Below are 72,089 nucleotides of genomic sequence, written 5' to 3' on the forward strand. Positions count from 1 at the left end.
GTGACTTGTGGGGCTCTGACCAGGTTCTGTTACCCTGAATCCTTTGCAAACCTCAAAATTTGGCTAAAAAAACACATTTTCCTCACATTTCGGTGACAGAAAGTTCTGGAATCAGAGAGGAGCCACTAATTTCCTTCTACCCAGCGTTCCGCCAAGCCTCCCGATAAAAATGATACCTCACTTGTGTGGGTAGGCCTAGCGCTCGCAACAGGAAATGCCCCAAAACTCAACTTGGACACATCACATTTTTTTAAAGAAAACAGAGGTGTTTTTTGCAAAGTGCCTACCTGTAGATTTTGGCCTCAAGCTCAGTCGGCACCTAGGGAAACCTACCAAACCTGTGCATTTTTGAAAACTAGAGACATAGGGGAATCCAAGATGGGGTGACTTGTGGGGCTCTGACCAGGTTCTGTTACCCAGAATCTTTTGCAAACCTCAAAATTTGGCTAAAAAAAACCAGTTTCCTCACATTTTGGTGACAGAAAGTTCTGTAATCTGAGAGAAGCCACAAATTTCCTTCCACTCAGCGTTCCCCCAAGTCTCCCGATAAAAATGATACCTCACTTGTGTGGTTAGGCCTAGCGCCCGCGACAGGAAATGCCCCAAAACGCAACATAGACACATCACATTTTTTTAAAGAAAACAGAGGTGTTTTCTGCAAAGTGCCTACCTGTAGATTTTGGCCTCTAGCTCAGCCGGCACTTAGGGAAACCTACCAAACCTGTGCATTTTTAAAACTAGAGAGAGACCTAGGGGAATCCAAGATGGGGTGACTTGTGGGGCTCTGACCAGGTTCTGTTACCCAGAATCATTTGCAAACCTCAAAATGTGGCTAAAAAAACACATTTTCCTCACATTTCGGTGAAAGAAAGTTCTGGAATCAGAGAGGAGCCACTAATTTCCTTCCACCCAGTGTTCCCCTAAGTCTCCCAATAAAAATGATACCTCACTTGTGTGGGTAGGCCTAGCGCCCGCAACAGGAAATGCCCCAAAACGCAACGTGGACACATCACATTTTTTAAAAGAAAACAGAGGTGTTTTTTGCAAAGTGCCTACCTGTAGATTTTGGCCTCTAGCTCAGTCGGCACCTAGGGAAACCTACAAAACCTGTGCATTTTTGAAAACTAGAGACCTGGGGGAATCCAAGATGGTGTGACTTGTGGGGCTCTGACCAGGTTCTGTTACCCTGAATCCTTTGCAAACCTCAAAATTTGGCTAAAAAAACACATTTTCCTCACATTTCGGTGACAGAAAGTTCTGGAATCAGAGAGGAGCCACTAATTTCCTTCTACCCAGCGTTCCGCCAAGCCTCCCGATAAAAATGATACCTCACTTGTGTGGGTAGGCCTAGCGCTCGCAACAGGAAATGCCCCAAAACGCAACGTGGACACATCACATTTTTTGAAAGAAAACAGAGGTGTTTTTTGCAAAGTGCCTACCTGTAGATTTTGGCCTGAAGCTCAGTCGGCACCTAGGGAAACCTACCAAACCTGTGCATTTTTGAAAACTAGAGACATAGGGGAATCCAAGATGGGGTGACTTGTGGGGCTCTGACCAGGTTCTGTTACCCAGAATCTTTTGCAAACCTCAAAATTTGGCTAAAAAAAAACAGTTTCCTCACATTTCGGTGACAGAAAGTTCTGTAATCTGAGAGAAGCCACAAATTTCCTTCCACTCAGCGTTCCCCCAAGTCTCCCGATAAAAATGATACCTCACTTGTGTGGTTAGGCCTAGCGCCCGCGACAGGAAATGCCCCAAAACGCAACATAGACACATCACATTTTTTTAAAGAAAACAGAGGTGTTTTCTGCAAAGTGCCTACCTGTAGATTTTGGCCTCTAGCTCAGCCGGCACCTAGGGAAACCTACCAAACCTGTGCATTTTTGAAAACTAGAGACATAGGGGAATCCAAGATGGGGTGACTTGTGGGGCTCTGACCAGGTTCTGTTACCCAGAATCTTTTGCAAACCTCAAAATTTGGCTAAAAAAACACATTTTCCTCACATTTCGGTGACAGAAAGTTCTGTAATCTGAGAGAAGCCACAAATTTCCTTCCACCCAGCGTTCCCCCAAGTCTCCTGATAAAAATGATACCTCACTTGTGTGGTTAGGCCTAGCGCCCGCGACAGGAAATGCCCCAAAACGCAACATAGACACATCACATTTTTTTAAAGAAAACAGAGGTGTTTTCTGCAAAGTGCCTACCTGTAGATTTTGGCCTCTAGCTCAGCCGGCACCTAGGGAAACCTACCAAACCTGTGCATTTTTAAAACTAGAGACCTAGGGGAATCCAAGATGGGGTGACTTGTGGGGCTCTGACCAGGTTCTGTTACCCAGAATCATTTGCAAACCTCAAAATGTGGCTAAAAAAACACATTTTCCTCACATTTCGGTGAAAGAAAGTTCTGGAATCAGAGAGGAGCCACTAATTTCCTTCCACCCAGTGTTCCCCTAAGTCTCCCAATAAAAATGATACCTCACTTGTGTGGGTAGGCCTAGCGCCCGCAACAGGAAATGCCCCAAAACGCAACGTGGACACATCACATTTTTTAAAAGAAAACAGAGGTGTTTTTTGCAAAGTGCCTACCTGTAGATTTTGGCCTCTAGCTCAGTCGGCACCTAGGGAAACCTACCAAACCTGTGCATTTTTGAAAACTAGAGACCTAGGGGAATCCAAGATGGTGTGACTTGTGGGGCTCTGACCAGGTTCTGTTACCCTGAATCCTTTGCAAACCTCAAAATTTGGCAAAAAAAACACATTTTCCTCACATTTCGGTGACAGAAAGTTCTGGAATCAGAGAGGAGCCACTAATTTCCTTCTACCCAGCGTTTCGCCAAGCCTCCCGATAAAAATGATACCTCACTTGTGTGGGTAGGCCTAGCGCTCGCAACAGGAAATGCCCCAAAACGCAACGTGGACACATCACATTTTTTGAAAGAAAACAGAGGTGTTTTTTGCAAAGTGCCTACTTGTAGATTTTGGCCTCTAGCTCAGTCGGCACCTAGGGAAACCTACCAAACCTGTGCATTTTTGAAAACTAGAGACATAGGGGAATCCAAGATGGGGTGACTTGTGGGGCTCTGACCAGGTTCTGTTACCCAGAATCTTTTGCAAACCTCAAAATATGGCTAAAAAAACACAGTTTCCTCACATTTCGGTGACAGAAAGTTCTGTAATCTGAGAGAAGCCACAAATTTCCTTACACCCAGCGTTCCCCCAAGTCTCCCGATAAAAATGATACCTCACTTGTGTGGTTAGGCCTAGCGCCCGCGACAGGAAATGCCCCAAAACGCAACATAGACACATCACATTTTTTTAAAGAAAACAGAGGTGTTTTTTGCAAAGTGCCTACCTGTAGATTTTGGCCTCTAGCTCAGCCGGCACCTAGGGAAACCTACCAAACCTGTGCATTTTTAAAACTAAAGACCCAGGGGAATCCAAGATGGCGTGACTTGTGGGGCTTTGACCAGGTTCTGTTACCCAGAATCCTTTGCAAACCTCAAAATTTGGCTAAAAAAACACATTTTCCTCACATTTCGGTGACAGAAAGTTCTGGAATCTGAGAGGAGCCACAAATTTCCTTCCACCCAGCGTTCCCCCAAGTCTCCCGATAAAAATCGTACCTCACTTGTGCGGGTAGCCCTAACGCCCACAAAAGGAAACGGCCCAAAACACAACTTGGACACATCCCATTTATTTTTTTACAGAAAACAGAGGTGTACTTTGCAAAGTGCCTACCTGCAGATTTTGGCCCCTAGCTCAGCCGGCACCTAAGGAAACCTACCAAACATGTGCGTTTTTGAAAACTAGAGACCTAGGGGAATCCAAGATGGGGTGACTTGTGGGGCTCGGACCAGGTTCTGTTACCCAGAATCCTTTGCAAACCTCAAAATTTGGTTAAAAAAACAAATGTTCCTCACATTTCGGTGACAGAAAGTTCTGGAATCTGAGAGGAGCCACACATTTCCTTCCACCCACCGTTCCTCCAAGTCTCCCGATAAAAATGGTACCTCACTTGTGCGGGTAGGCCTAGCGCCCACAAATGGAAATGGCCCAAAACACAACATGGACACATCACATTTTTTCACAGAAAACAGTGCCTACCTGTGGATTTTGGCCTCTAGCTCAGCCAGCACCTCAGGAAACCTAGCAAACCAGCATATTTTTGAAAACTAGACACGTAGGGGAATCCAAGATGGGGTGATTTGTGGGGATCTGACCAGGTTGTGTTACCCAGAATCCCTTGCAAACCTCAAAATGTGGCCAAAAAAACACTTTTTCCTCTCATTTTGGTGACAGAAAGTTCTGGAATCTGAGAGGAGCCACAATTGTCCTTCCACCCAGCGTTCCCACAAGTCTCCCGATAAAAATGGTACCTCACTTGTGTGGGTGGGCCTAGCGCCCACGAAAGGAAAGGGCCCAAAACACATCGTGGACACATCACATTTTTTAAAAGAAAACAGAGGTGTTTTTTGCAAAGTGCCTACCTGTAGATTTTGGCCTCTAGCTCAGTCGGCACCTAGGGAAACCTACCAAACCTGTGCATTTTTGAAAACTAGAGACCTAGGGGAATCCAAGATGGTGTGACTTGTGGAGCTCTGACCAGGTTCTGTTACCCTGAATCCTTTGCAAACCTCAAAATTTGGCTAAAAAAACACATTTTCCTCACATTTCGGTGACAGAAAGTTCTGGAATCAGAGAGGAGCCACTAATTTCCTTCTACCCAGCGTTCCGCCAAGCCTCCCGATAAAAATGATACCTCACTTGTGTGGGTAGGCCTAGCGCTCGCAACAGGAAATGCCCCAAAACGCAACGTGGACACATCACATTTTTTGAAAGAAAACAGAGGTGTTTTTTGCAAAGTGCCTACCTGTAGATTTTGGCCTCTAGCTCAGTCGGCACCTAGTGAAACCTACCAAACCTGTGCATTTTTGAAAACTAGAGACATAGGGGAATCCAAGATGGGGGGACTTGTGGGGCTCTGACCAGGTTCTGTTACCCAGAATCTTTTGCAAACCTCAAAATATGGCTAAAAAAACACAGTTTCCTCACATTTCGGTGACAGAAAGTTCTGTAATCTGAGAGAAGCCACAAATTTCCTTACACCCAGCGTTCCCCCAAGTCTCCCGATAAAAATGATACCTCACTTGTGTGGTTAGGCCTAGCGCCCGCGACAGGAAATGCCCCAAAACGCAACATAGACACATCACATTTTTTTAAAGAAAACAGAGGTGTTTTTTGCAAAGTGCCTACCTGTAGATTTTGGCCTCTAGCTCAGCCGGCACCTAGGGAAACCTACCAAACCTGTGCATTTTTAAAACTAAAGACCCAGGGGAATCCAAGATGGCGTGACTTGTGGGGCTTTGACCAGGTTCTGTTACCCAGAATCCTTTGCAAACCTCAAAATTTGGCTAAAAAAACACATTTTCCTCACATTTCGGTGACAGAAAGTTCTGGAATCTGAGAGGAGCCACAAATTTCCTTCCACCCAGCGTTCCCCCAAGTCTCCCGATAAAAATCGTACCTCACTTGTGCGGGTAGCCCTAACGCCCACGAAAGGAAACGGCCCAAAACACAACTTGGACACATCCCATTTATTTTTTTACAGAAAACAGAGGTGTACTTTGCAAAGTGCCTACCTGCAGATTTTGGCCCCTAGCTCTGCCGGCACCTAAGGAAACCTACCAAACATGTGCGTTTTTGAAAACTAGAGACCTAGGGGAATCCAAGATGGGGTGACTTGTGGGGCTCTGACCAGGTTCTGTTACCCAGAATCCTTTGCAAACCTCAAAATTTGGTTAAAAAAACAAATTTTCCTCACATTTCGGTGACAGAAAGTTCTGGAATCTGAGAGCAGCCACAAATGTCCTTCCACCCAGCGTTCCCACAAGTCTCCCGATAAAAATGGTACCTCACTTGTGTGGGTGGGCCTAGCGCCCACGAAAGGAAAGGGCCCAAAACACATCGTGGACACATCACATTTTTTCACAGAAAACAGAAGTGTTTTTTGCAAAGTGCCTACCTGTGGATTTTGGCCTCTAGCTCAGCAGGCCCCAGGGGGGGCAGAAATGGCCTAAAATAAATTTGACCCCCCACTCCCCCGGGGAGCGACCCTTGCCTACAAGGTCGCTCCCCTTGCGTGACGGCACAAAAAAAAAGATCCCTGGTGCCTAGTGGTTTCTGCCGCCCTTGGGGGCAGTTTGACCTAAAACTGCTGATCTGCCCCCAAAGTGGGCAGAAATGGCCTAAATACAATTTGCCCTTCCAGGGGAGCGACCCTTGCCTAAGGGGTCGCTACCCATCTCTAAAAAAAAAAAAAAAAAAAAAAAAATTGCCCTGGCGCCTAGAGGTTTCTGCCCCCCCTGGGGGCAGATCAGCCTAATAACAATACGCCGATCTGCCCCCAGGGGGGGCAGAAATGGCCTAAAAAAAATTTGCTCCCCCCACCCACCCGGGGAGCGACCCTTCCCTACAAGGTCGCTCCCCTTGCGTGACGGTGCAAAAAAAAGATCCCTGGTGCCTAGAGGTTTCTGTCCCCCTTGGGGGCAGATTGACCTAATATCAGCCTAGCTGCCCCCAAAGCGGGCAGAAATGGCCTACATACAATTTGCCCCTCCAGGGGAGCGACCCTTGCCTAAGGGGACGCTCCCCATCTGTAAAACAACAACAACGGAAAAAATCCCCGGTGCCTAGTGGTTTCTGCCCCCCTTGGGGGCAGATTGGCCTAATTAAATTAGGCTGATCTGCCCCCCTAAAATAAATTTGCCCCCCAGGGGAACGACCCTTTCCTAAGGGGTCGCTCCCCTTGCGTGAAAAACTAAAAAAACCACAAAACTCCCTGGTGTCTAGTGGTTTCTGCCCCCCTTGGGGGCAGATTGGCCTTATAAAAATAGGCCAATGGGGCAGAAATGGCCTAAATATAATTTGCCCCCTATGAGAGCGACCCTTGCCTAAGGGGTCGCTCCCCACACCTAAAAAAAAAAAAAAAAAAAAAAAAAAAAAGTATCCCTGGTGCCTAGAGGTTTCTGCCTCCCCGGGGGCAGATCGACCTAATAATAGGCGAAAAGGCCTTAAAAAAAAATGCCCCCCCTGGGAGCGACCCTTGCCCAAGGGGTCGCTCCCTTATGCCAATTTAAAAAAAAGAAAACATCCCTAGTGTCTAGTGGGCGTTTCAAAAGCCGGATTGCAAGCAATCCGGCTTTTGAAACGCTTTGGAGAGACTTCAAAGGGAAGGAAATACATTTCTTTCCCTTTGAAGCCTCTCCGGGCCTCCCCCATGTGAGAAATGCTGAGCATTTCTCTTTCGATCGCGCTGGAAGCTGAGCTTCCAGCGCAATGGGGGAGGCTCCTGTGATTGTCAGCGTGCGCTGAAGCCACAGGGGGTTGGGGGGGTCGGGGTGGAAGGGGAAGGGATTCCCCTTTCAGCCCTGGCTTAGGCCCTCGGGGGGAGCGCTAGCGCTTCCCCCAAGGGCCGGTGGCAGGACTTAATGGTTATGTCCATGGGGCCACACGGGCGCTGCCATGGACGTAACCATTACGTCTATGGCGGGGAAGGGGTTAAATGACCAAACATGTGTATTTATAACAAACTACAGAACTCATACTTGTATATGTCGCCCAAGCTAAGAGAAGAAACGACCAGAAATAGGAATGGTATAAATATTTCTTGTAAACTGTGTAAAGTGGTGAAAATAATAATAAAAAAGTACAACACAAAAAGAAAGTAGGGAAAATCCATGGATCCGGATGCATTAATTTTTCATTAAAAAAAATGTCTCCTGCCCTTTTTTAATTTTGCCTCTGAGTGGGCCATGTTCCGGGGACATTATGGACTTGAAAAAGGAGGCGGAGCACATGTCCCCCCTCCAAGGGCTTGTAATAGCCCCGTCTCTGGGGTGATTAGAAAAATATGTGGGGAGCGTGCAGTTCCCCCACGCCCAGGGTACAGCCACCTCCCCGGTGATAAAGATTAACTTAACTGAGGGGGCCCAACCATTCCCACAACAGCCCTGAGGACTGCCACCTCCCTGGGTATTTTATTTCACATTAAGGGGGAGCATGCACACCCCTGCATACCCAGGGACCGCCCCCTCCCCAAGGCTGAAAAAAGATAAGGAAGAAGGTCTGTTGTGTACCCCTGGCCGGGGGATCACAATCTCCGAGGTGGGAACTTTCAAATGTTGGAGGAGGTGGGACGGGCTCACTCAAGGACCCAATACTGGACCTGGGGACCGCCTCCCACTAGGGCCAGCTCCTGCTATGTTCTGGGGTGATCATCCCAGGATATAGCTTTTTGCTCCACTTGGTGGGAGCTTTGACAGCTTCCGCCAAGTCGAAGAAAACACTCTGGTTCCAGCAAGCGAGAGCTGTCAAACAGCTCTTGGTTTCTGAAAGTGGAGCTTTCTTCTGCTTACACAGAGATAGAGGAAACTATTGCTCTCACGGACAGTGTGCTGCATGTTCAGCAGCTCCCTGACTGTGGCAGTAATGCCAGTTCCCTCAGAAGTTGTGGAGCTGGCTGGCACCGGGGGCCATAAGGCTCCCTCTGTGGTCCACACACACACTGGGTGCCCTGGGGGACACCAAGTATAGATGACCAGCCCCGGTGGATGGGGTCTCCCAAGGCTGAAATTATCCCAAAGAGGGTGTAGGAGGCTAGCCGGTTTGTAGTGGGTACCTTGGGTACTTACACTTTATACCAGGTCCAGTTATCCCTTATTAGTGAAATGTAGTAGTGTTCTAGCAGCTTAGGCTGATAGAAGTAGCTGTAGCAGAGCAGCTTAAGCTGAACTAGGAGGCATGCAAAGCTCCTGCAATACCACTGTAGTTACACAGTACTTATACACAAGTAAAGACAATACTCAGTGTTACCAAAAACGAAGGTAGTTTATTTGGGTGACACAAGGCCCAAAATATCTTAGAGACAATACTCCTTCTGGAGGTAAGTATTATGCACAATATGTACACCAAAATAAGGTAAGTAATTAGACATAGGATAGTGCAAACAATAGGAAATGCTATAGAATGTATGGGACAAAATAGGCCTGGGGCAATACAAACCATATACTAAGAAAGTGGAATGTGAATCACAAATTCCCCCCTAGACAAGTGTAGTCTGTAGAGAATAACTGGAAGAGTAGTAAAACCACAAAGGTGAGTAAAATACCCCACCCCAGAGCCCAGGAAAGCAGGAGTAAAGTACTGCAAGTTTCCTTAGGACACACTACAAGTCGTGATTAGACTTATTGCAAGAATCAACCAAGACTGCAAACAATGAATGGTGGATTTCTGGACCCGAAAAGAAAGTCGCAGAAGATTCCAGGAAGGACAGGAGCCCCTGCCAACCTAGAAGAGGGTGTAAAAGCGGAGTCTCCGGTTGGATGAAGACTGCAGAAATGCACCAAGGGAAGATGGCTGCGGGTTTCTGCATGATGCAATGAATGTCCCACATGGATATGTTGGATACAAGCTGTTTTGCGTCGTTGGATTAATCCAATAAGCCTTGATTCAAGCAATGTTGCGGTTTTCATCGAAATGATGCTGCCTGGGCCCAGGAGGGACCTGGGGGCCTCAACCCAGACTGAGGTGACAGAAGGGGCTCCCAACACTGGAGGGAACCCAGAGATGACCAGGCAGCACCCATGGGAGTCCTAGGGCATGAGCACAAACAATGTGCAATTTGCTATTGGTGCTGCGCAACAAAAGAAGGTCCCACGCTGCAGGAGAACAACTCAGCGAGTTGTGCATTGCAGGATGGAGTGCTGGGGAACTGGGCTACACTGTGCATGAAGGATTCTTGGAAGAAGTTCACAGAAGGCCAAGGAGCTAGACATGACACAGTGCACAGGGGTACTGTCACAAACCAGGAAGGCAAGCTCTTACCTCCACCAAATTTGGACAGCTTGACCTTAGGACAGTCTGGGTCAGATGGGTCCACCACCTATGTTCAAGGGAGCACGTTCATCATCAGCAGAGGAGTCCCAGAGACCCAGTCATCATCTTGAAAGGTGCCTGCAGGAGCAGGGAAGTGACCCTGTAACTCCAAGGGAGATTCCTTCGGTTCTTCTGGTGCAGGGTGAAGACACGGAGCTCTCAGAGTGTGCACAACTTGGAAACTGTTGTAAATGCTGGCTGGAGCTGAAGTTGTAGGTCAAAATTCCTTGAGCAGTCTGCGGTTGATCCGACAGTCAGAAGCTGAAGCAGATGATGCAGCGGATTCTTGGGGGAGTCTTCCAAGCTGAATCTGAAGAGGAACCCACAGGAGGGACCCTAAATATCCCTGAGAGGGGGATTGGCTACCTACCGAGGTATGCAGAAGGTGTCTTTGACGTCACCTGCTGGCACTGGCCACTCAGAGATCTCCAGAGTCTCCCCACACCTTGGAAAACAATATGGCTAACACCAGGGACACACTGGAGGAGCTCTGGGCACTACCCCTGGGGTGGTGATGGACAGGGGAGTAGTCACTCCCCTTTCCTTTTTCCAGATCCGCGCCAGACCAGGGACTGGGGGTCCCTGAACTGATGTAGACTGGCTTCTGCAAGGAGGTGTAGGAGGCTGGCCTGGTTTGCAGTGGGTAGTTGTGTGGCCGAGATTTTTTAACGCATCCCTTACAGCCCTCTCCCAATCTAATTACTGGGGCTCACATTTGGCTGGTGGAGTAGGAAATGGAAGAGATCTAGTTTCTGTCCCAGGTGGCTTTCCCTCCTTTGAAAGCAGTTTGACCACTCTACACCCATTCCTGCTCTGCTATCTGCTGCAGCAGTTCTCCTCCCATCAGATGCTTCCTTTGTGTCAGCCCAGGCCACCTTACACCTCATTAAGGTAGCTTGGCTCAGGCTGCTAGAGTCTAACCAATCAGGAAAGGGCACTACAGGGCTGATTTCAATACTTTTCAGAAAAATTTCGAAATCTTTGAATCTGTACTGATTATAATAAATCCAGCATTGACAAATGGTTGGATTTATTCTACTTTTATTTTGATTTCAAACATTACATATTTAGCTTGTTTCTAGCGTAAATGAGACTTTAGTATTTTAAAATAAAGCCGTCCAGTGTTAGCCTATGGAGCTAATGTACTACAATGAGGAAAAACAGTTTGACTGTTTTCCTTCACCAGGGCCTATAAAATGTATTTCATAAAGTTCCTGTTATATTGACAATACACCCAACCCTTAGGGCACCTAGAGCAGACCTTTGGAGTGACTTATATGTAAAAATAAGGAAGTACTTTTATTTTTAAAAAAACAATGACACCAGAGACCACAGCCGTGCACCCATGTGTGCCCTAACTACACTGGGGTCCCTAAACCTACATGCCCTGCTATATACTAGGGACTTATAGGTAGGTTATCAGAGCCAATTATAATTATGCCTAATTTACATATGTCATTTTAAACAAACTGGCCCGAAAATGGTTATCAGTGCCCAGGACATAATCGGAGTCAGAAAACACCAGTATCAGTTAAAAATTGAGGCAAAAAGTGAGGGGACTTCTACAATCAGTCCAGTTTTCTTACATCTCTTTTTTGTAACATTCATATTTTTTCAAAAAGATACCACACATGACCCTTGTTCTAGACCAGTGGTCTTCAAACTTTTTAATGCCACGCCCCCCCAGTTGAAAAATAGAAATCATTCGGCCCCTCTCAAAGATGGCAATGTTTAAATATGTCTAGACCTATTTAAACATTGCAGTTAAGAACTGTTTTATTTGTTTAAATGCAATAACATGCTTCTGCTTAAAACAAAAGCCTGTTATCTGAATAATGCTTCATTTGGCCAGAGTCTGACACCCCCCTGAGATCACTTTAGGCCCACCTTGGGGGCCCGCCCCCCAGTTTGAAGACCTCTGTTCTAAACAATCAGTTTTAGTGTTCCTTTTCAACATTACCAAGACAATATTTGGAGTATATGCTCTGCTTTACTGCATTGGCAGCTGTTTAACTTCAATTTACCTTGCAATAGGTTTTTATTAGTACTGGAGGTGTGCAAATACAACACTAATAAGCACCAAAGCACCATAACACCCTACCAGTATGGACCAATTGCAAATTAAACCCCATGGAATTGGGAAGCTGCACGGATACAGATTTACTGGATGAAATTCACAAGGTATTCCCTTTACTATGGGATCAATAGCACACATTTTTCTTGCTCTTAAACGTCAATGGAGGAAGGGATGTGAGTAGTGTGTGAAAGGAATGGGACTAATGCTGAATTGCAGGAGGCAGGAAAATCCTTACAAGTTTGCCTTATTTCAGGGCCCTTGTTCAGAACTGCTTTGAATCTATAATCCCATTTCAGCTCTTTCAGCTTTTTCATGACCCCCTTTAGCCCGGTCACTGACAGTGCACAGGCATACTGGTCCAAATTCCAAATGTGTTCACATCTAATATTCAGGAATAGTGATGTGTTTTCCTTTTTATAATACAGAAGCAGCTAACTAATGTTATTGAAAATCCAATTTTTATGGTTGAGCGTACAAGCGCTCTCGTCCCTGTTATAATCTCTCTGTGGGCTTTTAACCACACCCATGTCATGCCCGTCCCTTTTATTGGTTCGTGGGCTTGCCTTTTAAAATTTGCTTGATTTCATTATTGAAAGGCATGCATATGTCATGCCTTTTCCGGTGTTTAGCCCTCCTCGAGCGCACCTGTAAACTACTGAAAATATACGAGGCTTCACTTTTTCCATATGATTTCTGGACTACTTTTTCCTTTCATTTCGTACACAGCACAATCTCCTTGGGCAATAATCGAGCACTTTCCATGACTACCAGTTTAATTATATTGTTTATTCTAGTGCTCCTTGGTGAATTCAAGGTTTTACACAGTGCAATCGTACTTGTTTATTTGTATTTTTTTTAATTTTTTTTTTTAAACTTTTCCCTGTCTCTAGCATCATGCCTGCTTACACCTCCGCTCCCCTTGTTTCACTTGTTTCACTTGCAATGGTGATGCAGATTTTGATCTCTCTGTCTGTATCAACTAGGCTACCTTGTGGAAAATAATGGGTATACAAGCTTTAAAAACAGCCTTGTGACTTTGAAAAATGTTTACATTTACAGAAGCAGGAAATTAACGCTACTTTGTCGCGTTTAAAGAAAACTGCTAGTGCCTTACAGGCACAGAAAAATATATTTCTAGCCCCCCAAAGCCACTGGAGATGATTTGATGGGCACATTTGGTGCCCTCCTTGCATAAACCAGTCTACAGCATTTCAGAAACCCCTAGTCCCTGCTCTGGTGCAAAACAGGACAAAGGATAGGGGAGTGACCACTCTCCTGTCCATCACCACCTGAGGGGTGGTACTCAGAGCTCCATTAGAGTGTACCTGAGTCTTGCCATCTCGGCTTCAAGGTTGGCAGGGATCTCTGTGAGCATCTGAGTGGCCAATGCCAGTAGGAGACATCAGAGCCCCCTCCTGATAGGTGGTCACCAAGCTAGGTGACAAATTCCTCTTAAAGGGTTATCTAGGGTCTCACTCTTGGGTGGTTCCTCAGATTCGGATTGCAAGACTCCAGCAGGAATCCTCTGCAACCTCCACTTCGACTTCTGACCAAAGAAACGGCATCTGGACTCTTCAGGACCTTACAAACTGAAACAAAGAAGCAAGACTCCTCCTGAAACATTGTATCTCTGGCTCCTTCTAGCAACTGCAACATTTCCCTGGTCGTGCATCCTCTGAGGACAGCCTGTCTTCAGCCTGTATCTCCCTTGGGGTGAAGGAGTCACTCCCCTGCATCTGCAGGCACCAACTGTCACGACTACCAGCTGTGTGGATCCCCTCTCCTGCTGAGCTGAGTGGATCCTGCATCATGGATAGTGGACTGAAGTTGTCCTGACGGTCCTCTATTTCAACTCTCCAACGTGGGTGGGGGTAAGCCCCTCCGTGCCCACACAGGACAGTATCCCTGTGCACCACGTCCTTTGCAGCTGCCAAGGCTTGTTGCCATCCTTCCTCCAAGATCTTCAGGCATCCTGAAGCGTGAACCCCCAGCACTCCTTCCTGAGATGCTCAGCTCTCTGAGTGGTTCTCCGGAGGCGTGGGAGCCTTTCTCAAGTACTGCATGGGCCTCTTTTGTGACTCTCCTGTCCCCTCCTTTGGGACTCCTGTGGATGCTGCATGGGCTTCTGTGAGTTCTATGTGTTGCTGAGGGCCCCCTCTGACTACCCCTCTTGGGTAGAGTAAACCTGGTCCTTCCTGGTCCTCAGCAGCTTCACTTTCCACTAACCGTGAGTTTTGCATGTGCCAAGACTTGTTTGCGGAACCCAAAGATGCAAACCTGACTGCAAACCTCCGTCCAGCATGGGTCATCACCTACACCCTCCAGAAACCCAACTTTGTCTTCTTGGGTGCAGTGCTGACTCTTCTTCACCAGTGGTTTACCTTTTGCACCTTCATCCTGGTAGGTGGGGGCACCTGCCCTTCCTGGACTCTGCTGTACTTCTTGGACTTGGTCCCCTTTTTCCACAAGTCAGCTTGTCCAGGAATCCACTGTTGTTGTCTTGCAGTCTCTTCTGGGCTTTGAATAATTATTCTTCTCTTCTCTGTCTGTGATCAAGGGACTTTACTGTGATTTACTCCTGCTTTCCTAGTTGCTGGGGTGGGTTGTGGTATTTACCTTTGGGCTTGCATTTCTTAGTACTCCCAGCTCCCCTCTACATACTACACTTACCTAGGTGGGAGATCGACTTTCGCATTCCACTTTCCTAGTATATGGTTTGTGCTCCCCCTAGGCCTATTGCTAACTACTGTGATTTTCACTAATTGCACTGTTTTCTAACTGTTTTCATACCTATTTCTGCATACCAGTGTACATACGTTGTGTATTACTTACCTCCTAAGGGAGTATAGTCTCTATGGTATTTTTGGTATTTGTGTCACCAAAATAAAGTACCTTTATTTTTGTAACACTGAGGTGGTCATTATGATCTTGGCAGTCAAGTTACCGCCACGCCAGCGATGGCGGTATTACCATCGCCAGGCCAGCGGTAATGCACCAAATAATGACCATGGCGGCGATCCCTCCCATAGACAGCCAATATACCACACCAACCGCCAGCACGGTATGATCACTGATCACAGCAAAACCCACCTACATGCAAGCACACGACAAGGATTCGACAACCACAGCACACCGCCAGGATTTCTGGGGTGGTGGCAACTACACCAAAAACCTGGCGGAAACACATCATATAAGAGGAGACACTCACCTCCAGGGACACAGAGGAGTCCACGGCCGCCATGGAGACTGAACTGCAAGTCTTCCTGATGCTGTACCATGCCATGGCTGTCTTGGAGCACCAATATTGGGAGAGGGCTCCTTGCCCACTAGATCTGTAGGGGCTCCTTGCCCACTGGTTCTGGACGAGGGCTCCTTGGCCCCTGGTTATTCAGGGGGCTCCTTGCTCACTGGTTACTGAGGGGACTCCTTGCCGACTGGTTTTGGAGGGGGGTCCTTGCCTTCTGGTGATGGAGGGGGCTCCTTGCCTTCTGGTGACGGAAGGGCTCCTTGCCCACTGGGTCTGGAGGGGGCTCCCTGGCCTCTGTTTGGGGATGGAGCTCCTTGGCCTTAATTTTGGCAGGGGCCTTCTTGGCCTTATTTTTTGGAGGAGCCTCCTTGGCCTTGGTCTTAGGACGGGTCTCCTTGGCCTTGGGAAGTGTCTCCTTGGCCTTTGTCTTGGGAGGGGTCTCCTTGGCCTTTGTCTTGGGTTGTCTCCTTGGCCCTAGGTTTTGGTCACTCCATGGTCTCGGTTGTCTGTTTTGGAGGGGGCGGCACTTTAGCTCTCCGTTTTGGGGGCAGAGGAGTGTCCTTGGGGTGGGAGGCCGGTGTTGCTCTCATGTGCCCCTTAGTGGCAGACTGGGTGCTTGAGGTATGGGGCAGGGAGGTTGAAACCTTCCTCTTACGGGCAGGATGGGGGAGGTGGGGGAAGGAAGAGGTCAAGATGGGAAAGGAAAAGTGTCTTAAGGCCAATGGGGCAGGATATGGGAGGATGGATGGGAGTGGAGGAAGAGGGAGTGGTTGTAGGAGTAGGAGGTGTGCTGGTCTTGGGTGCAGGTGTGAGGATGGCTCTTGGGGGTCTGAGTGCGAGCGTTTGTGTGTCTTTGGAGGGGGCAGACAGGGTGGGAAGAACAAACAGGACGTGTGGATGGATGTTGTGGTGGTGTCTGCAAGTGAGGTCAGTGTGCTGCATGATGTTGTGACGGTGGTGGTGACAACTGCACATGTGGTGTGTGGGGTGCATGTCTGCAGGTCTACTGTTGTGGTGACTGTGGGCAAGGCTGTGCAGGTGGCATGTTCAGGGACTGTTGATGCAGTGCATATAGGTGTGAGTGTGGATGTGACTCTGAGGGAGGAGGAGGAGGGGGCAGCGGAGGCAGTGGATGATGTTATGTGTGCATCTGTTTGTTGGCTGTGTGAGTGCTTGTGGTCTGAAGTGTGCTGCCTGTACTTCTCTGTGCGAGTCTTGTGTGATGTTTTGTGTGCATGCTTGTCTGAATGTGTGCGTGGGAAGGGTTTGGGAAGTGGTAGTTGGAGGGGGAAGGAAGAAATAGGGACACTGGCTGCCCTCAGTGAAGAGGCCTGAGCCTGAAACAATCTATGTAGGGCCGCCAAGCCACTGTGAATGCCCTCCAGAAAGACATTGCATTGCTGCATCTGGTATGCCAGCCCATGGTTGATTGCTCTACAGAGATGTATCTCAGGAGTCAATAGCCTCCTCACTGAGGGCAGCAGGGCTGACTGGGACAGGACCTGAGGTGCCTGGGGCGAAGGAGATGCCTGCCCTCCTGGGTGAGTGGGCACGGGCAACTCGGTGGGGGTCTACTGGGAGGGCAGTGCTGGCACGGGGGGTAGGGGTAGAACCTGTGGCTGGGGTTGTCCCAGAGGGGTCTGCCGCCACCATCTCGTGGTTTGCAGCTCCTTCACTAGCCGGTGCCTCTGCTCCCTCGCCAGATGATGTTAATACACACATGGACAGAATGACAAAAGGAGAGAGAGGGGGGAGAAAGAAATTGAGCGCACAGTCATTCACAACACCAACAGCACAAATGGCATGCACATCAATGTCACACACTGAGACTGAGAATGGCAGTGTGGACCACACTGGCATACCATTGGCTAAGTACCACAGCAGGTAGGAGCCAAGCACTGCCAGCTACACACCCACTGGCACCCACTAAGCCCGGTCTGCCATGGAAAGCCAGCTACCTTGCTATCAAAACATGCATTTCACCCTATTAACCTAAGCTGGGCCATGCAGCAATGTCTAAACTGGCATACTGGGACATCCACTGACTTGCACCCTGCACCCAACTCCCATGCCAGGCAACAGAGATGGTTGTCAAACACACTGTACTCACTCCCTTGTGGCTGCTGTGATGCCCTCAAGCACCCATCCAGCTCTGGGTAGGCCACCACTAGCATGTGGCCATAAGGGGGCTCAGGTTCCGACGGGCACCCCTCCATCATTGGGAGGCTGTCTCCAGCTGTGCCTCCGCAGTCTTCCAGGCCCAGCATCTCAGGTCCTCCCACCATTTCCTGCAGTGTGTGCTCCGCCTGCTATAGACCTCCAGGGTCACCACATCCTTGGCAATTACATGCCACAACCCCTTATTCTGTTGGAAGCTGACCTGCAGAGGAAAAAAAAACAGTGGGACACCATGAACTAGACAATCCAGCCTGTCACACATATGGCCTACAAACTGCATTAGCCCTTCATCAGGCACACATATGACCCGTGCCTCTGCATTAACACTGCCACCAGACTAATCCCCCTAAATGACACACTGCCAGTTCACACAAACACATCTCCATACAGCCATGTCAGATGCAACGTACCCATGGTGTACTTACCTGTTGGTCTGGAGGCCCATACAACTGCCCATACATGGGTAGGACCCGTTCCACAAGCCTCTCCAACTCCACTGACGTGAAGCCTGGGGCCCTTTCCCCCCATTGCACATGCCATGGCAGGTTCCAGACACCGGTCACAGCACCACATGCAGTGGAGATGTCGTCCTGTGGAAAGTCAGGAATCAAGTGAAGTGGTAGAGAGAAAATGGCTGTCAAGTCAGCCACAGTGAACACCATCACCGATGGTGTTGATCATCATTGGTTCCCATACTTCATAGAGGGCCATGTTAGCCAATGAGAACCACCTCCCCTGATGATGTGGACGACGGCTGAGTGAGGTCACTTCCACCTGTCCCTGCATTCAGGACAGGCGGTTGCCATTTTCTAATGCTAGTACACATGTACAGATTTAAAAGTGCGTCATTGTAGTTGAATGTACTCACCACGACAATTCCAGTGTCCAACAAACAAGCATGTTCTGTGTACACTGCTGTAGTGTGTTCGTGGTTCCTTTTGTCATTCACTTCTTACTTTTGGGTCTCTTAGGTACCAACCACTGCGGAGGAATAGGAGGAGGAGGCAAGCACCCATGTAAAGACCCCTTGTGGACTTGGCAACACTGGAGGACAGACACATCATACTCACCTATCATCTGAACAGGGCCACAATCACAGAGCTGTGTGCAAAATTGGAGCCTGATCTGTTATCTGCTCTCCGTTGCACCACAGTAATAACCCCTCTTGTGCAGGTACTCTCAATGCTCAATTTCCTGACAACTGGCTCTTTCCAGGTGACAGTGGGCTTGGCTGCAAGAATGTCATAGCCAATGTTCAATATTGTGCTTGCAAGGGTTTTGGCAGCCTTGCTCGCACACGTGTGCAGCTACATTGCATTCACCCAGGTAGATGATTTACCCACTGTGAAGGCTGGATTCTATGCAATGGGACACATACCACATATTATTGGGGCCACTGACGGGACCATATTGCCTTAGTCCCCCCTCCAGGCCAATGTACAAGTGTACAGGAATAGAAGAGTTTCCACTCACTGAATATCCAGATGTTGTGCCTTGCTGACCAGTACATCTCCCACGTCACTGCTAAATATCCTAGGTCGTTGAACGATGCCTTTGTCCTGCGGAATAGCAGTGTCCCACAGCTGATGGCACAACTACAGAGGCACAGAGTGTGGCTAATAGGTGAGCCTGAGTGCACTCCCCATGTATGTAGTGCATGCCTTCAGGAATCATACCCCATGCCATACCATTGTGCATGGCTAATGTGTGTCCCTCACTTCTTGCAGGTGTTTCCTGGCTCATGACCCCTGATAGGAATCTGAAAAAAGGGGCTGAGAATATGTACAATGAGGCTCTTGGGTGTACCAGGAGGATTGTTGAAAGGACCTCCTGCCTGGCATCGCAGGGACCGTTTATGGAGTGGTTCACCATCTGCAGGGGCAGGGGTGCTAGTGGCCTATGGGTTCTGTGGCAGGGCCTCCTGTCCACTAGCTGCAGCAGATGTGGAGGGCTGGTCAGTACACTGGCTAGTGGAAGGGGCCCGCTGGTGTGGTGTGTATTCCCTCATGATGTTGCCCATATCACCCAGCACCCCTGGAATGGCGACCATGGTGGTGTTTAGGGCCTTTAATTCTTGCTTGACCTCCTGGTGGGGTTCCCCTGCAGCCACAGGTTCTCCTGCATGATGTTTATCACCTGAAACATCTGGACCTGGGATTGCTTGTAAGCCCCCAGGATATTAGTGAGTGCCTCCTGGGCAGTCGGTTCCCTGGGCCTGTCCTCACCCTGGCATACAGCTGTCCTCGACCATCCCGCTCCTCCTCTGCGTGTGTCCCATGAATGGTGTGCCCACTCCCACTGACCCCAGGACCCATATTGTCTTGCCTTTGAGGTGGGGTGTCTGAAAAGGTGGGCACACTACTGATTGATGTGTCCTGAGGACAGAGGTCTAAGGATGTTGGGTGGCAGCTGTGGTGTTGGATTCTAAGGGGGGAGGCTCTGTAGTGGACTGGGTGTGGGCTGGGGTAGACGACTGACCAATGGTTCCTGATCGGCCAGGGAGTTCATCCAGGTCCAGAGCTCCAGAGTTGCTGTCATCACTGGGGGCATCTTCTGGTGAGGGGCTGGATAGCCGTGGCACCTCCTCGCCGCTGAGATTGGCTGGGCACCTGTTGGAATGTAACTGTTGTATTATGCTACATGTCTGTGACATATTCTGCATCAATAGCTTCCCCTATATTATTGCTGTTGCCCCGCCACCTTTGTTTGTGTATGGTGATGGATTGTGGGATTGTTAGTTCTCCATGCTGTGCATGCATTGGTGATGAGTGTACATGCAGGGCTGGAAGGGATGTGCATGCAGTAGATTTGGCACTTAGGATTGCTAATTGTGATGGTGCTCTGTGTGGGATGGAGTGGGGTGATGAGAGTCAGGGTTAGGGGTCGAGATGGCATGCAGGCCATAAGTGATAGGTAGTAAATGTTGGCTCAACAGTGGCCAGACCTCCGGCTACTCCAGTGAGTCCCTCAGGATGCAGGATTGCCAAGACTTGCTCCTCCCATGCTCTCAGCTGTGGGGGAGGAGGTAGGGGTCCACCCCCAGTCCTCTGGATGGCAAGCTGGTGCCTTGCTGCAATGGAACGCACCTTCCCCTATAGGTTGTTCCACCTCTTCCTTATGTTGTCCGTTGTGCATGGATGTAGCCCACGGCGTTCACCCTGTCCATGATCCTCCACCATAGCTTCATCTTCCTGGCAATGGATATCTGCTGGACCTGTGCTCAAAAACAGCTGTGGCTCTTCCCTGATTATTTCCTCAACCATGACCCGCAACTCCTCATTGGTGAAACAGGGGTGCCTTTGTGGGGACATGGGTGTTGTGTAGTGTGTGTAGGTTGTGCAGGGGGTGATGTGTAATATGGTGGGGTGTGTGGTGTGAGGTGCATGTGGGCTGAATTGGTAGTGATATCTATGTGCAGTTCTCTTTTGGATTAGCGTTGCAAAGTGCCGGCGTCTGTCATGTTAGCAAAGGATTGTGGGTGTGTGTTTTATAGTGCTGTTGGTGGGTGTGTGGGGTGTGTGTATTTGTGTCAGGTATGGGTTTTTTGTTCTGGCCAATGTTGTCTTGTTTTGTATTTGGGTGGCCATATCCGTCACAGCGGTGTTCACTGCCAATGGTTTACTGCCGTTGAATATCCGCTGTGGTGATTTGTGGATCACTATTTGGAGGGCATAGTATTGGTGGCGTAATGGTATGGGTGGTAGTTCTGACAGTTTATCATGTTCAGTGGGTCTGGCGGATTTGTGGTTGTGGCTGCTTTCTGTCTGTTTTGTGTGTATGTGTCATTATCTGGTGGACGGATGTTCGCCTCCACAACGATATGTTGGCGGCAGTCACCGCAGCGGTATTCGGAATTTACCGCCAATGTCATAATGAGGGCCTGAGAGCTTTCTTTCAAATGTGTAAGTGTGACTACAGTGCTATTGCATGAGCTTTGCATGGCTCCTAGGCAAGCCATGGCTGCTCATTCACAACTACCTCTAGAGATCCTGGCTTCTAGACACTGACTACACTATACTAATAATGGATACCTGGACCTGGTATAAGGTGTAAGTACCATAGGCAACCACCACACACCAAGCCAACCTCCTACAATATGCTAACAGAGGCTGGGAACGCCCCCTTCCTACACAAAGCAACAAATCTGTTCATTGGAATGCCATCCCAAATGATAGAAACAGATCAATCATTTTAAGGATAGGAACATTTCCTGATGAAATGTAACTTCATTGAACCGTAGAGATCAGCAAAGACCAAATACTGTATTCTCACAAGGTTCCTTTGCATTCAGTTGTGGCTATATCAGATACCCTTTTTAGATCGGCGTTCAAGTGCTGTGGTCTGTTGTAATCTCTCTGTGTACTTTAACCACGCCCACCTTCACCCATCACTATCACTGGTTCATGAGCTTGTCTTTTTCAGAAATCTTTGTTATCATTGGTTTACGTTTGTCCCTCCTTGGGGACGTTTTGTTAGCACCTTGGCCATCGACCCTGTTACATACATAATTGCACTTTTGCAGATACGTTTGAATGCGAGCAGACATCTTTTTACTTTTGTGTTTCTCCTTCGGGCTTATGGTCATGACGGCTGTGGCACTTTGAACCAGCTATCCTATATCAACAGTTTTTTTTCTTTTACTTTTCAATTTATGTGGCAAGAAAAGTCCAGTTATGAATTTACAAGGCTAATAGCTCTAACTCGAGCAAGCACGAGAACCATTGCAGTGCAAATGCTTGTTCACATTTGAGGTGCTGTTTTGATTAGATGTTGTATGGTATTGCAAAAACTTCATCATTTCTCTGCAAAATGTCTTTTAATAGACTCCCGCACGCCATCCTCGAAAGGAAAACTGTACTTAATTCAGTCTTTAAACATCTTTCAAGGTCATCAGGCAAGACAGAGCTAGTTGGTTGGGGCGCGGACTGGCAATGGCTGAAGATGGCCGCCTAGTTCAGGAGCTCTGTGAGGCGGTGGGCTTTGGCCGGGGGGCGGGGGTGATATGGCAGCCGCATACTCTCTCACATGAGCCTTGGAGGCTCCCTGCCAATGGCCGGCACCCGGACACTGCCTCAGGGACCAAGAGGGGGGCACGCCACGCACTGTGCGGCACCGAGGAAGTGAGGGACTACACGGTGTAGTGGAGCCGCGACATATGGCAAGACAGCTACTCTTCTCTGAGGCCCTCCAACTCTCACAGTCCACATCCCCTGCCGCAGGACCAAACCTGCCTGCACAACCACCCACCATGACCAATACGGAGCAGATCACAACCATGGAACGTATACTCCAAGACATCACTGCAGTAAGCCGGAGAATTGAGAGAATGGACACTGCTATAGCTTTCTTGATATCGGAGACAAAATCCATGCAATTAGATATAGCAGGTTTTCAGTCTCGAGTAATGGGGCTTGAACACCGTATGGCCACCATGGAGGCCCACATGCACACTGTCCAAGACAGAGACCAGGAACTTATGTACCTCTGCAGTAAACTAACAGACCTGGAAGACAGAAGCCTCAGGGATAACATCTGTTTTTGCGGATCTCCATAAAGTGCAGAAGGTTCAGACACCCAATCCTTTCTCAGGTAAGCCCTCCCCAAACTGACTGAGTTAACCTTCGACCCACCATTAGAATTTCAGCAGGTGCACAGACTGGACCTAAGATGGCAGGATGGAACCTCCAGACCCCGTCCGATCATTGCTTGTCTTCTGAGAAACGGACAAGGCTGTCAACTTCTGTCGGCAGCCAGGGCGCACAGACCCTTTCGGGCCAAAGGCTATGAAATCTGCATCATGGCTAACTGCTCAAAGGCAACCAATGAAAGCCGGAAAGCGTTCCTGGCTCTCAGACCCCGAATGTGCCAAATGGAGGTGAAATACGGCCTGTTTGAACCAGGAAGACTGCGGGTCACCAAAAATGAAGTATCCAAAGACTTCTACGAACCTGAAGATTTGCGTCTTTTCCAGGATAATTTACAGCCTCAAACCATGGACACATCAACTTTAGCCCAGCCACAAAGACCGGCCAGTGACAATCGAAGTGCATCACCCCCACCACGGAGGGACAGATCGACGTGACCCAGACCACCGTCTCAGGGGCAGAGACCTGGAGAGACTCGCGAGGACACATGATGACAGGGGACAGGAGTTACAAGCAGTGGCGCTCCTCACACAACCCCCAGATAGAGAAAAATCTCATTCTCTCCTAAAACCCATCCCAATCCTTCCTTGACACTGCAGCCTCACTGTGAGAGGACCAAGGATCCAGAGCTCAGCCGAGAGACCAGAGAGTTTGACACTGAATCGGCAGACAGCTGAGTATCTGCCCGCATGTTCATGTTCATGTTATACTGTTATAATGTTGTGGTATCTTTGACTATGCTTCCCGTGAGCACTAATCAGATTTCGATTGAACCTTACTTAAAAGTGATATAGGTATTTACACACGTAGAGTATACTACTGTTTGATGCTTTATGTATGATATTATTTCATCTCAGTAGCCTCTGGGCACACCCTCTCCCCTACTCGCTATCCCTCCCCAAGCCTTTGTAGAGGAGTTCCCCATCCAAACGGTGTGTTAGGCCCCACTGCTAAAGTGTGGGAGGAGCACTACATCCCAGTTTTGACACTGTGACACTCGTGAGCGGCAGACCCTTTGGCATGGCATGACACAAGGACTATGGACACGCTGAAAGCCACTACATAGGGCACTAAGAGGAGCACCATATGCTGCAGCGACACACCTTCACTGCAACACTGACAGCTCAGACTTCTGACGGTCCCATGAAGACCGAACTCCCCCACCCCCTCTGCCAGCCATGTCCTGGCCTCATCAGTCCTGTGAGGCAGAGATGCTGCTGTTACTCACAACCAACTGGTGTCACCATGTGAACGAGACTGCTGCCGTTTCTTTCCCTCATCCTCCCCCTCTCCCCCCTTTTCCTTCTCCCCTACCCCTTGTTCCCGCTATGGGGCTGACTGAACGTAGCGGGTGTTCGCCCCTCTCTTTCTAGACAACCCGCCCCTCTCCCTCTCTATCTTCCCTCAAGGACATGTCTACCTCCAAAGGCAATCTTAGTGTGCTTTTTACATGACAGCGGGCGGTGTGTGTCCCGCCCATGACTGGGGCCCATTTAGCTGAGTGTGTGGACCCCACAGGTTAGGACCCGCAGTGCACGGATCTGACCCCTTGGGGCTTTGCTCCTTCGATTTCCTCATCCATACACTACTACTTATCCTCTTCCCTTCGCTCTCTTTTCTTTCTCTTTCTTCTTTTCTCCCCCTTCTTCTCTATCCCACCCACTCACCCTTCCACTCCTCTCCCTCCTCCCCTCTACTCTTCCCCCTCCCACCCCCCCTCCCACAGGGGGCTGTCTGGCATCCATCAGTTTCCTCTCCCCTAGTCCACCTAGCTTTAGTCTGCACTGCCCTCTCCCTCCCTACCTACAAAGTATGTATCAGTATAATATCCCTCATTATTTCCCCCACCAGCATGTCTGGATCTTTTCCTCACACGACCTGCCCATTAAAGATAGTCTCCTGGAATGTAAATGGCCTTACGCACTTCGTAAAATGGAAAAAAAAATATTGTCCTACCTCCAATCCAAGCGGGCTGAATTGACTCTTCAAGAGACACATCTTGACAGTGTAGAAGCCAGTAAACTACACTGAGATTGGGTGGGAAAGGTCCTTTTCAGCTGCTGCCCGAAACAACAAGAGCCGGGAAGCGGTGCCCCACGAAAATGAGGGGTAGCGATATTGCTCTGAAAAACCCTACCCGTAATGGTCATTAAAATATGGGATGACCTGGAGGAGAGGTACGTGTTTGCCAAATTAAAAGTGGGAGACTCCTTAACATGTGTGGGTTCCGTGCGTGCACCGACCGGTTCTAAGCGACAATTCTTCCTGCAACTAAACCGTCTTCTGAACAAAATAGGAACAACCTGCTATATAAAGGGGGGAGTCTGGAATCTGGCCCATGATGCAGTATTAGATAGGACGGGCCCCCTCGATGTGGGTAATAATAATGACAGAGCTCTTCTAACTGATGTGCTGGCAGACACTGGACTAGTGGACTGTTGGAGACTCACTCATCCCACCAGGAATACACTTTCCTATCACCCGTTCATGGCACCCAATCTCGGTTGGACTATTTCATGGTGTCACATACTATAGTGGCCCAAATACAGGACAGACGCTTGCAAAATGGACAGCAGTCTTTCTGACCACTCTCTTCTAGCTATCGATCCAAATGGGTCTAATGTCTCCTGGCCGCAAACCCTGGCGCTTCGCTGTCCAAGGTTACCAAGCCCCCCAGGGTAAGGTACAATTGCAAGCCAACATGTCTACTTACATGTGTAAAAATGTCAGTACTGTCGCCTCCAAAAGGACCCTCTGTGCGGCAGCAAAAGCGACCCTGAGAGGCTAAATGTTGCTCAATGCAGCACTAGACAATAGGGGCAGGAAAGCCAGTCAGAAGACCCTTGAGGATGACATACAACGTCATACGCGACACTACACTACCCAGCTGTCTCTTCCAACACGTCGCTCCTTGGAACGCACTTGAATGGCACACAATGAGCTCCAAACATCCCAGGCCGAATATGCGCTGCAACACTTTTGAGGATGGCACTATGAGCAGGACGAGAAGGCTGGACGACTATTAGCGGCGCAGCTCCGTCAGAGAGAAGCAGCTCTAGCCATCCTGGCCATAACGTCCTCCAACGGGGAGCTACTTACGCACCCACAGGACATCGTTATCAAGTTTGCAACCTTTTACCAATATGTCTATGCCCATAATCCAGGTCTGACTCTGCCCAAATAGAGGCCTCACTGATGCTGAACTACTAAGCCTCTCGACTGCAGGCCGCACCCTCCTTGACAGAGAGTTAAGCAGGGCAGAAATAGTGCAAGCCATTTCTTATCTTCCCTACCATGAAAAAGCGGTCAGCGCTGTACACGAGGCACACAGCGAGGCATGTTGGGAGGGCTTTCTAGGAGCAATATCTAATAGAGCAACGATAGCTGTCATACTAAAACCAGACAGGAACTCTCTACTATGCGGAGGCTATCGGCCCATATCTCTCCTGAATGGGGATATCAAAATACTGGCAAGCGTCCTGGCAGCCCGCTTGCGTAAAGTCATACAATCCCTGATTCACCAGACTCAAGCAGGGTTTGTACCGGGCGTACCTCTAGGAATCATATATGCAATCTTTGCCATACTCTGTGGGAGTCCAAGAATATACCGGAAGAGGTTCTGGTCCTGTCCCTAGAAGCTGAGAAGGCGTTTGACCATATTGAATGGCCCTATCTGTTCGCCACCCTGACAAAATTCATACTGGGAGAACAATTAATCTCCAAAGTCCATCTGCTCTATGACCACCCCGTGGCGCAGGTCAATTGTGGGGGCTTTTTATCAGACCTCTTTCCAATTAACATGGGAACACAGCAGGGTTGCCCTCTGTTGCCCTTTTTGTTTCTGTTGGCATTGGAACCCATTTGAGCCACTATCCGCCACTCTCAGCAGATCACAGGAATATCCCTTGCGGGTGGGACCTCAAAAACCTACCTCTACGCCAATGATATATTGCTTACCGTAACCGATTTAACGAGATCCTTGACGGCTCTACTGGAAACCATTAACGGTTTTGCGATTCTCTCTCGATAATGGGTGAACTGGGACAAGAGCGAGGCACTGCCTCTCTCGCTGATGACGACGAGGGCTGCGGTCCATGGCCTCCCATTCTGCTGGACCCCGAACCGTCTCAAATACTTGGGGATCCACGTCAATCAGGGTTTGGAGTGAATGGTTGAGGATAACTTGGACCCTCTCATGGCTCGTATGAAAATGGACTTCACGAAGTAGTCACTTCTAAGCCTCTCCATGTGGGGTAGGGTACAGGCGGTGAGAATGGTCACACTCCTGCGATTTACATACATTCTTGGTATGCTTCCCCTCAGGTGCCCCTTTCAACCCTCCGACTGATAGATGCAGCGCTCAGGGCCTTCGTGTGGGGTTCCACACGCCCCCGTTTGACGCTGGGAAAAATAGTAGCGAGCTGCTCCTGCATGGGTCCCCTCGGTCCATGCTCCCTTGCTCTCCAGCTATCCCAACTGACATACATGCTACCCGGTTCTCAGGAACAGCTGCAATGGGTGACCACAGAGAAACTGTTGCTAGCCCATCATGGCGGTCTTGGAGGCCTGTATTGTGCAGGTCCCTTACAGATCAACCCAGCTAACCTGATCCTCACAGCGACGCACACTGCATAGCGTAGGGCTCAACGCTTACTAGGTATACACCCCACTTTACACTCCCAGGCCCTCATATGGGGTAATGACAGTCTAAAGATAGGGGAAACTGCCCTTAGTTGGCAACAATGGAGCCTGGATGGTATTGATTGCATACCCCAGGTCATAGACGAGGGGATGCCCAAATCAGTTGACAAATTACGAGAGAAGTATAATCTCCATCCCACGCAAGAATGGCATTCCCTGCAACTCAAACACTGCCTACAACGATCTATGGGTGCTACTCCTTGGGAGCTGCAGACCTCCCCTGTGGTTGCCTATTTGCAAACCTGGGGCTGCCACAAAGGTTTAATGGCAGGCCTCTGTGATGTATTAATGTGTCATCTTTATTCACAACCCCTCCTCAAAACTCTACACTGTAATTGGCAGACTTGATTACAGAGAGATTATACCATCAAAGACTGGTCAGAGATCCTAAACACCTTATATAGAGGCATTCGAGAAGTCCGATTGAAATTCTGGCTGTTTAAGGTCATTCATGACTGGTACTGGACCCCACTGAAATTGCATAGAGCAGGACTTCTGCCGCACGTGGACTGCTGGCGATGCTCGGAGACTAGATGCGATCAACTCCACATCCTATATGAATGCCCATCAATCCAGCCCCTACGGGAAGCAGTGTACTATACTTTGAAAGATTCTTTGCCGCTCCAATCCCCAACTACCTTCTCGCTCATTGTCATACTCAACACATGGCCTCTCCCCACCCTATTGTGACCGCAACAGAGATTGCTACATATAGCGCTTTCAACAGCAAAAATTTGCATTCTTAGACACTGGAGGTCAAGTGTTGCCCCTACCTCAGCAGAGTGGATGGCTGTGATGATCCAAATAGCCGCATATGAACGAGTCATTTATAACCTACAGGACCAGCTAGCCTTATTTAAACAGGTTTTGGCCTCCTTTCTCACAGGAACATCCTAAAATGCTTATTATTGACCTTCTTTAATCTTCACCCTCCCTAGCCACTACCACTCCTGTAGGACATCAACACCCCCCCCCCCTTTTCACCCCACTGACCCTCTAGCCTATACCTTCTCTTATCCCCGAGAAACAAACAAAACAATAGTATCCTACAGCCCCTAGGCCCTTCTTCCCCCCACCGACACTCCATGCAACGAGCTACAGAACTACAGAATTCCAACCACAGTCTCATTACATTCCATGTCCTCTAACCTCCGACCACGTCCACCTCCTTACTTACCCACCTGCCCACTGTCTATCTCTCTCTTCTTAATTCTCTTCCTTCTTTTCTTCCCTTTGTCCTCTCCCCTTCTCCACCCTCCCCCCCAACCTACCAAGTGCTCTTCATAAGCTCAGTTAAGGACTCCCTGTCCTGCAAACCAGGGGGCATGTCCTGCTGGCATGCTCTGACTCGGACTATCTCTGGCCTCCTTTACATCTCTACTTGGTAGCTAGCATTAAGCGTTTGCAACGGTAGAAAGTCCGACCGACCCACACACAGCCAACTAGTGGTGGCTACATAGCCATCCGCCATGATTACTCTCCTTACTGCCATGATGGAAAACACCACGTCAGGACTGACCATAACACTAACACATGACAGTCTTCAGGATGTGCTTCATCTCAGAACGGCACCCACTTTCAACAGCTCACGATTACATATCTTCACATATCAGCCCCCCTCTGACTACTATAATACAATGTCATACTACTCCCACTCCCCCTTTCCCCCTCCTCCCCCCCCTTTTTCTTTCCTTCACCAAGCACTGTTTTCTCCCCAGTGGTTCGAACAGTTATAAGCCTTAATTTGTACCCATCACAGCTGCATTCATTGTGGTGTATCTCAATCTCTGCTGCGGGCTGTTGCAATAAAAAAATAAAAAAAGACAGAGCTGGTTGTATCTGAGGGCACCCTAAAAATCTGAAGGCTTCACCAGGGCCCACTTTGCCCATGCCCATAAACAAAGGGTAAATGCCTACTCTTAATCATCAAGCTCTGATAAAAATCCACTTAAAACTTAAAAGCAAGGCATAACACAATCGTCTTTTAAACTTCGGCTTGTTGCTTTTTAAAGTCCAATTGCGCTTATCAAATGCTCCCTCGTCGTCGCGTTCATAAGGCAAGTGGATTTCAATGGCTATGATCTTTGATTTTTGTCAAATGAAATGCATTGACTTTTTTTCAATTCAGTTTACAAATATTTTTGGAGTGATGAGCACACCAGGATCTACTAGGCCCCGTTTTGAGAGTACAAGGTTCAGATGCCTGCCTTTCAACATGTAAACAAGTATAAGGTTCCTAAGGCGACAAAGTAAAAGTATCACAGTAGATGCTGCTAAGTAAAGAAATACATATAAAAAAAAGAGAGAATCGATTGGGAATGTAAATGATACGTATGAGGCAGCGCTTTTAGAAGATACCTACCTACTTGATATGAACGAAAGGAACTACTGCAAGATGAAGTGCGCCTTTACTGCGAATAATTAACGGGAAACCAATTAGAATGCCGCATGTGAAGAAATAATTGAAATCAAAGTAAACCTTGTTTTGGTCTGGATAAAAGTTCAAGAGGTTTGCTATTAACAAAGTGGCTGCAAACTATGTTGGCGAGCTTCCGTTTCAAAGCTTTCTATAATGTTATTTCAATGGATCGAGACACTTGGGGTTCTCATGGACCACATGAGGTCAGATGAGAGACCAGGATTTACTATTAATACGAATTCTACAAATTACCCTTGTATCCTTTGCTGGAGTATCGGACAGGTTGGGCCATCATTCCCTAAATGCCCACCTTAAAGATGTTAAAAGAATCCACTTTTAAGATTATGTACGCATAGTAATACATTTTTGAAAATGGACCATTTGTGGCACATTTAGTTGAGTTACTTCCCAACCAATGACATTGGATTGAAGTTGAGATTTTCGTTCGAAACACTGGTGCTCACTTTCAATTCGATAAGCTCCTGTGCGATGCTTATTAAATGTCTGTGTACAGTCAGAGCGGTTTAAGCAAAATTGTATTATTCTATGACTTATTTATTAATTTTGTCAAATCAAAGCACCTCCAGGGTGTTCATTCTCCATGGAACAAATGCTCATTTGATACATTATGCAAATGACGTGCTAGAGATGTGCATTTATTCTCCTAAGGTATTGATGTACCCAGACGAATTCCAGAGGCTCAGTGATGAACATAACAGCAAAGTATGCTTCAGAAAGTGCATTTCCCAAAGCCTCTCTGTGGTAGAAAATAAGCAAACAACTCTAGCTGGCTTTGCTGAGGTTGAAATTGACAGTTTCTCTATCATTTAGAAATCCGTCTTCAATTTTGTTTTCATGTGCAGTAAATATCTATCCATTAAAAGTGAATGCATGAGCGTATGCTGCCATCTCCATACACAGATCATTATTTCAGAGTGATTTTGTTTCATTGCTTGAAATGTTTGCCAAAGATCACTTCGAATATTTTATGACAGTGTCACTACTCAACATCCACACTATACAGTAGGTCTAATTTTATTTAGGACATTTTTAATTCTTGTACTATAGTGTGCTATCTGCTGTGCGTTATTAACACTTTAGAAACAGAAGAGTGTAGCATTTAATTTGTGCAGCCATTATTATGTGTGCTTTACAAGCGTATTACTTTACAAAGAAAACCACATTTTATAAACTTTGCAAAACTTTGGCTGCAGGCGAACATTCTTGCAAAAATAGTTTTACAGAAGAATTATTTAACTACAGTGGTCTTTTGCTTGGCCTGGATGATGTAATCTAGTTCCTGCTTTAGAGCAGTGTGATCTGTGGCACCTCATTTGAAGCAAAACTGGAGGGGGCGTACTGAGACATAGTCCCTCATTACAACCCTGGCGGTAAATGAAGCCTACCGTCTCTCTGACAGCCGCCAACATACCGTGACAGCGGTGGTATTCCGCCATGGGTATTCTGACCACACTGAGAATTCCATCACTATACAGACACCCACACAAGTCAGCTAGACCAAAGGTCAGAGATAAACTGGCGATAACAAAACCCACACCATTGCAGCAACAGGAATGCACCCACAGTATTATGACACACGAATCACCGCAGCGGTTTTTCAACCGCGCTAAACCATTGGCGGTACATACTGCCGCGCACAAAATACACACACACTTACAAAACTACACCACATTGGACAATTCAAACTAGACACACCTGACACATACACACACCGCCCCCACACACTCACAACACTATAAAACACACACCCACATTACCAACAACCCCTTACAGCGAACAATTCTGAAGAAGCAGAGAGAAAAGCAAAGACCACACCATCATCCAGAGGCACAGAACACCATCACACATACACCATCCACGCACCTCACAGCACACACCCCAACACATCACCCCACACATCACCTCACACATCACCCCAAACATCAAACACACCACATCATGGCACCTCAAAGACACCCCAGGTTTTCTGAGGAGGAGCTCGGGGTCATGGTGGAGGAAATCATCCGGGTAGAGCCACAGCTATTCGGATCACAGGTGCAGCAGATGTCCAGAGCAAGGAAGATGGAGCTACGGCGGAGAATAGTGGACAGGGTCAACGCAGTGGAACAGCATCCAAGAACCAGGGATGACATCAGGAAGAGGTGGAACGACCAACAGGGGAAGGCATGTTTCATGGTATCAAGACACCAGATTGCTGTACAGAGGACTGGCGGTGGACCCCCACAACTAACCACATGGGAAGAGCAAGTCTTGTCGATCAAGCATCCAGAGGTCCTCGCAGGAGTAGCAGGAGGACTGAACTCTGGTAAGTTAACTCTTCACTACTATATCCCCCACCCTACCTGCATGCCATCACACATTCCAACCCCTACCCTCACCCATCACTCCACCAACTCACACATATTCCACTATCACAACACACCCATCCCAATACCAAGCCCTGCATGCAACAACAATGCATGGACACCATCACAGACCTGCATGGACACCCATCAACACAACAGCATGCCCAGTAGAGAGACTCACCACACCCACATAATCACCAATCACACAAGGCCAAGACGACAGTGCAAGCACATTAATACGGGAAAACACACCCATTGCACAAGATGGCACACACAGATATAATATACAATGCATTTACATCCCCACACGACCCCTACCCAGCATCACCGGACAGGAGGTGCCAGCCATACCCAGTACCCCCACAGAAGAGGCCCACAGTTATGACAGCAGCTTTGCACTCCTGGATCACGGTGACTAGCCTGGCCCATCTGGGACCTCTGGACAGTCTGTTACCCTGCCACAGTCACAAACCACCACAGAACCTCCCCCCTCTCAGGAAACACCACCACAGCACCCACCCAGCGGGCCCATGCCACTGTCCCCAGGACACGTCAATCAGCAGTGAGTCCACCACAACAGGGACCCCAGGCAAACCCACTAACCCAGGATGATCAGGGACGTGGGGTCAGTGGCAGTGGGCACATGGTTCAGGGGACAGAGGCACAGGACAACAGGGAAGCTGGGAGGACTGCTGTGTGACAGGGGGAGGACAGGCTAAGGGAACCCACTCTCCACGAGGCACTCTCCAACATCATGGGAGCATACCACCATTCCCAGGAGACTATGGGCACGGTGCTGGCCAAGTTTCAGGAGACCCAGCTGCTGCAGGAGGGACACTACATGGGGATCAGGGAGGACCTCACCAAAATATACACCATCCTGGTCACCATGGCAGGGGTGCTGGCTGACATAGGCAAGACCATGAGGGAGGCAGTGGCACAACAAAGGGCCCCTGACACTAGCCAAACCGAGAAACAGCCTTCCACCTCCGCCGGCGCTAGTGGACAGGAGGCACCGTCACAGGAACAACAGGCCACCAGCACCCCACTCCCTGCAGAAGGAGACCCACCCTGCAAACAGTCCCTGCGACCCAGGCAGAAGACAGAGAACATTGCCAAGACCCCTGCCAGGAAATAAGACTCTCCTGATTGTCACCTTTCAGTCCCACCATGTCACCCTGTCCAACTTGAACTGTAATTATCCCCTTCCTTTGGACAATGCACCTGTGATACCAAGAGACTGGACTCTAACTGGTCATTCCTCCGCCATTACCCCAGCCCCTTGCACATCCCCCTATACTCATTGGCCCGTAAAAAAACATCCTTTTTTCACAAACCAATCTGGAGTCAGTCTGATCTTTTACAAATGTATTATGACAACATTAGCAACAAACAGCAATGCAAATGTTCATTTACTCATACCAATGTATGACAGTTGTTGGCCAGCAGTACATATAGCAGAAGGCAGAATGTGGTACCCAGATCTGAAAAAAGTAAATCCAAAGGGAACAGTCAGTGTCCATAGACAGAGGTTAAGAGGCTGACATGTACAATGTCCTACAGTATTCTGAAATGTGAGGAGGACTTACAGTCTCTTACCTGTGATTCACTGGAAGTACTGCATGATGATGTTTGTTCTGTTGTCAATATCTTCGTCCTCTGCCTGCTCTTTCTCACTGTCTACAGGCTCCACCGCTGCCACAAGACCATCACCAGGCTCATCCTCCTACAGACAAGGCACCTGGCATCTCAATGCCAGGTTGTGCAACATGCAGCATGCCACGATTATCTGGCACACCTTCTTCTGTGAGTAGTATAGGGAGCCACCTGTTAGATGGTGGCACCGGAATCTGGCCTTCAAGAGGCCGAACGTCCTCTCAATAATACGCCTAGTTTGGCCATGTGCCTCATTGTAGCGGTCCTCTGCCCTTGTCCTGGCATTCCTCAGTGGGGTCAGTAGCCAAGAGAGGTTGGGGTAACCAGAATCACCGGCAAATTCTGAGGATTACCTGTTAGACACACACTAACCCTTAGGGACTACCCCATATCCAGACACCTACTCATACTGTGTGGGGACCTTGGGCTCACCTATTAGCCACACCCAGTGCCTCTGGAGATGGCCCACCATATAAGGGATAGTGCTATTCCTCAAAATTTAGGCATCATGCACAGAGCCAGAATACTTGGCATTCACATGGGACATGTACTGGTCCGCCAAACACACCATTTGCACATTCATCAAATGGTAGCTTTTTCTATTTCTGTACACTTGTTCATTTCTGCCGGGGGTGGGGGGGGGGAAATGCCACGTGTCCCATCAATGGCACAGATGATGTGAAGTCAGCTTTCACTGTGGGCAAATCCTTCACCTGGGGGAACACGATGTAGCTGCGCATGTGTTTCAGCAGTGCAGACAAAACTCCAGTCAACACGTTAGAAAACATTGGCTGAGACAACCTGATGCCATGGTCACTGTATATTGAAAGGAGCCACTTGCCAGGAAATGGAGAACTGACAGGACCTGCACTAGAGGGGGGATTCCTGTGGGCTGGCGGATAGATGACATCAGGTCTGGCTCCAATTGGGCACACAGGTCTTGGATTGTGGCACAATCAAGTCTGTATGTGATTATGATGTGTCTGTCTTCCATTGTCGACAGGTCCACCAGGGGTCTCTACACCGTCAGGATGCCACCATCTCATCATCTGCCACAGAGGTTGTAGCCTATGGAGGAGAACGGTGAGCAGAGGGTCATTTACCACATAGGTTGCACAACTGTATCTGCAGCAATGTTAGTAAATCCATGTGTGTAGTAGTTAGTCCGTATATATGCCAAAATTTGCTTTGACGCAGATAGGTGCCATGCCATGTGCCCCCCCCCTAAAATGGCAGCTGCCTGACTTGTGAGGAGGGACAAGGGGAAATGAGGTAACTGCACTGGCATTGTGCAGCATCACGGTAGGCTGTCGAAGACCGCAGCGCAACTCAGCATTGGTTATCATTGGGCCCTATGGGTTCCAAGAGCCAATGGCCATGGACGCCGGCGGTGACAGTACGCACCACCGTGGATGTGACCGCCATTTTCTATCAGTTCACTCACTTGATAACTGACCATCAACAGGAGAGGATCTACACTGCAAGTGCTGCTGTGACCTGAGTTTGGAAGCGACAATGGCTAGAGTGTCTGGGGAAAGGGCCCCTGCCTTCACTGCGGAGGAGTTGGATAAACTGGTGGATGGGGTCCTCCCCTAGTACATGCTACTCTACGGTCCTCCAGACAAACAGGTGAGTACACTGTGAGCATGATGCGTGGGCAATGCCTGTTTGGAGTGGAGTGGATGAAAGCCACATGTTGGGGGGCTGAGGCCTGCCTGTGAGGATGGTCAGTGTATGTGCATCAGGGCATGGGTGGGAACTGGTGGCCAACGAGTATGACTGTCCGGATGGGTGAGTAATTCCCTTTCTTCCTGTACTTTTCCTCTAGGTCAGCGCCCTCCAGAAGAAGGGTATTTGGCGTGCCATCGCCAAGGAAGTGCGTACCCGGGGGGGTCTATCATAGACGGAGCACCCACTGCCGCAAGAGATGGGAGGACCTGTGCCGCTGGAGCAAGAAGATGGCAGAGGCCCTGCTGGGGCTGGCCTCCCAACGTGGAAGGGGTGCCCGTCGCACCATGACCCCCCTGATGTTCCGCATCCTGATGGTGGCCTATCCAGAGTTGGATGGGCGCTTCAGAGCATCACAGCAGCCACAAGGGAGTGAGTACAGTGTCATAAAGCTGACTCTGTGTGGTTTAGAAAGGATCTGGGTGGGGGGTGGGCTATGGGTGCCCCTAGGCCAGGGCGGTCATGCCAGGGTAGCTCCCTTGTTTGCAGGCCCATAAGCACCCCCACCCCAATGGTACAATTGGACAGCTACTAGTGTGCAGGGTCCTGTGGGTGTCAGGTGTGCATATGTTGGTGTTAGTCATTGTACCCCATGGGGTGGTGACTACCATAGTGACTGGTTGGGCAAGGCCTAGTGCACAGGGCACCTCTGTGTGTGTTGTGTCCGCCAATGGTAGTGGTGTTGCAAGCTTTGACCATGTGTGTCCTCTGTCTTTTCCCCCTTCTTGTTTTGTCACTCTGTCCTTGTGTGCATTGGCATCATCTGGCAGAGGAGCAGAGGCACTGGCGACGGAGGGAGCTGCAACCCACATGGCCCAGGAGGGTGAATCCAGGGAGGTTGAAGGCACCAGTGGGACGAAGGGCGAGGGGAACTCCACGATGGGGACAGGATGGGATAACAGCGACAGTGACTCCTCCTCTGATGGAAGCTCCCTGGCGGTGGTGGACACCTCTGTGCCCACCCCAACAACAGGTACAGCTGCCACCCCCGTACCAGCACCGCCCTCCCAGCAGCCCCTCAGTGAGTTTCCCATGCCCGTTCACCCAGGAGGGTGGGCATCTCCTTCGTCCCAGGCACCTCAGGCCCTGGCCCAGTCAGCCCTGCTGCCCTGAGGGAGGAGGCTATTGACCTCCTGAGATCCCTCACTGTTGGGCAGTCAACCATTGTGAATGCCATCCAGGGTGTCGAGAGGCATTTGCAACAAACTAATGCATACCTGGAGGGCATTCATTCTGGCGTGGCGGCCCAGCAGAGAACATTTTGGGCTCTGGCCTCAGCAATGATGGCAGACATTGTCCTGGTGTCCATCCTCCCCCCTCCAACTTCCACTACCTAGACCCAATCCCCTCTACCTCAGCCTATCCCAAGCACACCGTCAGACCAGCAAGCACACACATCAACACACAAAAGTGGCTCAGGAAAACATAAGCACCACATATCCTACAGGCACTCACACAAGCACCATACCGATGCACACATACCAACATCCACTTCCTCCACTGTGTCCCTCTCCTCCATGTCCTCCACCTCCCTCCCAGTCTCATCTCCACTCACACCTGCATGCACTACATCATCATCCACTGCCTCCATCACCAGCACGCTCATCACAACACACCGCTCACGTGCAATCACCAACCCCACTACCATTCACACGTCCCCTGTGTCCTCCCAGTGTGTCTGTGAGCCCTCCTCCCAAAGTACACAAACGCAGGCACACACCCACTCAACAGCCATCCACCTCACAACAGCCTCCAGCACATGCACCTTCACCCAAACTCAGCAGACATACACCTCCTACAACCACTACCTCTTCCTCCACTCCCACACCCCCTCCATCTTCCCATCCCAGTGTGTCTAAAAAACATTTCCTAGCTAACATTAACCTCTTCCCTACACTTCCACCCCCATCCTACCCCTAGGGCCAGGATGTCTAGATCACAGCCAGGCACCTCAGCCACCAAATCTGAATCCTCTGTGGTCCCTGCAAGTCCAGTTGTCTCAAAGGGGGCACCCTTCAGAGCTGTCAGTGTACCACCTACAGATATGAAAGACCACCCTGTTCTGCCACCTGCAATGTTCAAAAATTAAAAAGGACCCGGCTTCCAGCAGGGGCGAGTCACACTACCCACCCAGCAAGGCCTCTCCCAAACACAGAGAGGACAGTGCCAAGGTCCCTGCAGTGACAGCCAAGGTGGGGAAGGGCCACAAGACAAAGGGCAAGTCACCTCAGGGCACAATGCCTCCTGGTGACGGGCTGGTGACGGGCTGGTGACCACCATTTCATCAGGGATGGCAGCGACCTGCACCACAGTCACCACTGCCACAACAACTGCAACCTCCTCTGCCACCTGCACGGCCACCTGCACCACCACTGCCACAACGTCAGTCTGCAGCATCCTCCCCAAAGATCAGCCATACGAGGCTGCCGGAGACGGTATGGTCTCTCCCTCCACCACAACAAACACTTGCACCACGGCCAGCACCGGCAGCATCTCCGCCGCAGCCACCGCCACCTGTACCACCATCTGCACCACCACGTGCCCAGCCGGTACCACTCTGTCGGACGTCAGCAGCATCACCACTGGGCAGCTGTCTGAGTCTGCAGGTGACGTCCTAGACCCTGGACACGCCACTTGAGGCACCACCTCCGGCACTAGCACGACCAGCAGTTGGCAGCCTAAGTCACCGCAGGATGGAGTGTGGCTCTGTCTCCATGGAGTATCATGCTACCTGTTCCAGGTACATTGCGTGGCTCTGACACCCAGGTGAGAGGATGTGAACTGCCACACCCCAGGTGCAGCATCACTGGGCACAAAGCCCACTCCAGAACCAGTGGAGAGATACAGCCACTCACCCAGTCCTTGGCAGGATGAAGCACTCTGGGCACAAAGCCCCCTCCAGAACCAGTAGACAGATACATCCACTCACCCAGTCCTTGACAGGATGAAGCACTCTGGGCACAAAGCCCACTCCAGAACCAGTGGAACATGTCACCCACTAGAGAGACTGTGGCTTTGCACTCCCCAGGAACAAGCAGTGGGCAACCCACCCACTTGAGAGACTGTGGCTTTGCACTCCCCAGGACCAGGCAGTGGGCAACCCACCCACTTGAGTGACTTGAGAGACTGTGGCTTTGCACTCCCCAGGAACAAGCAGTGGGCAACCCACCCACTTGAGAGACTTGAGAGACTGTGGCTTTACGCTCCCCAGGACCAGGCAGTGAGCAACCCACCCACTTGAGAGACTTGAGAGACTGTGGCTTTGCACTCCCCAGGACCAAGCAATGGGCATGGAGCCTCCTCGAGGAGCACCATCTTCCGGCTGAGGTGCCCCCCTTCCCCCTTCCCCCTGAGGTGCCTGTGTTTTTTCAACCTGATGCCCCTGCAGTGTTCTCTCCGTTTTGAGGCAGGTGTTATGTGTGGGCTTCGCTCATGCTTTTTGGGACCACTGGTCCACGGATATTAACAAGGGACAGTGTACGGTCTGTGTACATAATGTAAATATTTGTATATACTGATTTTTTTGCTTTTCTCTTGATATATCTATGTTCCAATATAACACTGGTTAGACTCATTTCCTTTTGTCCTTGCGTTATTCCAGGGTGTGACGGGGTGTATCTGTATTGTTGTTGGATATGGTTGTGTGTATGGTGTTGTGGGTGAGAGGTGGGGGTGTTGCGTTCTGCGTGTGTGTGTCACTCTCTTTTCCCTCCTCCCCTCCCCTGTGTGCTAGGTGCAGTACTCACCGTCGTCACCGCTGCCACCTTCTTTTTACTTCATGGTGTATTAGTAGATACACCAACATGGGTAGGATCTGCTATTCGGGCTCCATGGTGTCCTAGTTCTTCGTGGAGTGTCAAGAGGTGAGTGGTTCCCCTTCGTTGCTCAGTTTCCGCCATGCTTTTGATGTCGTTGGTACCGCTCCGGAAAAGCTGGCGGATTGGTGCCTTGTAATACGGTGGTCGGAACATTGACTTCCCCCGACTGTTGGCAGTGACCACCGCGGTGTTTGTTGCTACCGCCGTGGCGGTCAGCGCGTTAAAGTGGCTGTCTATGTTGGCGGTGTCCCCCGTGGTCGTGATTCCCTTTTTTTAACCGCCGGCCTGTTGGCGGTGTTACCGCTGCTTTAACACCGACCGCCAGGGTTGTAATGAGGGTCTATGTCTAGTGCAGGCATAATGTGGGGCAAGGGGTCACAAAGTGGCGCAATTCATGCATTGTGCCACTTTGTAGATATGGCGCTGCGATTCTTGCCTCTTTGAGCAACATTAGTGTAAAAAGATATACTCTAATGTGGCCCAAGGAGGTGCTAGGGCCTTAAAATCTGGCCATTATTATGAAAAATATAAATTTACCTAAAGAATATGTGTATATACATATATGTAAATATAGTTTCTTGATGCCACAAATGCCACAAATACAGTTCTGTTAGTGTGGGGGTGGTGCATGAAGTAGGGAACTCTCTCTAAAGAGTCATGCACACTCAGAATGAATACAAATATATTTCAAGTGCTCCAGTCCTTGCTGCACATTTCCGCTCTCTGACCCTGATCATTATCTATCTATCTATCTATCCATCTATCTATCTATCTATCTATCTATCTATCTATCTATCTATCTATCTATCTATCTATCTATCTATCTATCTATCTATCTATCTATCCATATGTATGTGTATGTATATACACACATATATTTATATGCATATAAGTATCATATATATAAAATATCTCTCTCTCTCTCTCTCTCTCTCTATATATATATATATATATATATATATATATACACGTACGTAATCCGGATTGTGAAACCTCAGACACAGCGGTCCCCGCTGGGTTCTGGAAACTCCTAATATACCATACCAAATCCTTTAGTAAAAAGGAAAGCCAGGATGCCATCATGCTGCTGTGTATTTATTGAATCATGTTCACAGGAAACAGTTTCCCCTCCAATGTGTTTCAGCCGTAGCCTTGCTCATCGATGGAGTTGGAATTCAATTACACATTTAAATACAATAGACAAAGGACAATAGTTTGTGCATTCCACACATATACCTCAAAATGGTGGCGCGGACATCTTTAAACCATCCTTAAACTTATATGTAATAGGCAATCTGTTTCCTGTGAACAAGATTCAATAAATACAAAGCAGCATAATTGGCGCCCCGGCTTGGTATGGTATACAAATATATATATATATATATATATATATATATATATATATATATATATATGTATATATATATATATATATATATATATACATATACATACATATATATATAGTTATATCTCTAGATCCAAAAATTATTGAAGCCCAAACTCAGGTTACTTAAATCCCAACTGCAACCAAGCACCAAACTAAGAAGACGTAAAACATTTGGGTAAGTCAGGATTGTCTAAAAGCAGTCTAAAGGCATGAAAAGATGGACTAGCCTGAGACCTCCTCATAATAGACCAGATCATTTTGAGGGTTATTGTGTTCTGTGGTTTAACATTTCTTTTTAAAGTGTTCTGCTTTTGAATTTGGTGGAACTAGTACCAGGACCTTTCTTAATTGTTATCAGGTGGAGTCAGTTTTTAGGACAAGAATCAAACAACATACGGATGCGGTTGGCTATGCTGGCCCAGTAATAAAGATGCCGGTCGGGAAGTGCCCACCCACCTTTGGTTTTTGGGAGTTTTAGGGCCTCATTTACAAGAGGTTTGTGACTCCAGTGCATCACTTTCTTTGATGCAATGGCAGATCTTTCTTTGCTCCATATTATCAAAGTGGTGCACACAGCCAGATGCGTCACTTTTTCACAGGATGCATCTTTTTTCATGTGTCAGAATCAGCTGTGTTGCGTTATTTTTAATATATGCAAGGTAGGTGTCCTGTCAGAAAATCCCCCATAAAACGAATGCAGTGGTATTTATGACATTTTTTTAAAATAACGCATCGTCAGGAAGTCGGCCTCTTGTCAACATCAGGACAGTGCACGCTCTATGGGCGACTAAAATGCAAAAACCCAGACTTTATGCAAGAGCATAATTCATGCATTATGTTTATTTGTAGTTTGTTAAACTTTTGCATTGCAGAGTTTTACCTTGAAACCACTATTAATGACGTTTGCAAATAATGTTCATTTGCAAGGTATTGCTGCAGGCTTCCTGAGTGTATCAGGGTGTGGTCCCTTTCTAGGACCTTCTAGAAGCTTTCCCCACAGCATGACTGGATGAGGTTTGTGGGCTGGACCAGACTCTATATAAGGGAGCCAGCCCAGTTCCACGTGCTCACTATTCAGAGGTCCCAGTGCAGAGCAGCAGCAACTTCCTGAGCTCCTCTTCCGGAGGCCTACCTTGATGTCCCAGGCCTGCCCCGCAGTATATTGGTGATCCTTGAGTACGGCGGTAAGGTGGGTGTCGGGCTGGGCCCCTGACCCCGTTCTCAAAGACTCTCGAGTTTTTGGCCTACTTGCAAAACTTTCAGAGTGCGCAATTCATTGCTCTCATGTAAACCTTGGCATTCAGATCGGCAAAAGCTTGTGAGATCAATTCATGGTATTTGCATATTTTTGTTCGAATCAGCAGTGTGCGCGATTCATTTCCCGCATGTAAAACTTGATGTACAGATCGGCAAAAGCTTGCGCGATCATTTCATGGCATTTGCATATTCTTGTTCGAATCTGCAGTGTGGGCGATTCATTTCCCACATGTAAAACTTGATGTTCAGATCGGCAAAAGCTTGCGCGATCATTTCATGGCATTTGCATATTCTTGTTCGAATCGGCAGTGTGCGCGATTCATTTCCCGCATGTAAAACTTGATGTTCAGATCAGTAAAAGCTTGCGTGATCATTTCAAGGCATTTGCATATTCTTGTTCGAATCGGCAGTTTGCGCAATTCATTTCCAGCATGTAAAACTTGACGTTTAGATCTGCAACAGTGTGCGCGATCATTTCATGGCATTTAAAACTTTGGGGTGTTGTGTTTGTTTCCAGGGAATGTTTCAGATAGCCTCTGTGCCTCATGTAAAAATGCAATGTTTGTTCTGAAACATTAATCTAGAAGGTTCTTGCATTTCTAGACTGTATGTGATATTTCATGAAAAGCTCATATGAAACATTGTATTAACCCATTCTTGATTTTTTCAGAAGTACCTAGATTTCTTGAGGCCTAGTTAGAGTCTAGTTCTAGGCCATTCATGTTTCTTCAGTCTAAGTGTTATTCCATGTTCTGAGTATCATTGAACCCTAGATTCAACAGAGTGTTATTTCATGTTCCGAGTATCATTGAACCCTAGATTCAACAGAGAGTTTTTATGAAAATTCAATGTGATTATATCTTGATATTGTGTTGTTTAACCTTTTGCTTCCTACAGGTCTCCTTCCCAGCTGTTCCCTACCTAATCCCCTTTCCCCCACTTGGATTCTCTCAGGCTCTGTGATATTTCTATTCGAGCTTTGGAGCTGTCTAGTGGTAGACATGTTGGGAGCGTGCGCAGGCCCTGAGGATCTGGTCTCCCTGACAGAATAGTTAGCCCACAAATTTATTATCCTCCTGGTTTGCGTGTGTTCTCAGCATGGCCACATTGGATGAGCTAGTCAAAGTGATCACACAGCTCCAGGCAGAGGTAGTGTCATCAAAGGATATAGCAGCCAGCTTAGCTGAGAGAGTGAGTCATTTGCAGGAAAGAGTGGGAAAGATGGAGCAAGGTCCTTTGGGTGCAGGTTGGCTTGGTCCTCCTCCTCAAGGTACAAGAGGTAATCCTCCAACTAACATTTCTCTTAATGTTCTGTCAGCCATTCCTCTGGCTCCTCCAGAATGGTTCTCAGGTGATCCTTTGTAAGCGCAATCCTTTTTGATGCAAGTAGAATTGCATTTTCCCTGTCGACCAATTGTTTTCCCTGATGCCCAATCCAGGGTGGCCTTCTTGCTATCTTATCTGACTGGAGACGCGGCCACCTGGGCAATTCCTCTTGTGCGTAAAGGCAGTCCTTTGCTCTATAACTGGAGAAACTTTGTTCGTGAATTTAAAAGACTATTTGATCGAAAAGCAGTGACTCTCTATCAGCAGACCGAGAACTGTAAGAATTGCAACAAGGCAATAAAGATTTAGGGCCAGATGTAGCAAAGGATTTGCGCGTCGCAAACGGCGAAAATCGCCGTTTGCGAGGCGCAAATGCCTCTTTCCTCTGCAGAAATGCATATTGCGAGTCGGACCCACTCGCAATATGCATTTCAGAATCGCAAATAGGAAGGGGTGTTCCCTTCCTATTTGCGATTCGGAGTGGCATGCAATACCATTTGCGACCGCATATGCGGTCGCAAAGGGTGTCGCAGTTACCATCCACTTCAAGTGGATGGTAACCCACTCGCAAATTGGAAGGGGTCCCCATGGGACCCCTTCCCCTTTGCGAATGGACCCAATACTATTTTTTCAGGGCAGGTAGTGGTCCAAGGGACCACTACCTGCCCTGAAAAAATACAGAAACTAAAGGTTTTTTTTTTTTTTTTAAGTGCAGCTCGTTTTCCTTTAAGGAAAACGGGCTACACTTAAAAAAAAAAAACTGCTTTATTGAGAAAGCAGTCACGAACATGGAGGTCTGCTGACGACAGCAGGCCTCCATGTTTGCGAGTGCCTAGACTCGCTATGGGGCCGCAATTTGCGACCCACCTCATTAAAATTAATGAGGTGGGTCATTGCGACCCCATAGCGACTCACAGACGGTGTCGGAGACACCGTACTGCATACCAATTTGCGAGTTGCAAATTGCGAGTCGCATGGACTCGCAATTTGCAACTCGCAAATTTTCTTTTTGCTACATCTGGCCCTTAGTTTCCTATTTAGCTAGTTTGAATCGGTTGGTAGCAGAGACATCCTGGCCTGAAGAAAAGCAAGTGGGCTTGTTCTACCAAGGACTTAAAGACGAGTTAAAAGACATTCTTGCCCAGATAGATCCTCAGCCTACAGATTGTCAAGATCTGATAAACCCTGTTTTCAGAATAGACCATCGTCTTGCAGAACGACAGGGAACACAGAAAAAAACTGAGAAATATTCCTGGCATGTTCATGATCCTAAAGAATCACAAATTCAGAAAGAAAACAATGTAGAACCAATGGAAATTGGAACTATCAGGCGGTCCTTAACGAATGAAGAGAAAGACCTACGCCAGAAAAAGAGACAATGCTTGTATAGTGGCCAGGAGGGTCATTTTGTTAAAGAATGTCCAGTAAGATCAAAGAGCAAATTGGCTGTTGCCAAAAAGGTTGTGACAAAAATAAATATTGAACAGGAAAAACTAAAATCCCCAGAGTGCAAGGAAGGGTTAGTCTTGGGAGTTACCACAGACCCTTTCCAGGAAGAGACACAGCGGTCAAGAAAGTCACGGTATTTGAAATTGGATCTAGAAATTCAAGTAGAAGAACACACCTAGCTAAGAGAAGCTTTAGTGGACTCAGGTGCTAATGAGAATTTCATATACACTCAATTGGTGGAAGCATGGGGGATCCCGTGTGAGAAAAATAAAACACCGAGGCTAGTGGAAACCACAGATGGCAAGCTCCAAACTGGAGGTCCAGTGACTCTACAGACCCTGCCCTTGTCAATAACTCTTGACACTAAACACGTCGAGTTGTTAACCTTTGATGTTATTCACGCTCCTCAGTATGGAATCATCCTCGGAATCCCTGGTTGAGTTGCCATAATCCGCAGATAGACTGGGAGGAGAGAAAGATACTATTCCAGTCATCTTTTTGTAAGACAAGATGTCTTAAAACTTTGAATGTTCTAAATCTGAGTGAATCTCAGTTAGCTATAGTTACTACAAAGGAAATGACATTGCCTTCACAAAACATATCATGTACTGGTGTGGAGGGGGCAAGGAATAACGGAGAGCCCTTCTTGTGGTCCCCAGAAGCCGATAAGGCCTTTTCGGTTTCAAAGGAAGTCTTTTCCAGTACTCCTATCTTGACTCGTTCAGAGGCTGAAAGTCTCATTGCCACAGAAATCTGTCTCCAGCCATCCAGTGGTATAGATCCTCAACAAGCCCACATAGCCAAGGATGCTGAAAAAGAAGACTTCTCCACTGTCCCAGTCTTCACTCATCCCGATTTTGACCGTCCAGTCATAGTAGAAGCAGGTGCTTCAGATAGAACAAGTGGTGGTGTGTTATCGCACGCAATAAAGACAATCACAAAGCAGATGCCTTGTCCCGATTAGAATCTACCATGTTGCCCTCAATTCAGTCTTCCAGAGTTATCAATGCTTCAGACAAGATCCTTTGCATCATCAAAGCCGAAGACTTCTTTGACGAAATCTGTAATTCTTTCATCATTGAAAAATGGCAGACCTTGAAACAATATCTGTGTGCTTACGCTGAGAAAGCACTTCAGTCTTGGACATCAATGCTTTGGTTAGCTGAATTAGCCTACAATAACTCGTCTCACAGCTCCATGGGTGTTACACCCTTTTTGGGTTTATTTGGCTATTATCCGGATACCCAGCCTATCACGATTCCACAGGAAAGTTCTCTTGCATCAACTGTGTTGGAGACGATTCAGCAAGTCCATCAACCCCAGAAACGGATGCAACAGCATCTAGAAAAAGACAGACAAAAGCATGCAGAGCATCATGACAAGAAACACTGTGAAGGACCTCAATATAAAACAGGTGATAGAAGGTGGCTTTCTACACGACATATTGACTTCAAGAAAACACATGTGCTTAGTTCCAAGTTCACAGGTCCTTACACCGTCTTTCAGCAAGGCAACCCAAACACCTATAAACTGCAGCTCTCTTGGAAAAGTTACGGTCCTGAGAGTAACTCATGGGTCTCCGCTTCAGACATTCATGCTCCACGATTAGTGAGGCATTTTCATCGCCTAAACCCAGACAAATCAGGCCCTAGAGTGCGTTTGGGAGAGGGGAGTACTGTCAACATCAGGACAGTGCGTGCTCTACGGGTGACTAAAATGCAAAAACCCAGACATTATGCAAGAGCATAATTCATAGATTGTGTTTATATGCAGTTTGTTAACCTTTTGCATTGCAGAGTTTTACCTTGAAACCACTATTAATGATGGTTGCAAATAATGTTCATTTGCAAGGTATTGCTGCAGGCTTACAGAGTGTATCAGGGTGTGGTCCCTTTCTAGGACCTTCTAGAAGCTTTCCCTGCAGCATGACTGGATGTGGTTTGTGGGCTGGGCCAGACTCTATATAAGGGAGCCAGCCCAGCTCCACGTGCTCACTATTCAGAGGTCCCGGTGCAGAGCACCAGCAACTTCCTGAGCTCCTGTTCTGGAGGCCTACCTTGATGTTCCAGGCCTGCCCCACATTATATTGGTGATCCTTGAGCAGGGCGGTAAGGAGGAGGTCGGGCTGGGCCCCGGCCCCATTCTCAAAGACTCTTGAGTTTTTGGCCTACTTGCGAAACTTTCAGATTGCGCAATTCATTGCTCTCATGTAAACCTTGGCATTCAGATCGGCAAAAGCTTGCGCAATCATTTCATGGCATTTGCATATTCTTGTTCGAATCAGCAGTGTGCGCGATTCATTTCCCGAATGTAAAACTTGATGTTCAGATCGGCAAAAGCTTGCGCGATCATTTCATGGCATTTGCATATTCTTGTTCGAATCTGCAGTGTGGGCGATTCATTTCCCACATGTAAAACTTGATGTTCAGATCGGCAAAAGCTTGCGCGATCATTTCATGGCATTTGCATATTCTTGTTCGAATCGGCAGTGTGCGCGATTCATTTCCTGCATGTTAAACTTGATGTTTAGATCGCAAAAGCTTGCGCGATCATTTCATGGCATTTGCATATTCTTGTTTGAATGGACAGTGTGCCGATTCATTTCCTGCATGTAAAACTTGACGTTTAGATCTGCAACAGTGTGCGCAATCATTTCAAGGCATTTAAAACTTTGGGGTGTTGTGTTTGTTGAGGTGCACACGTTTATAGTACAATTCCTATTGTTTTCCAAGGAATGTTTCAGATAGCCTTTTGGCCTCATGTAAAAATTCAATGTTTGTTATGAAACATTATTTTAGAAGGTTCTTGCATTTCTAGACTGTATGTGATATTTCATGAAAAGCTCATATGAAACATTGTATTAACCCATTCTTGATTTTTTCCTGCTACCTAGATTTCTTGAGGCCTAGTTAGAGTCTAGTTCTAGGCCATTCAAGTTTCTTCAGTCTAAGTGTTATTCCATGTTCCGAGTATCATTGAAACCTAGATTCAACAGAGTGTTATTTCATGTTCAGAGTATCATTAAACCGTAGATTCAACAGAGTGTTATTTCATGTTCCGAGTATCATTGAACCCTAGATTCAACAGAGTGTTATTTCATGTTCCGAGTATCATTGAACCCTAGATTCAACAGAGAGTTTTTATGAAAATTCAATGTGATTATTTCTTGATATTGCGTTGTTTAACCTTTTGCTTCCTACAGGTCTCCTTCCCAGCTGTTCCCGACGTAATCCCCTTTTCCCCCACTTGGATTCTTTCAAGCTCTGTGATATTTCTATTGGAGGTTTGGAGCTGTCTAGTGGTGGACATGTTGGGAACTTGCGCAGGCCCGAGGATCTGGTCTTCCTGACACCCCTGCACTAGCAATTCATTAAAATTCCTACAGCTCAGAAACCTGACCCGCTGAACTCTCTTCAAAAGCTGGAATATGTGAGGAAATCACATCCCCCAACAGGTAAGTTCACCTATTAGGTCGCTAACACAGTACATGTCACACTACACTACATCAATGCCTTATGTCACACATACGTGGGCATAGTGGTACACATAAATCCACTATGCTAACTTGTATGAGTGACATACAGGACTAACGTAATAGAGTGCGAGGAACGTTTTTCACTTTTTCACACTCTAATACATTGGTCCCCATACAGTAGACTACTTGTCAGTCAAAACTGATGCATCTCCCTATATTTTGACGCATTGCTGTAGTTGCATCATTTTCTGACCAACTACAGCAATGCTCCACTTTTTGCCTGGATGCCTTGCATCATCCTTTTCAAGGACGCGTCAGAATTTCTGATGCATCCTTAGGACATTGCGTCATGGAGCACTGTATTATAAATACAGTGAATTTATTGCATCATTAACATTTATGACATAGCGTAAGAAAAACTGACTGCGGTGATGCAGCGCTGCAGTAATTTTCATGAATAAGGCCCTTAGACTTTTTAAAAATCTCCGCTCTTTCTTCCACTCTCATATATCTCTTATAACTACGGAATGTAACATCTTAAAATATTTATGGGGATGTACAAAGGTAATGACCGTAAGAGAAACAGAATTTTAGGAAGAATATTAATTTTAATTAGAGTAACTTGTTCTTTTAAGGAGATGGGTAAATGCATTGTTTTCTATAGTAATAGTCTGAGCCGCCCCAAATAATAATAATAGTAATGCCCCAAATCCTTACTCTAGTAGTCACTTTCAGATCACATCTGCCTCCTCCTCTTCATAGGAGGAGTTTTATGAGCATTTATTTTATAGCCTGGAACTTGGCCAAAGTATAGGGCTATGTGTTCAACACATGACTGTTGGCTCAGAGCAGTGTGAGACTATTAATATGTAATCTGCACAAACCGCCAAAGAGGAGACAAGTGATGGATATGGATTGCTAGGAATGTTTATACATAAAAGCCTAATATATGGCTCCATATATAAAGCATAGAGCCCAGAGGAGAGCTGGTAGCCTTGTCGAGCACCACATGAAATAGAGAGAAAATGTGTTAATTCATGTTGCATGCTAATCTGAGCTCTAGGAGCCTTGTAAATAGTTTTAACTACATTAATAAATCTAGATCATAAATTAAGCTGCATTAGTAATTTCCAAAGAAACTTCCAGGGTGTACTATCAAATGTGTTCTTATTATCAAGTAAAATGATATTAAGTCTTCCTGGAGGATCTTGGTCCTTTCTATTAATGTGGTAATTGAATCTGGGTAGGAGGCCATATCCTTCCCTGTAATAAACCATGTTGTTCAGGAGATACAAGCAGAGAAATGATCTTAGGAACTCAATTGGCCAAAAGCTTGGTAAATATTTTAGCGTCTGCATTGAGAAGCGATATAGGCTGATATGAACTACACTCTGTTGGGACTTTATCTTAGTTTCAGAAAAATAGTGATACTGGCTTATTCTAGGAAAATGGAAGCCCACCGGCAGTAGAAATTTCTTCTGACACTGCCAAAAGGAATGGAATAATTCTGGGTGTCAATATTTAATGCATTTCTGATGGAATTTGATCAGGCCCTAGTACTTTTCCTGATTGCAAACTGACAATGAGCCATCTAAGCTCATTCACTGACAATTCATCGTCCCAAAAAATCTTTGTCACTTGCTGATAATTTGGACAAGGCTAAAGGGGCCAGATAGTCCTAAATGTTTGCAGGGCTACACTTTAGCTCCTCCAGATACAGTCCATAATAATTAACTTTACAAATGGATATGATCTCAGAATGCTGAGTGCAGCCTCTCCCTGCAGCATCTTGGATGAGATTAATTGACGTTCTTGGCGTTTGAGTCAGACACAGACAGGCCAGCAGTTTCCTTGATTTTCCATAATTTCATAGTTCAGGAGTCATGATTGGAAGGCTTTTTTGTTTATGAGAGCCGTTGTTTGGACAGTGATGCAGTCTTACAGGGTATCCTAGTTCACAAAGGGGTGAGTTGACTCATTGATTAATCATAACAAATTCCTGCACATAAATTGCAAATTGCAAATATTCAATGTAATCCAAGTGATCTAATATATACTTAGGGAAGTAAGACCAATGTGGTGGGTATTAAAGCAGCAATTGGCTTTCCATTTTGATTCAATAGCAGAATCGTCCGAGTGTAGCAAATGTAAAATTTCAGTTTTAAAAATCAAAGGGATTGATGCACTACTCAAAAAAAAAAGGTATACGAGAATATTGTTTTTTAGGCCAAGGAAAAAAAGTATTGTTCTGAAGACCAGGGTTTTGGTCTCTCTATGTATCGAGCAAATTCAGTTTGGCCATCATATCTAGTATACTACTTTTACTCCTACCCAACCGAGCTCCATGGAAATAACTATTCCTCTTGAGAACTGGGTTCAGAGTACAGTTAAAATTGCCAATTAAAATAATAAGTACATTAACATCACTCAGTTCAAGCATCATGTTGGTGAAAATGTGGGGGTTCTGGTTATTCGGTGCATAAACTTTTACCAAGACAAAATGGCTTTTACTTTGTTGGTCTGCTATTTCTTCCCTTACACAATCTACTTTAGATCATATGACTTTGAATAATTTATTATAGAAATTATGGGAGACTCCCCACTGGCCTGAACAGTTTGTGGCATTCAAGAGATTGTATATTCTAGGTGAGATATACACTTGACAATATTTGGACAGAGAGTGAACATTGGGCTCTTTTTTACTTAGTGCATTTCTTGAAGAGCCAAAATATCAGGTTTCATATGACAGGCTTCTGAAAATATCTTTGCCTTCTTCTATCCTCCTTTTAACCCATTTATGTTCCATTATCCACTTGTGCGGCCCTGACGGATCCCTGTGTGCACAAGCAATCAAGAGTAGGTTGGGGGCACATTGGTCAAAGTCTTCTGAGCTGGTGAAAACATGAGTAGAGATAGGATTAGTAAACTATTTAACCACAGCAATCTCTGAGTATTCTGTGCCACCTCCAGTCTCTGCAACCTGTGGTATTCCTACAATGTGTAGATTAGATCTGCATGAGGGATTGTCAAGGCCCTCACATTTGTGGTTAAGAAGCCTGATTTAATCACTCTTTAGTTCCTGTTTGTTATCCACCTAAGTTGAGTGTTTCTCCAGCAGCTGTATCTTGGTTTCCATGGATCTAAGAGTGTCAGATTATTCCCCAAACAGTTGTTTAATAGATGATACTTTAGGTGCCAAATTCCCAACTTTGTCAGTTTGTGCTGCTTGACTGCTTTTAACTGACCATATTTCCTTTAGAAGGGTCTCAGAAGAGATTTAGGAGTTGCTGAAGTTAAAGAGCATGTGGAATTCATCTCTAACCCCTCTGCCTCAGAATTGAAAGGTGTGTGTATAGCAGCCAGGGGTGCTGCTTGTTGTGGAAACTTGTTTGGATCAATCACTGGTCTTCTACCCTCATTAGGTGCCACAGGGGGATGAACAATGATAGTCGGCTAGTTTTGCTACCTGCCTCAGGAAACACTGATTGTACTGCATAAGTAGTGTATCTTACAAAGGTATTGGATTTTAGCTGAGCATCATGGTGCTGATGCCGCTGAAACACCATTTCTTAAGCTTTAGTCTTGTACAAGATAGCTTATGCTCTCTCACTACATGGCATGTGACACTCGGGCCCTGATTTATACTTTTTAACACAAAACCATGCTAATGCAGTTTTGCATGAAAAAGTATACCACCGGCTAGCCCCATCCCAAGATGCCAGCCAGGCATCATATTTATGGTATGACAGTAACCGGCGATAAGGACCGGCTAGCGTCATAAAAAAGGATGCTAGCCAAGTGGGGGAGGCATGGGGGGAACAGGAGGTTGTGCATCAAACGATGACGCTTGTATGGTCAGAGGCATAAATAATGACTCTAACTAGACTAGCGTCATCCTTTGACGCACAACCCCCATGGCCATGCCTATGGGACATGTCTTCCCTGGCCATGGCCATTGGGCTCAGTGCCATGTAGAGGGCCCCATGTTAGGCTTCCCTATGGCATTTCTTAATAAAAATTAAAATACTTACCTGTACTTACCTTAATCACAACAGAATGGGGTCCCCCATCCTCTGGCATCCCTCTAGTGTGGGTGGGCGTATCCCAGGGGCTAGGGAAGGGCACTTGTGGGCACATTCCATGGTCTCTGACCATCAAAATAGCCCCACAGGTACCCTAATGCCTGCCCTGACCCAGGTGTTAAATAATGGCGCTAATAAGCTTGATTTTAGCACGGGGATAGATTTGGCACTATGCCATATCATCATTTTTTACCAAGGAACGCCTACCTTGCATCTCATTGATGCAAGGTAGATTCCCGCTAGGTAAAAATTACTTTAATTCCACAACTTTGGCACTAGATAGGTTTAGCACCACAGTGTAAATTTGGAGTTAGGTTTGTGCTGAATTTGCGTAAGAAATGAGGTAAATTCAGCAGAAATAGGGTATAAATTTTCCCCTCTGTCACTTCATGAGTGTAGTTCAAAAGATTCTGCTGGCTGTGTATTAAGAAAGAAGAGGGAGTACATCCAAAGGGACCAGTAACTGGGGGGGTTCAAGAGGGGCAGTAGCATCTGATTGACCTGAGTCACAGTCAGGTCATTTGCTTCTCTTCCTTCGCTGTTGAATTAGTCAATAATGTAGATTTGCAGAGGGTGAGGTAACCTTTTTTTTGCAGAGGCTGTTTCAGAATTAAGGGCCTGATTTAGGTCTTGGTGGAGGGGAATAATTTATCACAAACGTGAAGGATATCGTGTTTAACTTCTACAATCCCATGATATCATATGCAGATCGTAATAAGGTGGACTAGATATCTGTCACATTTGTGACAAAGTATTCCCTCCACCAAGACCTAAATTAGGCCCTGAGGTTAAGCTCTCTGCCATCAAGCAAAATTTGCTAAATTGTCTGCCACTTCTGCTGAGGTGCACTTTGAGTAATAGTTGAGTGAATTGGTGTCTTTTGAGAGGCGTGCTGAGGGTATGCTATTGCTGGGGGTTGGATTGTGGTACTGGGCCTTACAGACTTGTCACCGCCCTGGTCCAGCAATGACGGGAATACCATAAACGAAGAGTGTATGTTGCCTGAATAGTCTTTTTGAGGTGGAGCTGTAATAGCTATTCAAACATGAGGCATAGGCAAAAGCATCACAGTTGCCCCTGTGTTTGCATGAGTCTCATTCAATGGAGTAATTATAGGGCTTGTTACTTCTGGGGAAGCTATAGCCTCCTTAGGCTTCTCACAGAGTATGTTAGTGCTTACAGGCGTGGTAACGAGGGCCATAGGGTATGACCCCTACATACTGACGGGGGTTGTGGCAGTCCCTCTGGGCTAGGTCTATGCCTTTCATGTCATCCCCTATCTCTGCCACAGCTCTGTTTGTAAAGCTCATAAGATTCTAATTTAAGAGTTCTAAGATTCCTGGTATTGTCAGTTCTAGACTTGGCAAATTTGATAACCACTGACAGACAGTTTGCGTCACTCTCTCCCCAAAGCAAGAATTAATAAGGAGTACCCCAGAGTATAGTACAGTCTGCCAGTGCCTGTCAGCATTCACCTCCCAATCACTTTGAAATTTGGGCAGAACTTTGGCACTATTTGTACACTTTTCGGCACCTATGACAATGGGGCGACATTCAGAGGGCAGTGTGAGTAAATACATGAGTATGTACATAACCAGGTGCTTGGAGCTTGGTTGGCACCTAATCAGTCATTGGCAAACAGGAAATAAATTTTGCAGCCACTCACCATCCCACACTATAGTGGATCTTGCTAATACCCCTGAACAGTCATTGATAAACAAAGAAAATGCTTGTCCACTCATCCACACTCTGGTGGTCATTCTGACCTCGGCGGTAAAAGGCGCCTACCGCCGGTCAGAAATCCTCCATAATCCCGCCGCGGTCGCTGAAACCCGCCACGGTCATTCTGACCCGCAGAAGGCAAACCTCCGAAAATCCGACCGCCACAACAGACCGCCAGACCAGCGGTCGGCGGAAAGGTGGAGGTGACCAAACCTCCACCGCCACGCCAACAGAAATACGCCCATGCCATTACGACCCACGAATCCACGCGGCGGTCATTCAAACGCGGTATTCCATTGGCGGGACACACCGGCGCGGTCAGAATACACACAAACGAACAAAACTCACCCACATTGGACGATTTGAATCCCACACACCTGATACACATACACACACCACTCCCACACACACAATACAATATAAAACACCCACCCACATCACCCACAAACCCCTACGCTTAAAAATTCGTAAAGAAGACAAGAGCGAGACACCAGCATCCAAAACATAACAGCCACAGCCACTCAACACCATCACCCACACACTATCCACACACAAAACAACACACACCACCACACTCAACTCACTTAAATACACATACTCCACCCCACACATCATACACACCACCCCATGGCACCCCAAAGACAACCCCGCTTCACAGACGAAGAACTCAGGGTTATGGTGGAGGAAATCGTTCGTGTAGAGCCCCAGCTGTTCGGCACACAGATACAATACACCAGCATTGCCCGGAGGACGGAGCTATGGCAGAGGATTGTCGACAGGGTGAACGCAGTGGGACAGCACCCCAGAAATCGGGAAGACATCAGGAAGCGATGGAACGACCTACGGGGGAAGGTGCGTTCCATGGTATCCAGGCACAACATCGCCGTGCAGAAGACTGGCGGAGGACCCCCACCTCAACCCCCACAATTCACATCATGGGAGGAGGAAGTCTTGAAACATCCTGCATCCTGACGGCCTCGCAGGAGTCGGCGGAGGAATGGATACTGGTAAGTTGAAGCTTCAATACTGCTTCCCCCCCACCTGCATGCCAAATCAGACCCCAACCCTCACCCCCATCCTCGAACCCCACCCTCACCCCCACCCCCACCCTCACCCCCACCCTCACCCCCACCACCATCCTCACCCCCACCACCATCCTCACCCCCACCCCCAGCACACCTATTCCCCGCCAATGTCTCACCGTCACAACCCACACATCCCAAAACCTAGGCCTGCATGCGTCCACTAAGCATGGACACCCATCACCAAAGCATGCCCAATGCATATACACATCCCCCCCACAAGCCACCCTCACCAAAGCCCCCACACACGAATGCCAGCACTTGGGGACACGGGAACCCACAGATACACCCATATGCCACACATTGAAACTATAACCATACCTCTATACCCCTGCAGGACCCGACCGTCAACACACCGCGGCGGAGGGGCCAGAATTATCCACACCCCCCACCCAAGAGGCCGTCAGCGATGACAGCAGCTCTGTCGATCTGGACACCGATGACCAGCCCGGACCATCGGGGACCTCTGGACAGTCGGTTCCCCTCACACAGGCACAGGCCACTATAGAGCCTAACCCCTCTGGGAACACCAGCACAGCTCCCACCCAGCGGGCCCATGCCTCTGTCTCCAGGGCGCGTCAATCTGCGGTGTGTCTACCACTACAGGGCACCCAGGATAACCCACCACCCCAACAACAACAGGGACCTGGGGGCAGTGGTAGTGGGCACACCGGCCAGGGGGCAGAGGCCCAGGGAAACAGGGCAACTCGGCGGGCAGCTGTGCGACAGGGGGGGGAGGAGAGGCCCAGGGAACCCACTCTCCACGAGGTCCTCACCACCATCATGGGAGCATACAACCGCTCCCAGGAGACGATGGCGACGGTACTGGCCCGGTTCCAGGAGATCCAGGTGCTGCAGGAGGAACACTATCGGGGGTACAGGGAGGACATCCGAGCCATCAACACCACCCTGGTTACCATGGTAGGGCTGCTGCAGGACCTCGTAAACAGCAGGGCGGACACTGAACAACACCCAAGGGCCCCTGCCACTAGCCGGGACCAAGAACAGCCATCCACCTCCGCCGGCGCTAGTGGACAGGAGGCCCCCGCACAGCAGCAGCCCACCAGACCCCCACCTCCTGCAGGAGAAGAACCACCCCGCAAGAGGGCCCTGAGATCTCGCAAGACAGAGTAGGATGTCAAGACCCCCGCCAGCAATGGATACCACCTGATGTCATCCCACTGTCCCACATTGTCACCCTGTCCATCCTCGAACTGCCCATGCTCCATCTCTCCACAGGCCTCTGGACAATGCACCTGTGTGACTGTTACTCTGGACTCTGCCATGGACATTCCTTCACCATAGCCCCCACCCACTTGAAACCACCCATCCCATTTTGAGCACTTCAATAAACACCTATTTTGCACCAAAATATCAGGAGTCTGGCTGTGATTTCAATAGATTGTAATTGACATGACAGTGCAAATATGTCCTTGTACATGGTGAAGTCAACAAACAGCTGCCACAAAGCTGTAGTCCATGGGGAAACGAAGCACAGGACTCGTAGTGGGGACCCCAGATCTGAAATAGGGAGGGAAAAGCCAAAACTCAGTCATCATACACTGGGGCAAATAGACAGGCAGCAGAGATGCTGCAGAGTAGTTAACATTTACTAAATTATCTTTGAAATGTTACCTGTGTCCTATTGGAAGTACTGTTCAATGATTCTGTCCCTGTTGTCTGTTTCAGCCCCGTCGTCTTCCTCCTCGTCACTCTCCTCAGGTTCCACCGCTGCCACAACACCACCGTCTCGACCATCCTCCTGCAGGAAAGGCACCTGGCGGCGCAAAGCCAGGTTGTGAAGCATGCAGCAGGCCACGATGATGTGACACACCTTCTTAGGTGAGTACATTAGGGATCCACCGGTCATATGCAGGCAGCGAAACCTGGCCTTTAGGATGCCAAAGGTGCGTTCGATCACCCTCCTAGTACGCCCATGGGCCTCATTGTACCGTTCCTCTGCCCTGGTCCGGGGATTCCTTACTGGGGTCAGTAGCCACGACAGGTTGGGGTACCCAGAGTCCCCCACTAGCCATACACGGTGTCTCTGTAGCTGTTCCATCACGTAAGGGATGCTGCTATTCCTCAGGATGTAGGCGTCATGCACTGACCCTGGGAATTTGGCATTTACATGCGAGATGTACTGGTCAGCCAAACACACCACCTGGATGTTCATTGAATGGTAACTTTTTCTGTTCCTGTACACCTGCTCCCTGTCTCTTGGGGGAACCAAAGCCACATGGGTCCCATCAATGGCACCAATTACGTTGGGAATATGTCCAAGGGCGTAGAAATCACCCTTCACTGTAGCCAGTTCGCCCACCTCAGGGAAAATGATGTAGTTCCTCACGGATTTCATCAGGGCAGACAACACTCTGGATAACACCTTTGAAAACATGGGCTGAGACATCCCGGAAGCAATTCCCACGGTTGTCTGAAATGACCCACTTGCCAAGAAATGGAGTACTGACATGACCTGCACCAGAGGGGGAATCCCTGTGGGTTGGCGGATGGGGGACATCAGGTCGGGCTCCAGCCGGGCACACAGTTCATGGATAGTGGCACGGTTAAGACGGTAGGTCAGGATAATGTGGCGTTCTTCCATTGTCGACAGGTCCACCAGCGGTCGGTACACGGGAGGATTCATCCGTCTCCTCGCCCAACCCAGCGGACGGTGCCTAGGAAGGACAACATGGAGCACACAGTCAGGCAACCCACAGGTACGTACTCACAGCTAGCACAGTATACGATTCTCTATGCAGTGAATGGCGTGTCTGAGTGGCTATGCAAGGCCTAGGCCTGTGTGACGCAGTTGAAATTGAGCCATGTGGGCCCTGGAAATGGCGGCTGCGTGACCTGTGAAGTGTGACAATGGGATGTGAGGTCAAAGCGCTGGCGTGGCACACCGCGGCGGGCGGCGGGCGAAGACCGCGGCGCGAAGCCGCATTGGTTAACATTGAAGCCTATGGGTTTCAGGAGCCAATGGCGAAGGGCGCCGGCGGTGGCGGGACGCACCGCCGCGGTACGCACCGCCGCGGACGTGACCGCCATTTTCTATCTACTTATCCACTTGCGACTTGAACTTTCACAGGAGAGGACCTATACTGCAAGTGTTGCTGTGACCTCGGTCTGGAAGGGACAATGGCTGCTGCGACTGGGGAAAGGGCCCCTGCCTTCACTGGAGAGGAGTTGGAGAAACTTGTGGATGGGGTCCTCCCCCAGTATGCGCTACTCTACGGTCCTCCAGACCAACAAGTGAGTTTAATTCTATCTGGATTTGGGGCCACTGGCTGGCTTGGGGGCCTGGCGGGGATGGGGGGCATGTTGGGCCTGGCGGGGGGCCTGGCGGGGATGGGGGGCATGTTGGGGCTAGCGGGGGGCCTGGCGGGGGGCCTGGCGGGGATGGGGGGCGTTGGGCCACTGGAAAGGAAAATGCTGAGTAACTTGAACGTGGTATTTCTCCCTCCCTGTACGTGTCACATAGGTCCGCGCCCATGAGAAGATCGGGATTTGGCGTGCCATCGCCAAGGAAGTCCGGGCCCTGGGGGTCCACCATCGACGGGGCACCCACTGCCGCAAGAGGTGGGAGGACATCCGCCGCGGGACCAAGAAGACCGCCGAGTCTCTGCTGGGGATGGCCTCCCAACGTAGGCGGGGTGCCTGCCGTCAACTGAGCCCCCTGATGTTCCGGATCCTGGCGGTGGCCTACCCTGATTTGGATGGGCGCGTGAGGGCAGCACAGCAGACACAAGGGGGTGAGTCCAAGCATTATCTACTCTGTTGTTGCGCAGTGGAGGTGTCTGGGAGGGGGAGGAGGGCTGTGGGTCCCCCTAGGCCAGGGCGATATCTGTAGGCTGGGCACCCCCGTAAGCCCCTGTGTCCCCAGCCACCACCCTCAGTAGTGTGTCAGTACAGCCATCCCTGGGCCGTGTCATCCATGGGTGCAGTTGTCAACTCTAGGCGTGTAGGGCATGTTCCACGGAATGCGTAGCGGACCCCAAGTGCGCAACTTAGTGCAGGGGGCATCTGTGTCTGTCATGTCCGCTAACTGTACCGGAGATCCATGTAATCAATATCCCTTTATTTCTCTCCCCCCCCCCCTTTTTGTTTGTCTTTCTGTGCTTGTGTGCATCAGCATCATCAGGCGGAGGAGAAGTGGCATCGGGGCAGGAGGGAGCTGCATCTCACATGGCCCAGGAGGGCCATGCCACAGAGTCAGACTGGACCAGTGAGACGGAGGGCGAGGGGAGCTCCACGACGGGGACGACTGGAGCCTGCAGCGACACGGACACGTCCTCGGAAGGGGGCTCCCTTGCGGGGGTGGCACCATCCGTGCCCCCCGCCATTACAGGTACAGCCGCCACCCAGCGCACCATCTCCGCCCTCCCAGCAGCCCCTCCGCGTTCGCCCCGTGCCCGCTCTGCCAGGAAGCCGGGCATCTCCTTTGCCCCAGGCACCTCAGGCCCTGCCCCTGTTACCCCCGCTGCCCTCAGTGAGGAGGTCATTGACCTCCTCCGAACGCTCATTGTTGGGCAGACTACCCTTTTGAATGCCATCCAGGGGGTGGAGAGGGAGGTTCATCGCAGCAATGCGTACCTGGAGGGCATTCATTCGGGTCAGGCTGCCCATCAGCGATCGTTCCAGGCTCTGGCCTCAGCACTGACGGCAGCCATTGTCCCTGTCTCCTGCCTGCCTCTACTAACTCCCTCCTCCCAGTCTCCTGTTCCTCTGCCTGTCCCACCCACACCATCAGACCAGCCTGCACACACCTCAACACCCAAGAGAAGCTCATCCAAACATAAGCACCACAGATCACGCAGACATTCACACACGCAACATTCCGATGCAGACATGCCAACAGTCACTACCACCTCTGTGACCCCCACCTCCTCGTCTCCCTCCTCCCTCCCTGTGACGTCTACACTCACACCTCCATTCACCTCACCATCAGCCAGTGTTTCCATCACCAGCACACCCTCCACTCCAGTCCGCACACGTGCAGTCACCACCCCCACTGCCATTTACACGTCCCCTGTGTCCTCTCCCACTGTGTCTGTCACCCCCTCTTCCACACCACACAAACGCAGCCACCCACCCACCCAACAGCCATCCACCTCACGACAGCCTATCCCTCCTGCACCTGCACCCAAAGACAGCAAACGTGACTCACCTACAACCACATCCTCTCCCTCCACTCCCATTCCCACTGTACCTACCACTCTCCATTGTCCCAAGAAGCTCTTCCTCGCCACTACTAACTTCTTTCCTGACCCTGAGCCCCCCCCTCCTTCTCGTCGGGGTAAGAAGAGCACCTCAGCCACCACCAGCCCTGCAGCCCCCTTGACAAGGGTGCAGGGGTATTGGAGCCCGCCAGCCCGCATGTCTGGATCTTCGCCCAGCAGCAAGGGGACAGCCAGCCCACCCCCTGGGAAGAGGAGCAGAAGGCGGAAGGGGCGCCGCAGGAGCCCGCCTTCTACATCCCCCCCGGACACCACCCAGAGACAGTCACCAGCCACAGCTCCAAAGGGAGGAAAGGGCCACAGGCCGACGACTAAGGAGGGCAAGGGCAGCAAGTTGGAGAGGTCAGGCAGCAGGCCTGCTGCCCAGGAGGAGCCCACAACCCCCATAGCCGCTGCCCAGGGAGGAACCGGCACAGCTGCCCCGGGAGAGCCCACCAGCCCCATAGCCGCTGCCCAGGGAGGACCCAGCCCAGCTGGCCAGGAGGGCCCCACCACCCACAGCCCAGGTGGGCAGTGAAGGAGCACCATCCCCGCTGCCCAGGAGGGCACCACCAGGCATTTAGCAGTTGGCCATAGACCGTCCGCCGTCTCAAGAACCGCTGAACTGGGCCCTTCAAGGCAAGAACCGCTGAACTGGGCCCTTCAAGGCAAGAACCGCTGAACTGGGCCCCGCCGTCTCAAGAACCGCTGAACTGGGCCCTTCAAGGCAAGAACCGCTGAACTGGGCCCTTCAAGGCAAGAACCGCTGAACTGGGCCCTTCAAGGCAAGAACCGCTGAACTGGGCCCCGCCGTCTCAAGAACCGCTGAACTGGGCCCTTCAAGGCAAGAACCGCTGAACTGGGCCCGCCGTCTCAAGAACCGCTGAACTGGGCCCTTCAAGGCAAGAACCGCTGAACTGGGCCCTTCAAGGCAAGAACCGCTGAACTGGGCCCCGCCGTCTCAAGAACCGCTGAACTGGGCCCTTCAAGGCAAGAACCGCTGAACTGGGCCCTTCAAGGCAAGAACCGCTGAACTGGGCCCTTCAAGGCAAGAACCGCTGAACTGGGCCCCGCCGTCTCAAGAACCGCTGAACTGGGCCCTTCAAGGCAAGAACCGCTGAACTGGGCCCTTCAAGGCAAGAACCGCTGAACTGGGCCCCGCCGTCTCAAGAACCGCTGAACTGGGCCCTTCAGGGCAAGAACCGCTGGCCCTTTGGCAGACGTGGCAGGGCAGGATCTATCTCGGGCAGGGCTGCAGGATGTCCTCTGGCCAACTTGCCTCCTCCAGTGGCAGTGGGGTCTGTTATGGACTGTATGGACTGTGGCTTTGCTCTCCCCAGGATGGCCCAGTGGGCAGGCCACCCACTGTATGGACTGTATGGACTGTGGCTTTGCTCTCCCCAGGATGGCCCAGTGGGCAGGCCACCCACTGTATGGACTGTTTGGACTGTGGCTTTGCTCTCCCCAGGATGGCCCAGTGGGCAGGCCACCCACTGTATGGACTGTTTGGACTGTGGCTTTGCTCTCCCCAGGATGGCCCAGTGGGCAGGCCACCCACTGTATGGCCTGTATGGACTGTGGCTTTGCTCTCCCCAGGATGGCCCAGTGGGCAGGCCACCCACTGTATGGACTGTTTGGACTGTGGCTTTGCTCTCCCCAGGATGGCCCAGTGGGCAGGCCACCCACTGTATGGCCTGTATGGACTGTGGCTTTGCTCTCCCCAGGATGGCCCAGTGGGCAGGCCACCCACTGTATGGACTGTTTGGACTGTGGCTTTGCTCTCCCCAGGATGGCCCAGTGGGCAGGCCACCCACTGTATGGACTGTATGGACTGTGGCTTTGCTCTCCCCAGGATGGCCCAGTGGGCAGGCCACCCACTGTATGGACTGTTTGGACTGTGGCTTTGCTCTCCCCAGGATGGCCCAGTGGGCAGGCCACCCACTGTATGGACTGTATGGACTGTGGCTTTGCTCTCCCCAGGATGGCCCAGTGGTCATGGAGTCCCCTCGTGGATCTGGCGTCTTGTACTCAAGTGGCTGAGGTGCCCCCCCTTCCCTTCCCCCTGAGGTGCCTGTCCTATTTTCTTTCTGATGCCCCTGCAGTGTTCTCTCCGTGGAGTTCTTGTCGTGGGACTGGGCCTTGCCCCTTTGCACAGGACCCCTGTGATCCACGGACAGTGGTTGGACTACATTTAGTAGCTGTATATATTTTGTACATAGTTTATTTATTTTTTGGGATTAATGGCGTACATATTTCAATATATCTGCCCGTTTATGATCTCTTCTTTTGGTCTTTGCATTATTTCGGAGGGGGGTGGTTTGTGGGTTGTGACAGTGATCTGTGGAAATGCATTGATGTGTGTGTTGTAGTGGGTGTGGGTGGGTGGGTGTGTGCCGGTAATCTTTTCCCTCCCCTGTGTCGTAGGTGCAGTACTCACCGATGTCTTCCGCGCCGCCGGGCGTGCTCCTGGTATATGAGGAGGAATAGGAGTGCGGGGATGACCTGTAACTCTGGCTCCATACTGCCGGAATGTCGCCTGGAGTGCGTAGAGGTGAGCGTTTTCCCGTTCGTAGTCTGTTTCCGCCGTGTTCTTATCGGCGGTGCTCCCGCCCCGGAAAAGGTGGCAGATTGGTGGGTCGTAATAGGGTGGGCGGTACTTTGTCTGCCGCCGGCCTGTTGGCGGGAACCGCCGCGCTGTTTGTTTGTACCGCTGTGGCGGTCGGAGTGTTAAGTTGGCGGGCTGTGTTGGCGGTTCCCGCCAGGGTCAGAATGCCATTTTTAATACCGCCGGTCTGTTCGCGGTCCGACCGCCGCCTCTCCGCCGACCGCCAAGGTCAGAATGAGGGCCTCTGTTTACTGATTTTGGCACCTGGCTGCCAGGAAAAACACAGGGAGTGCAGTGGCATGGTGCTCCATCTTACCTGCAGATTCCAAATTTGTGGTACATGGCCTAAGTACCAGAAAGACACAGAATTTAAGGAGACAGTCTGCCAAGTGCCTGGTGCTGTCCTGCAGCCATGGTGGCTTCAGCATCTGCTGTTGTCCTGGCTGCGAGGAAAAACACAGTGTAGTGAATCCTAGTTTGTTTTAATGGGATAACAGTAGTTAGCTTAGCCTGTGGCTTGCAGACTCGTGCCCCGTCACCTAGTGACGTTTAACCTACTCAACTTGCTCTGTCTTAGCCCATATAATTATTTAATTAATCTAAGATGGCTGCCTTGTTTATAGTTAGGCCACTTGTTATGCTTTGCATTATCAGTGCCACCGCGCTAAGGTGTCAAGATCAAGTGACAAAGACAAACAAACGGTAGGTGTTCACACTTAGGGACTTTCCCTCTCTATACTTTCGCGAGGGATTTGTTTATAATAAATGCTGCCCCAAGCATGTCGGCTATCTATTGTTTGGGAACACACCGACGTCAGGGGTCCTGGTAGATCTGTATAAATACATTGCACTTTAGACAGATAGTCAGAGGGATTCCGACCAGAGGGCATCGCCACCATCTCTGATGCTGCACGTCGTCTTGACGCTGACGTCTTGACGCTGACCCAGTCTTCGTGTCCCTGCAGAGTCTGAGATAGAGACCTCATTCCAAGGTAACGAGGGTTGGGTGCTCCTCTCATGGACATGTCATTGGCAGATTAGGTTTAGCAAACCCAGCTCTCCTTTAGGTAGGAGATGTGGTACTGAAAAATTCTGGACCCGTGTTATAAACATCGTCGTATCACAACGATTTTGGTATCAGCAGACCGAGAATGATTAGAATAGTATGCACAAGCATTGTATTCATATTCGGGTAACGAAATCACCCAAATATCAGAGTTTCCGTCCTGAACCCTCGTGTTCCATTTAAACGACAGCCATTTTATGATTGCCCTCACATAGGCAGGCCAATGTCTAATGCTGAAAACGAGTCTGAAGGACACGTACATCTTTGTCAACTCCTCTGTGACCTGGGCAAGCTGACTCCACTGCCTGAAGCCAAACCTGTTCGGCCAGTTTCTTTCCCAGTGGTCGAATGAGATTAGTATCAAGGCACAACACATCATAAACCTTTCATCACACACAAACCATGCCTAATCTTACACACACCTGTCCCTGTTTCTCCCTTTATGACTTGCTTTACAAGGAGGAGGTGACCGTTTATATTGGGGGTCCGTCGATATCTGATGAAAGTACTAAGCCTTGCCGGGTAATTGATTGAGGGCTGGACAAACTGGAATATGGGCTTGTCATCATAACCCTGCTATTTCTTTGTAGTGAAAATATGTGAATGGTCAGCTGTAAAATAAGGAATGTTTGCCTAAAGCATAATATTTTGTATAAAAGAGAAGGTTAGCTTTGCAAAGGGAGCAGTCTCCTGAGAAAATACACCGTGTTGTACTTCTAGGATACCTGTTACTGGCTGCAGCCAATAAACAAGATCTTTGACTTCACCAAGAAGACTCTGGTGGTCATTCTAACCCTGGCGGTAAAATCCGCCACGGTGAATGACCGCGGTAGCACCGCCAACAGGCTGGCGGTGCACCGCTGGGCATTCTGACCGTGGCGGTTCAGCCGCGGCCAGAAACGGAAAGTCGGCTGTGTACCGCCGACTTTCCGCTGCCCTTGAGAATCCTCCAAGGCGGCGGAGCGCGCTCCGCCGCCATGGGGATTCTGACACCCCCTACCGCCATCCTGTTCCTGGCGGGTCTCCCGCCAGGAACTGGATGGCGGTAGGGGGTGCTGCGGGGCCCCTGGGGGCCCCTGCAGTGCCCAGGCCAATGGCATGGGCACTGCAGGGGCCCCCGTAAGAGGGCCCCAAAAAGAATTTCAGTGTCTGCCTAGCAGACACTGAAATTCGCGACGGGTGCTACTGCACCCGTCGCACTCCAGCAACTCCGCCGGCTCCATTCGGAGCCGGCTTCATCGTTGCTGGGTCTTTCCTGCTGTGCTGGCGGTGGCCTTTTGGCGGTCGCCCGCCAGCACAGCGGGAAAGCCAGAATGGCCGCTGCGGTCTTGTGACCGCGGTGCGGTCATTTGCCGGTAACCGCATGGCGGGCGGCGACCGCCGCCCGCCGCGGTTAGAATCACCGCCTCTGTGTTTCTGTAGTCTGAAACAGGAAGGACTCGAAGTCTTAGGGTGTGTTCCCTGGCACCATTGGGTTCGGAAAAACCCAGTACTTCAGAGGTTTCGGCCTATCATATTAGGGTATTAGGGTATTAGGACATATTACACATCTTATGTCTTTTATATGCTATTGCAAGATGTTGGGGATCTTTGTAATAAAGACTCCTGTCTTCACAATTCTGTTTCTTGCACTGTTCATTATCCTAATCATTGCAGCCCATGCAACATATTGCAGATTGCAGTTGTGTTAAATAAAAACTATTGAAACTTTACTGCATCTTCGTTATTGCCGTTTAACCAGGACACTACCTGAGATGTCTTATTCTTGAGTCCATGAGTAAAGGCTGCCAAAAATCACCTTTTACTATGTTGTGCTAGTGAGCCGGAAGGGTTAGGACGACAGCTGCGACTTGTTGTAGGATAGGCATAGTCACCTACTGTTGGAAAAAGGGTTATTGGTAAGGGCTGGTAAGTACCTACACTTAGCAATAGGCCACCAACCTCCACTTAGGTCTAGTTAGGTCTCAGTAAATTAAACCTAGCTCAACCCTTGGTAGCTTGGCAACGAGCTGCAAGGCTTAACTTAGGAGACAAAGCGTAAAGCATTCAAATATCACAAAACAGTAATTAAATAAAACACAGGAAACAGTTTAAAAATCCAAAATCAATCTATACAAATAGGTTATATTTTTATCTATAAAATGACACCACAACAAATACAATCGGATAAGGGGAACCGGAGATATGAATTTGTAAATAATTAATGCTTTCTAGCGCATAGAAGCAACTAGCGCTCAAAGGGTTAATAAAAAAAAGGTCACCCTTGAAAGGAACAAAGTCTAGAGTTCAGGCCACCCACGTGGCAACACTGCCACACTTACTCTCAGAAGTGTTTGATTCATGAAAGTGGTCCACAGCACCAGCCAAGGGTTCAGAGGCTCTGGTGTTCCTCTTGGGGCCTGGGACTACAACTCCCACAATGCACCTTTTCAACTTATGGAGTTGCTCCAAAATTATGGATCTTCTTCCAGAGGTCCTTTTTGTATCCTTGAAGTGTCCACAACTTGATCCAAGGTTCCAGAATCTCTAAGTTGCTCCTTGGGAGTTGGGACTACAATTCCCAGAATGCACCTTGTCAGAATCCTCAAATGGCCAATGGACGCTGGTTAGCTAGGCTCTGCTTAGAGGAATTGATGCAGGGGACTCTGGGTAGCTCCTTTGTACCTGTCGCAAACAGGGAGTCCCTTCTTGAAGCAGTAGAAGACAGGTAAAGTCCTTTTAGTGGTGGAGCCCAAGTGTGCAGCTGGTGCAGTCCTCCAGAGTGCAGTGTCCAGGTGCAGGTTAGGGGTCCAGCAGGGCAGTCCTTCTTCTCCTGTAGTTCCTCCTTGTCGGAATCTGATAGGGATCTGAGGTGTGGGTACAGGTCTGCCAGTATTATCCGTGCTCCTGGGTGAAAAACAGGGGGGTCCTGGTTCTCCAATCAGGGGCAGGGTGTCAGAGTCACCAGATCCTCGGGGTCTGCGCACGTTCCCAACACGTCCACCACTGAACGGCTCCAAGACTCTGATAGATAAATCACAGAGGCTAAGAGAGTTCAAGAGGGGAAGAGGGGATAAGGACAGGAAACAGCTGGGAAGGAGACCTGTAGTAAGAAAAAGGTTAGAACACACAATATGAAAATTATATCTCCTGAAATCAATACTAGACTAGGATTCTAAGCATAGTCATTCTGAAAACATGAGCAATCTAAGAATTAAGTTTAAAATGACTAAGTTTCAAGATGGCTGAATGCCTGTGAGGGAATCAAGATGGATTAAATGAAAACTTTCTTATTCAAGTACTTTCCTTTACATGAGAATCAGAAAAACATTCTGACAAAATTTTAAACCAGTCATATAAATCCTTTTTTGAGAATGCATACTAGGACAATACAATATTGCATCTAGAAACTCTGATCTTCTGTGTACTCTTAAAATGTTTCAACACAAATTGCGCATATTGTAGATTTATATATATATAGTAAACACCATAAAAGGATTGTGCACCATGAATAACACAATATGGATTCAGGAAAAACAAATCACATAACTTGTCAACTTGAATAGTACATGATAAATATCTTAGAATAGTGGCATACAATAAACAACATGAATTAAACTCGAGGAGAGATTCGTGCGTCTTGCCGATTTGAGTGCCACCATGTGAAAAGCCAAGAAATGGTAGTATGCAATGAATATCAAAGTCAAATCATCATTAAACAAATCGCGCGTCTTGCCAATTCGTAAACCACAATGTAAATACCAAGAAATAACAGCTCACAATGAATAACAAGATCAAAGTACAATGAAACGAATCGCGTGTCTTTTGCCGATTCTTAAGCCACCATGTAAATGTCAAGAAATAGTAGCGCGCAATGAACAACAAAGTTAAAACACCATAAAACGAATTGCGCGTCTTGCCGATTCTTAAGCCACCATGTAAATGTCAAGAAATGGTAGCGCGCAATGAACAACAAAGTTAAAACACCATAAAACGAATTGCGCGTCTTGCCGATTCTTAAGCCACCATGTGAAAAGCCAAGAAATGGTAGTATGCAATGAATATCAAAGTCAAATCATCATTAAACAAATCGCGCGTCTTGACAATTCGTAAACCACAATGTAAATACCAAGAAATAACAGCTCACAATGAATAACAAGATCAAAGTACAATGAAACGAATCGCGTGTCTTTTGCTGATTCTTAAGCCACCATGTAAATGTCAAGAAATAGTAGCGCGCAATGAACAACAAAGTTAAAACACCATAAAACGAATTGCGCGTCTTGCCGATTCTTAAGCCACCATGTAAATGTCAAGAAATGGTAGCGCGCAATGAATAACAAAGTTAAAACACCATAAAACGAATTGCTCGTCTTGCCGATTCTTAAGCCACCATGCAACTGTCAAGAAATGGTAGCGTGCAATGAATAAGAAGATTAAATTATCATGAAACAAATCACGCGACTTGCCGATTCGCAAGTCACCCTGCAAATGTCACAAACACTCAAGCGAATATTTCACACGCGAAAGTACTCTGTCAAATCATGAAAGAATTAGGCCCAAGAAAATGGGAGTTCTCAATAACGGCGTCGGGAGGCCAGCCCAACCCCTGTCTTACCGCCCAGAACAAGGATCTCCAAATGAAGAATGAAAGTCAGATGTCTGTAAGATCAAATAGGCCACGGGACAGGAGCTCACGAAGTAGCTGCTGCTCTGCACCGGGACCTCTGAATAGTGAGCACTTGGAGCTGGGCTGGCTCCCTTAAAGAGTCTTGGTCCAGCCCACAACCACACCCAGGCATGTTGCAGGGAAAGTCTCTAGAAGGCGCTGGAAAGGGACCACACCCTAACACACTCTGAAAGCCTGCAGCAATATATTGCAAATGAACAGCATTTGTAAGCACATTAAAAATAAGTCTTTAGGATTGAACTCTGCAATGCAAAAGGTTAAACAACAACATATCAGCACAATGCATAAATTACGTTGTTTTGAGAGTGCTGGGTTTTTGCATTCTAGTCGCCAATAGAGCGCGCACTGCCCTGGTGTTGACACAGGGTCCTTCCCCCTGTGATGATCACTTCCTGGGAAGTGTAGCAAAAATAAAATCTAAGGGAGCAACATTCCTCAAACATCCATCATGGCTGAAAGTGATTTTTGGAGGTTACATCTGGCTGAGCCCACCCACTGGTGTGGCTAAAAATCCTTATCACACCCCTCTCCTGCCCTCTCCTAATCTAATCAATGGGGCACCTAATTGTCTGGTTTTGCAGGATGTGAGGGTGTTGCTGGGTTGCTCCAAATGTCCTTCTCTGCCTTTGAAGACCAGTTTGGCAGCCCTCTCCCTTCCTGCTTCACCAACTGATGAGGGGAGATCTCCTCCCCCAGGCACATCTCTTTGTGTGGAACTAGGCCACTTCATACCTCATCAAAGCAGCCTTGCCAGGCTGCCAGAGGCGGGGCAATCAGAGCACAGCAGCAAAAACACTGTAGGGCTGAAGTTGGCAACTTTTCAGGTAAAGTTTAAAACTCTTTACCAGAACAAGTTATATTAAATCCCACAATTGGAAGTTGTGGGATTTATTATAACAATTAATTTGATACCAAACTTCTGGTATCTGTTACTATACCCAAGGGGACTTTTAAAATTAAAATAAAGCCTCCCCTTTATATCCTATGGAGGCCATTCACTACAACCAGGGGAAAACAATTTTGGCTGTTTTACCTCACCAGGGCTTATAAAACTATTTTTATAAGGTCCCTTCTTATAGTTACATGGAACCCAGCCCTAGGGGCACATAGGGCAACCCTTAGGGGTGACATATATGTAAAAATAAGGTAGTTTAAGACTTTGGAACTACTTTTAATTCCAAAGTCGAATTTGCATGTAACTTTAATTTAAAAGCAGCCAGCAAGGCAGGCATGACTTTAAATTGACACCGGGCACCTCAGTAATACACCTATGGGTTCACTACCTATGCTGGGGTCCCTAAACCTACATGCCTTACCACATACTAGGGACTTATAGGTAGGTTCACTTAGCCAATTATAATTAGCCCAATTTGCATACTGAGTTTACACAGAGCACCGGTCCTGGGACTAGTTAGCAATACCCAGGTCACCATTAGAGTCAGGAAAACACCAGCAAAAAGTGGAAAATTGGGGCAAAACGTTAGGGGGCCTCTGCAATCAGCCCTGCTCTCTCACACCTACAAACATAAGTACTGTCATGCTTAAACCAGCAGTCTTGCCCAGAGCAAGAGTCCAAACTACGACAACAGGGAGTGCAGTGACGTAGTTCTGCATTTCTGCTGTGTCTTCCAAACTTATGATACATGTCCTGAGGGCCAGAGAGCCACAGAAGCCAAGGGGACAGTCGGCTGAGAGCCAGAAGCTGCCCTGCAGCTATGGTGGCTTTAGCGACATTGCCAACAGCATTCTCGACTATGACACAGTACTCCGCATCGCAAGTCCTGCCACTTCTTCAGAACCAGTTGCTGCACTGAGCATCTCCACATCAGGGCTTCACATCGCCTCTGCTGAGTGAGGCATTCACGACAAGGGACTCTGCATTGTTCCTCAACTAGGATTTAAGGTATTTTGTTCAGTGGGCATAACTTGGCCCCTCCAGCCAGCTGGTGCTGGATTGTGATCGGCCTGAACTTGTGACTAAGTCATGGCCTACCACAACCAGAAAACCCTTAGTTGGTGCTTTGCGCTTCTTGGTGCTAATGTCACTTAAGCCTTTAAAAAAACTTATGTCTGGTTCTATTGATTCAATTTTTGTTGTTTTGGTCTTACATTTTTCACTGAACATTACTCTATTATTCTAAATTGATGTGGGATTTTTTCTGTGTTATGTTTCACGTTATTACTGTTTGATTTTCTGAATAAATACTTCACACATTGCTTCGAAGTTAAGCCTGACTGTTATTTGCCAAGCTACCAGAGGCTCAAGCACAGTCCACTTTAAGCTTTACCTTACACAGTACAGAATGTGCATTTTCATTGACATTGCATTACATACTTTATTTCTGAGCAATAGACAATCCCATTACAAATATAAAGGAAAGATTTTGAACTTAGATTTGGTAAAATTTGAAATACTTTATTGCCCAAAAACAAAGGGGCATATTTTCAAACTTTTTGCACAGGACAGTGCTGCAAGCCTTCTTGCGGTGCTTCCCTGCATCAAAAAAAGGGCAGGAATGTGCTGTATCTATTAGATACCATGCATTCCTGCCCTTTCCCCTGCACTGGTTCACAGAATGGCCGCCATGTGCCAACCATGGTGCAAGAGTGCCTGCTTACAGAGGGCAAAGTTATTGAAGTGTGGTATATTTTGTTGACACCAGGGGCCATAGAACTGATGAAGCTGTGCAGATGAAATTATATTAAAAATATTGTACATAACTAGTATCAACGGATATCGTTGAATGTATATGTAATACTTTGCCAAACAAATGGCATAAAGCAGTTTATAAAAATATTAAGTGCTCAAAATTTTATATTGTGGTAAATATATCGAGGACAAGAATATCTAGAAGGTAAGTGCTTAAAGGTTTCCATAGATCACAATTGTTAGCTCCACATCCATGCACCTATAAATATATTGCCAAGGTGCATGAATGCGGAATCAAGCCTTGTAAAACTTTGCCCACCTTTACCTT

This window comes from Pleurodeles waltl, chromosome 9, assembly GCF_031143425.1.
Source record: "Pleurodeles waltl isolate 20211129_DDA chromosome 9, aPleWal1.hap1.20221129, whole genome shotgun sequence".
Lineage (NCBI taxonomy): Eukaryota > Metazoa > Chordata > Amphibia > Caudata > Salamandridae > Pleurodeles > Pleurodeles waltl.